This window comes from Thalia democratica, chromosome 2, assembly GCF_965202585.1.
Source record: "Thalia democratica chromosome 2, ktThaDemo2.hap1.1, whole genome shotgun sequence".
NCBI lineage: Eukaryota > Metazoa > Chordata > Thaliacea > Salpida > Salpidae > Thalia > Thalia democratica.
This window is the reverse complement of record NC_139166.1, coordinates 26,444,631-26,509,607: the sequence shown is the minus strand read 5'-3', so window position 1 is coordinate 26,509,607 and position 64,977 is coordinate 26,444,631. Positions and strand designations below refer to the sequence as shown.

Genomic DNA, 64,977 nt, shown 5'->3' with positions numbered 1-64,977 from the left:
AGTTGCTTCTGGGTCACAATTAATCAAATCAGCCAAGTCGCATACTGTCAAAACAATGATGCCATTGTTGCTAATTGACCTGAAAGCTGCTTCCAAATACTGCATGGGTGATAACAGTGGTGCTAAGTAAATAAAATCAAATGTGTTCTGGTGCAGGAGAACATTGGTGTCTTCATAGAAAATTTTGCACCTCTTCAAAGCTTGAGGTATTTTCTCCTTATCCTTGAAAACATTCTTCATCTCACTCTTCATGTTCATACTTATATCTATTTGGTCATCATTCAACAAAGAGGTCCATTGCAATGGTGTCATTCCTAAACCTGCAAACCCGTCAAAAGCACTGATTTTGCCAGTTTTGTTTTGGGAGAGAACTAGTAGGGAAGTAAGAGCCAAAGACCTACTTGTATGCAATAATTTCAATTTTTTATAGATTTGGTGAGACACAAATGTTTCTTCATTTTTGAGGTGAAGTGAGAATCCAGCAAGCCAGATTAACAAAGAACATTCAGTGGGCAAGAATTAATTTTAAAAAATTTGAGGCCAAAAATTTTAAAACTTTATGTTAAAAAATTACATAAAATTCTTAAAATTTCAAGACTTTCAAAAGTCTTGAAAGAATAAATTCATTATTTCTCCTCTAGTAGTTTAGATCTCTTTATTTGTTTTCTAAAAATCAAAACATATAATAAATTCTTTTAAGCTAGACTACATTTAAATATCAATGGATGAAAATTCTGATTTGTGTTTACTGAAACTCAGAATCAAATTTAGATCACTTTTAAGTATAATCAAAGTTGCAGCTCTTGGAATAAAAAAAAACTGTGAGTAACTAACAACTGTCCTGATAAACTTAAAACGCTTCAAGTCATTCTGAGTTTTTTCAAACCCTTAAAAAATTTCTTAGCTTTTAAAAATTATTAAAAATCAAGTTAGTCAAAAAAATTGGTTAAAAAATAATAAATATTGAAACTGAATCAATTAAATCTTATTTAAAATATAAAAAAACTAGCCTTAGACATTCAAAAGTCTTAAAACTATCCCGAGTTAAAAAAACAAACTGTTCTGAGTTAGCTTGAGTTTAAAAAAAAATCAAAATAGACCAAGTGTGAGGCAACGCTAAAAAGGTTTCTAATACAAGAATAAGGAAATATATTTTTAAAGCTAATGTTTTGAAGATTTAAAAAAAATTACTTTTAATTAAATATATTTTTCCCAATTTTTTTAATCATCTAACTCAAACTTTAAGAAAATTTTCCTTACAATACTAGAATAAACCAATTGTAATAACCTTTTTAAAACTGTAATTAAACATTTTACAACTAAAAAGAAACAATTATTTATAATTAAGTTGCTTAAATTATTTGACTTTGTTACTTCTGGTGTTAAAAATAGAGTTTTAAGTTTAATGATAATTTTTTGAGCATGTACAACAGGGTTACCCCTCTTTGAGACAAAAAGCTAGGCTAAGTAAGCAAAAACTAGTCTAAATTATTGTTATGAGTCAAAACTTTAAAAAATATAAAGGGTATAGGGAGGTCCACCTACAGTTTTAAATTGTTTTTCTTAATTTGTAGGGTTTTATGTTTGCTATTTTTATCTTAAACCTCTAAACAAAAACTCTTTAAGTAATAATTTACAGGGTTGCCACTCGTTTTTTCAAAATTTTTTCCAGGTTTTTCGAATTTCTTCCAGGTTTTTAAAAGTACAAACTTTTGGGTTTATTTTTAGTTTAGAGTTAAATTGAAGGTAAGAAACAGTGTTAAACCGTATAAAAAGATTGAAAAGATACTGTAAAGCTACTTAAAATGTGTTTTAAAATAAAAAAAATTTGGTGATAACTAAATTTTTTTATCTATACGATAAATTTTTTGAGTCAAACTAAAATTTTATTACTGAACATGTAAAAACTCTTAAAAATTCCAGGTTTTATTCAAAATTTCATAAAATCCAGGTTTTTCCAGGTTATTTTTGCCTAAATTGTCAAATTCCAGGTTTTTCCAGGATTCTAGGTAAAGTGGTAACCCTGAAGTTAGCTCAATAGGAACATTATAGAAGGCCCAAAAACGCAAATAAAGACTATTCTACAAAAGTCTATATTCTTAATTTTACCAATTTTTATTTAACATTTATAGTAAGTCTATTACTAATATTATAAACTCCTAATGCAGAATTTTTTTCAACTTCAAAAAATATTTTATTTATACAAAATAATTTTTTTTATTATTAAAAAATTATATTTCTAATATTTAAAAATTTACTTATTTAACATCCTATAAACTATTTAAGAAATGTTTTCTAAAAATTTGAGGTCTCTAGCTCAAAAACAAAGGATAAGATAGGTTTTTAATGACTGATTTATTTAAAAATTTAATTATTTTAATTAACACAATTACATTTATTCTATTCTAATATACATTTAAAACATATCATTCTATTTGAATTAGACTTACAATTTAAAAATCTGCTTTGCAGTGAAACAGTGTAATTAGGCTTTTTAAAATAATAAAATTTTATTTTTAAGCCTCCTTCTTGGATAGAATATTCTGTTAAGATTAATTTATTTATTTTCCATGAATTTGATAATGATAAATTTGCAGTCCATACAATTGTATTAGAAACTTTTTAGAAAAATTACTTTATCTCAAAAGTATAAAAAAAATTAATTTCCTGTAAAATCTGACTTGTTGTTTCTATAAAAGCTTTAAGGGCATAGGGGGGTAAACACCCTTTTTTGGCTTTTGATCTTATTTTAAATAGTTTTTACTAAGCTAAAAAATTATAATTTTTACAAATTTCAAAACTTCAAAATAGTTTTTGAGATATAGCCGGTCAAAGTAGGAGCCATCAATAGGTTCCTTATGGAAGGCACAAACTAAAACAAACCTATTGAGGTCACCAACTTTGACTGCTCATATCTCAAAAAATACTTTGAATTTTTTCAAGTGGTTAAAAATTTCTGATAGCTCAGATAAAACTCTATAAAATAAGATCAACTTGTAAAAATCAAGGTGGACCCCCCTATGCCCTTAAGACACCTACACCATCAACAACACAAAAAATCATTGATGATGAACAAATGATGAAATCCTGGATACTTATTCATGTTTATTAATAAAAAAGTCAGAACAACAATTAAACTATTTCAGTGTATAATAGTTATCTCTAATCTAAATTTAAGTATTTAATAAATTATTTATTTAGTAAACTATTTTAAATTTTAAAAATGGGTCATATTTTTATTCACTCTGTAACTAAAAATAAATAAATTTCAGGTGCTTCTTTGATTTTGATTTAAACTCTGGGTTTTATTTTTTTTTTGGTTAATTTACAGGATTTCATCATTTATCTTATGCAATTTAGCAAACATTTTTTAGATAAAGTGCTATTATTCAAAATTAAGATTTAGAATTTTTTGTTATAATCTGTAATTTATCAGTTTAAATATAATTTGTTACAGCTGAACGTGGGTTAATTTTCTTGGCAGTTATCACAAAGTTATTGTAATACAGGTTCTAAGACTCTTTAAGAAAAAATTAGCCTAGTAACTATAAACTATCCTGTTTTTAATAAAAAACTTCAAAAAAATGTATGTCTTAAGCTTGATTATCTATAATTTTATGTGAAAAACTTAGTAGATATAGTACGACTGAACTGACTGTGAATCAGATGTTGATGAGTTAATTGAGGCTGGTGAGAAAAAATTGATAAATTGCTCTGTTTTTGGATTTGGCTAAAGCTTTTAACACAGTTAATTACAAAATTTTAATATCTAAACTTTAAAATTATAATATAACAGGTACAATGTTAAATTTATTAAAAGACTATTTAAATGATAGAAGCCAATCAACTGTCATAAATAATGCTGTGTCTGAGCGTGAAATTGTGAATGTTGGAATACCACAAGGTTCTTGTTTGGGTCCTTTGTTGTTTCTTGTGTATATTAATGATATTTTTTGCTCTACTGAGATAAATATGAGATTGTTTGCTGATGATGCCTGCTTGAGCTACCAACATAGTGACCCTAAGTATTTAAATGAAGTTATTAATAAGAAGCTGGTTAAAGTTGATAATGGTTGCTTGATAATAAACTTTTTATTAATTATTCAAAAACATTTTTTTTGCCTTTCAATAAAACTTCAAAAAGTTGTGAATTTAGTGTGAAGGTTAATGGTTTTCTTGTTGAGCAGAGTGATAGTATAAAATACTTGGTAGGGTTTTGGATGATAAGCTAAATTGGAAGAAATATTTGAGTTCTCTGAAATTGAAATTGTCTAGGAGTTGTTATGTTTTGTCAAAGTTGAGATATTATTTGGATACGAGTACTTTAATAATGGTGTATTATAGTTTGTTTTATCCGCACATCCAATATTGTATATCTGCTTGGGGTGGTGCTGCTGACTGTTACTTAAAACCAATTGTTTGAATGCAAAAGAGTAATTAGGTATGTTTGTAGTGTGCCTACCTTGGCCACAACAAACCCTCTGTTTAGAAAAACTGGTGTACTAAAATTAAATGATGTGTATAGATTGCAAATTTGTAAGTTGATGCATAATACTATAACAGGATTTGATGTAGAACACAATAGAGTCCTGTTAATATAAGAGTGATTGTTATAAATTAATGAAATAAATTTTGTTTATTGTTAATTTATTTGTTTTTCATTTTGTTATTGTGTTAGGTTTAAGATGGTTCATTTTATTTATTTATTTTTTATTTTTATTTATTTATTATTATTTTTTTTATATAGAAAATATAGGTAAAAGTTTAAATTTAGTACAAAATGTTTATTTATTTATTTTTAGTTTATTTATTTATTTAATATTTATTTAACTTACTTTTTTTTTTTTGAGTTTTGTACCAAGTTAAAACTAATAAAGTTGTAGAACACTTATTATTTTATTGATTTTAGTGTTGATGTATATATATATATTTTTTTTTTTTCAATAAAAATAGTTACTTTTTTTTCCTACTTACAGTATTTCTTTATTCTAGTTTGTTTTTTCTAAAACTAAATACTTAAAATTAGATATTGGTTTATTTGAGTTTGCAACAGCTGATTGTGAGTTCACACTGGTGGCAGTGATCACATGATTGGATTGTTGATGTGTTTTTTGTTGTAGCGCCAGTAGATACTTACTTGGGGATTTGAGCTTCATTGTTTTCCCACACTTTGTGGTTTTTGATGTTGAGATTTTAGCAATGTGAGTGTTTGTCAAATGACAGTTTTTTGAATAAAGGGTTAGGATTAGTTTTTATTTTGGTTAGTTAAACATTTTTTTTTAGTTTTTAGACAGATTTATTTTTATTTTTAATTAATTTTTTTTTTCTCAGTAAATTTAAAAGATAGGGCAGGTGGAATAACACGTGATGAGCTCAAACTCACTTGCTTGACCTTCAGAAAATGTTTATTGCTGTAGAGGGGAGAGTGGGTTTCTTCTGATGTTTTTCTACCTTTAAAAAAAAAGATGGCAAGATTTACAAGTAGATGGAAAAAGTCTTTAGGGCTTTATAATAATAAAAAAATTGTAAATATATATATTTTTTAATGGTAAAAAAACATCAGTCTCAAACTCTACCCCTTGCAACAATAAACGTTTTCTGGGGAGATGTGGTGTTGCCATGCATTGATGTTACTCAGGTTAGTTTTCAGTCTTCCATGCTAACTTTTTTTGCTTCATAGAATGGCTACCCTGTAAACAGTGTAGTAAAAGACTGAGCTAATTTTGTTATTAATAAATAGATTTAATAATTTTTTTTCTTTGCAAAAAATACAAATTTAAAAGTTTTTTTCATACTTTGTCTGGATAGAATAAAGCCATAATGTCCGACAGTCTTAAAGGGGCACTGCTTCAAAAAAAAACGCCCAATATTCAAACTTATTTTCACAGTCACCCCTTTTACAAAAACTTCAAACAAATCACTAACTAATACAACCGCCCTCGGTTATTAAATATCGCCGTCCACTTTATTTCTTAATTACCCATTTACTTTTTCCTCCTCTTTCTGGAAACTGCCATCTGATATCGCCCTTTTTTCCATGTTAAGAATCCATGGTTGAGTTCAAATTTAATTTCCAGGTGAAATATTAAAAACAAAGCTTAATTTAGGAAATTAAAAATCTAAGATATAAAATTTTAATACCCTCAAATAACTTAAGTTTACAAGGTTTGATCATATCATACCAATTCGATCTTAAGACCGATTCTTTTGTGGTCTGAAGATTGTACTGGTATGATCAAACCTTGTTAACTTGAGCTTGTCTCATGGAAAATTAAAATCCAGGCTTCGGTTCTGTAGATTTTCGCTAATGTTTTTGTTGGTGTTATAACTTAATACTTGATTGATAATTATGAAATTCTGGTAATCATGTTTCTCACCTAACTTTTTCACTCACATTTTATTTCCTTGGTCCAAGATGACATATTATTAAATAGGCTGCTGTTATTTCAAAAAAACGTCAAGTTTAATGTATTTTGCAAAATTCTATTTTTGTAAGTTAAAAACTTAATTTATTAATTTTAGTTTAACATACGGTTTGATACCGATTTTATTATACGACCACAACCCTTCGGTAGACTGAGACCGGTTTCGTTCCTTTTAGAACTCAGTCTACCCAAGACTTGTGGTCTGATGCAGGGTCGTGTTTTGACTGGTTTCCTGTTTCCTGTGAACCCCTGAAAAAAAGAAGAAAAAAAGATTCTTAGAATATCACTAAAAACGTTGTTTATTGACTTTGTTTTGGTTATTTGATAAACTTTGAATAACGAATGTTGAATTTATAACACTAAAAGATTATAAAAGTTTCCTTAAAAAAATGCTCGTTTTTGCCCAGCTGAAATAGATTTCAAATAAAATTTTAATTGTGACATGATAATAGGTAAAAGTTTTAAAGTAGCATTTTTTTTCTAAGAAACTTTTTTCTAAGATGCTCTTAGTTCCCATTATAAATTGTTACTTAAAGTAAATAACTTTTGATTAAGTATTGTTTTTTAACTAGTAAGTACAATTTTACTTAAAAAATGTCAAATATAATCACTTAAGTTTTATTTTACTTAGTTGATTAACAATGTTGTGTGAAGCTTTAAACCTTGAAAAATTTAATTCAGATAGTTTTCAAAATCATCTTTAGACCACCACACCAACTGACAATTTGTTCTTTTATCATTTAATGGTATTTTAATATTATTATTTGAGTTATTTTATTTTTGTATATCTGTTGGCCACAAATATGATTCTTGATTTTTAAAAATATTCAAAATCTATTTCTATAACAGTTTCCAGTATAATTTATACTAAAATAAAAATAAAAATAATTAATAAATTTATAAATAAAAAAGTGTATAAAAACAACAAAGTTAATCAAAATAGTGGGAAGTTTTAATTTATAGTGTTTTAAAAATGATTAAATATAAAATAACAAATTTTTTTTAAAGTTAGTGGTTTAAGTCAAAGTTTCAACCAATTTCATATAAAGTTTAATAAACAGAATTTTAAATTATCTATAAAAATAATCTTTTTTTAACTAAAGATATATTATTGTAACTGTCATGATTTAAACTAAAACTTTTTAAAAATTGTCTAGAATATCTCCTAGAAATATATATTAAATAGAATATAAGACTATTTATTAATACAATTTTTCTCTGATATAAATAACTTATATATATAGTTTGAACAGTTAGATAGGATCTAACTTCTGCTAATGTTACAATTTTAGAATGGAATATTCAGTTAAATCAGGAACAAATTTTTTTAATACAAAATTGAACAAATTAACCTAGTAAAAAAAAACTCAGGGTAAAAGAATTCAACAACAGTTGGTATGACAGAAAAAGCTGGTTGACAGCTTGCCTTATCAGAAAAAAAACTTTTCTGCTTCCCATGTCTTCTGTTTAAAGGTCAAAGTATTTGGTTAAAAAGTGGGTCAGTTGGTTTTATTGCTGAGGTTTTAACTATTAAAGTAGGTATTTTATTTTAATTTTGAAACAAGCAATTTACTATATCAAAACAATTAGGTTTATACAATAAGTTTAATTGTAAGGTTTTTTGTTTTAGGTTTTTATTTTTATACAGATAATACCAGGTCTTGCCACTTTACCTGGAAAAACCTAGAATTCGACAATTTAGACAAAAATAACGTGGAACTTTGAACAATTTTAACATTTTTAATAGTAAAATTTCGATTCGACACAAAAAATCTGTTATATAAAGGAGATTTTTTTGTCATCATAATTTTTTTTATTATTATAAAACACATTTAAAGTAACTTTACAATATCTTTTTAATGTTTGTATACTACTTAACACAGTTTCTTATATAGAAATTAGATTAAAACTAAAAATAGACCCAAACATTTGTACTTTTAAAAACCTGGAAGAAACTTAGAAAACCTGGAAAATTTTTTTAAAAAACGAGTGGCATTCTGTACAGTATATTAAAAATATTGTAGTTTAACTAAAACAAACTTTTTAAAAGTAATTATTTACAAAAAAAAAGTAAGATATTCTAAAGATTATGTTTATTTACTGTTTCTTTGTGTGAATTAAAGAATATACTCATTTTACAGCTACAGCTATTTTTTATGTAAATTAGATTTGACTCTCTTTCCAAATTAATATAATATATTTGTTTTAAACAACTCATTTGAATTTTGATATACAATTTGTAAGTTCATAACTTTTTTCTGGTTCTTTTAGTTTTAACTTATCTGAATTTAAAACAGTATAACAAACAAAAAATATAATATTTTTCTATTACTACTTATATGTTTTTTTTGTTTCTAAGCAGAAAAAATAACTTTAAACACAGAGTTTTTTGCGTAGTACGCACAATGCGTACTTAACTGGTAGTGCATACATAAGAAATGCGTACTTATGCGGCAAAAAAAAATTGTGAATCCCTTTTGAAAAATGTCTAGACACGCCCCTGGTCTGATGATTGAATTCGTATGAGAAAACCTTTTGTTAACTTGAGATTGTCTCACGGCATACGACCGTAACGACAGTTCAGGCTTAGGCTCTGTAGACCAGAGTTTCCCAAAAAGGACCACTTATAGTTATAGTTTGTTGAATGATACGCTCAAAGTATTTGGTCCTAGGACAATTTCAGAAACTTAGAAGGCCTTTAACTGCAAAGGGGGGCCTTGGGTAATAAAGAAGCTATAGGGAGTCATGAGGCCATAATTTGAAACTTTCACTAGTTGGTGATGAAGAGCAAAAAAATGTCATAGGTTTGTTTAGGATAATTTTGAAACTTTTACTAGATATAGAGGGAAACTTTTAAAAATTAAGGGGACATAAGCTGTAAAGGGGGGAGGGGGATACGAGGCAATAAGTTAAAACTTGTACTAGATATTGTGGAGTTAATGATGAAGAGCAAAAAAGGGTCTTAGACGTATTCAAGGGTAGTTTTTTTGAGAAATGTTGTCGGAGGGGGCCATAGCTTTGTTAAATTCATCTTATAATAAAAGTTTGGGAAACTCCGCTGAAGACTTTCTCCAATGTTTTTGTTGATTTTAAATTTAAACTGGAATTATTTTTACCAAAAGTTTTTACGACAGTGAGAAATTAAACCTTTATAAAACAAGTACCTTTGCTTAATAGTTTCTTTTTTAACTGAGATTAAGTTTTTTTAACCTTGATTGAAAATAATTATTATTCAGCTAATTTACAAAGTTATTATGCTATAAACCTATGTAAAATAAATTTACAAATTCTATATTCTTAAAGCCTTTGAAAGTAAAAATTTTTTTAAACACTGTAAATAACACGATATAATTCAAGATTAGCTAACTATCTGATTAATATAAGTTTATTCGTAATAATAATAAGTTATAGTTATAGTTTTAATGAAATCAACACAGAATTTTTAGTACTGTAAATAAGGCTATCAACTATAAACGAATTTGTTTAAAAGCATACTTGGTTTTAAAAACAATCAAAAATTTTTTAATTTTTTTCCTTCAAGACTAACTTTACAATCAGCTAATTAAAATATTCATTTATTTTCTGTTTAAAAAGTACAAAACAGTACAATAATATTACTGAAAAAATAAGCTATTAAAAAAGATGTCACCTGGCTTATTTAAAAGTATTAAACATTTAGTCAAAATTAAAGTGATGTACTTGTATAATCGTGAACAATTATGAATAATAACAAGAAAAAGTAGTATCGGCAGTTACGAAACTACAATTAAAATAGACAAACCAGAAAATGTTAAATTAAACTTATTAGTAAAATAGTCTTCGATTATATTTTATATCAATTTTGATACTTGTAATAGTATACCAGTAAAACAGAAGAAACCAAAGCGAGTTAATGCAAAAAACATCTAATCTTATACAAGAATATCTTTATCTCAAAAATAAAAAATATAAAACATTAAATTAAAAAGAAACATAGTAAGTTAAACGAGAATAATAGACTTATTCACAACAACTCTTTTAGGAGTGACTTAAAGTTTTGTAAATGTTAAAAAAAAGTAATTTAAAGTTACATGAAGAAAGATAAGAACGTTTAAACAAATAAGTTCTGAAAAGGTTAAACTTATTTTTCAAAACCAAAACTGGACTTTTACTGTAGTTACTTTTATATTTTATCAATAAAAAGTTTTGAAGAAGTAATGTATAGATAAGTTTAAAAAATCTTTATAATGTTAATCATACAATGTAGTTCAATAAATAAGTTATAGTTTTGTGAGGTCTGTAAAATTTGTAAAGCTGTTATGTTTTTTTTTGTTTTATGAAATTAATATACTGTAACGATAAACAACAAGAAACCTTTTATACTCATAAAACTTTTGCGAAAAACAAAAAAAAAATCCTTAAAACTGAATATACATTATAAATTCTTAAAGTATACTTTTATAGACTGAAATGTCTTCAATTTTTACTTAATATAATCGCACTATTCAATTTTTGGTATACATAATTTTATACAAACAAACAAATTGCGATAAATTTAATCATACTAGTTATCTTAATTTTTGAAATTTTAAAATGAAACAACTTCACGAAGCAAAAGTTATTTAGAAAATAAATATTCAAAGGTATTTTATTAACACTCAAAACAAAAACTAATACTAAATTTATTGTTTTATTTTTTATTAACTTTTTATTTAAATATTTTTTTTACAAGTAAAAATTGTGTAATTTTGCTTTGTAAAAAATACTTAAAAAAGTAACCGTAATTTTAAAAGTTGCACGCTATATAGCTTATATAAAGAATATGTGATTTTTTATATATATAAACAAGTATATATTAAAAGTGGTTAAACATTTTTTATATAAAATGGTTTATAAGTTCAATAGTAAACGAGAATTGTTCTCAAATGATGAAGTATGCCTCACATAGATAATAAAAAGTAACATAACGTAATATTAACAATTGTTAAAATTTATTTTTGTGTTTCTTGTCTTCTCAAGAGCTGTATTTAAAACTAGCTCGTTAAAAATTAAATTAAAAATTGCTGTAAATGTATGGTAAAACTTCTTCTAGTTATTTTCTATGATTTTATTTTGACCAAGGTCAGTTTATAGTCACACAGGATGGCTAGTCTTTTTGCTTCTATATTCATATTTTATAAAAGCATCTTTCACCTCAGTTTGTGTCTTTTGTAAATAAAGTTTTCTATATTGTTAGTTAGCTTAGAGCGGGTATAACAAAGTAAGGATGCTTATATTTATGTTATTTACAATTTAAAACTTACTTATAAGTAAAAAATCTACCACCTAGCAGTCGTTATTGTTTTAATCGCATGTTTCTCTCAAGCTTATGGTTGTTGTTAGTATGATTTGGATTTACAAATTACTACCTGCGTAATTTTTTGAAGTCGAGTTCCCGCTGGGCCATAATATTTTTTGATTTAAAATATCCGGCCAGATCCACGGAACCTAGTTTTTAAAGTTGTAAACGCTGAATTACACCTTAGCTACTATTTTCTTACTATATTATTAATAGTAACCTATCACCTAGGTACGCACTGCCTAGGTACGAACTGTCAGTATGGTACGCACTTTTTAGTCAAAAAACGCTGTGTTCATAATGCAATTTTTTTTTTGAAATTAACAAACCTAAAAGTAGTAATACATACGTATTATGTTTTTAAATAACTTGTACTGTATTAAATTTAGTAAACAATACCTAACGGAACCAGAAAATAAGTTATGAACTCACAAGTTGTATATCAAATCCAATATTTAAAACAAACATATTACAGTTTATTTATTTAATGAAAGTATTGAACATTGCAAACCTAATGATTGAAACGTAAATGTAAAAAGCGTGTAAGAATTTAAAATAAAATTCAGATAAATAAAACCATATATATACAATCAAAAAAACTAAAAATTACACTTGAAAAAACAATGAAATTGTTAAGCACTTTTTCTTAATTCTATTACTGCCAATATTGACTGTAGAGACCACAGTCTTCTATGAGCACCACACCATTTTATAATTTACTGTTTTGCTTTCTTTCAAAACAACCAGTTAGAATGTAAAAACTGCTAAATAATAAGTAAGCAGGAGTAAAGTTTTATAACCTTAAACTGGGGCAAATCAAAAGTAAACACAATTTAATAAAAGCATGATCAGTATTTTCAAGAGTCTATATTTATTTAAAACTAGTAAATAATTATAAGTACTGTGTAAACTCGTCGCCACTGTTACTTATAATGATGTTTTTGCTTAGATGTAGGCTACCTACAGCCAGCAAGCTAAAACTCGATTTGAAAAAAAAAGAGTTTATGGTTTGAGCAAAAAAGATGATTAACTCAGAAAAAAAAAGGTTACGAATTAGGGAAGGTTATTGGTTAGCTGCATTTTGCAAAAATCTATTAAAAGTTATTACTTTAAATTTAAGCTTTAAATGTATATTTTAGCAATATAATGTGAGCTATAAGTAGTTTTTTTTTTTCAAAATAAAAAAACTGTTGTTAGACTTAAGAAAACCGTTATAGGATTAAACTTAAACTAGAAAGTGATTTTGAAGGTGAAGTTTTGCAGATATTCAAAATCAGATATTCCTATATTTTGAACGCTTTTTTGCAACTTTTCAAAAAATTAATTTAATCTATTACACTTGGAAACGTTTTTTAGTTTAAACAAAAAAAAAAAAAAACGATTCATCATGTTTTGAAGATATCACGTTTTGACATTTTTGATATTGACTAAAAAAAAAACATCAAAAAAAAAAATTATGATCTTTAAGTACAACTAAATTTAACTTACTTACTATTTATAAAAATTAACACGTTTCAAATAAATTTAATCTTTCTATACTGGAACAAAAAATATTTAATTGATTTATCTTGCTTTGTAGCAGGGGCGTGTCTAGGATTTTTTAATTGGGGTGGCCCAACATTTTTATTTTCAATAATAGAGTATTATCAATAATAGTGTAATAGAGTAGCTTCAGTTAAAACAATTTGAAAATGATTTAATTGCCTACTATTATGACGTAGAACAAGTATAATACTGAAAACAAAATTATTTTTTCATAAAATTAACTTTAAATGTTTTAAATATTTATTCGTATATATATACACATATAGCATAATATATTTTTTTTTATATTGTTATGTAAACACTGAAATAGAGAGACTCTTTAAAACGAATTGTAGGTGCCGATATGTATATTAATAAAACACTACGTTTTACACATACAGCTGTTTCAATGTTCTGTTAGACAGTCTTTAGTTCGTTTGTTAAATTAAAATCTTAAAACATAAATCAAAAAGTACATGGAATTAAAGAACAACTTTAAGGACCCTACGTCACTAAATAAATCATTAAAAAGTATAAGACACATTAAGTTTGCATAAACTTTCAAAACTGTTAAAATAAAAGCTTAAAAAATGTTTATAATTACTAAAAAGTTCATTTAGTTTATTTAAAGCTAGATTTGAGTTTAATTTTGAAATCTGTTGTTTTTTCCATATTGCAGCCATGTTTTAAATTAAATTTAAGACTAAAAACTACGCTTTCGAAATATATTTGGGATTTGAAAGATAGAAATAAAGATTTTAGCATTAACTGGGAAATTTTAGCACGAAGAAAATAATTCAATTTAAAACATGGCTGCACTCTGTTCAATATGGAAAAGCAACATATTTCAAAATTAAACTCAGATCTAGCTTTAAATAAACGAAATGAACCTTTTAGTTCAGTGCTTATTCACTTATCCGTACATGTTGGGTTTCTGTAAACGTATCCGGATAAACAATTTTCCGGATAAGTACAAAAAATAATATAACTGATGTATACTATGCAATGCATAATAAATAATATAAACTTAATTGTAAAAACAAATAGTAATTATGAGTAAAATATAGCAAAAGCTAAATTTTAGTTTAATTTATTTAACAATTTTTCTAAGGTATTAAAAACATCAGACTTATTAACCCTCTATACGTTTTTGAGGGTCCAGAAAGTAAAACTCATTATTTGTATTTCCACCTGGCTTAACTTTCAAGTAAAAAAACTTACAACTAAAATTTAAACTGATGTAGAACTGCTACAGTCTGATAGGTATATTTTACGTAAGTTTTATTTGCTTTAGTGTAAAGTTTTCCCTTAACATTATTTTTTGTAACATACCTTTAAAAAAATAACTAAGATATAGATTAAAAGTTTGTAAAAATATAGTTTTCAAACTTAATGAAAGTAAATATGCTTTGTTAAAATAATTATAAATTAATTTGACATTGTTAAATCATTTTCTAGATTAAAGCAGTCTTAAACTAAATTTATTATCAAAATTAACTAATTTTAATGAATTAAGCTAACTAATATTGTACGTATCTTCATTTACGTATCTTCAACTTCAAAAACTAAAGAAAAACTAATTTCATAAGTATTTGACAATTAAACAAACTGTAAGAGTTTAAGTGTATGTTGAAAAGCCAAAAAATGCGAGATTTTTGCTTAAAAAATTATGTAAAATTAAAAAGATAAACAAATAGTAAAGCAGTACTCCTGTTTAGAACTTTACTCTAAAAGTTTATCAAAAACTATAACTTTACTTAATATATTTTGACTGTATTTATTTTTCCTTACCAAGAAATTGTTATTAAACAACGCTTTATAATAAAGATTGATAATTTGTTTTCAAAATATGGCTTAAAACTAATCCTATGTACTGACATTTCTCATTGATTTCTTGTTTTATATCTAATTACTTAGGCAGCAGTGTCAGAAGTATTGCGAGGCAAAATAAATCAGTTAATTTACTTTTGACTATACTGGAATCAATTTATACTTTAGGAAAAAAGAAATGTTATTAATAATAAAATAAGATCTTTTTGTATAAACGCACTAGCATTGCTTACTTTTATCTAAAATGTTTATTTAGTTTTATTAAAATAATTTCTTAAATAAGAATACTTTGATATAAATGAGAAGCTTTATTTCTTGATAAACTTTTAAGTCTCTGTTATTAAATGTCAGCTGGTAGATTATTAGTTGACAAGTATATTTTTTGATTTTACTTTTTATAACATCAAAAATAAAAAGTTTACAACTTAACAATTAGCAGTTTGTAATGTAGCATATTATGCTATTTACACTTTTCATAAACTTTTTTACATAAATAAAGTTTTGCAAATTAAATATTATTCTCACGACCGGTTTCGGTGGCAAAAAATTGCGACCTTTTCAAGCAAATTAAAATATTAAACTGCACATAACAATGTTAGTTATCCATATTGTATTTAAAAACTTATTCATTCGTGAAAAATATAAACAAAAACTAAAATGTTACATAATCGAAAATTCAAGCATGTTAGAGTAAAATTAGGTAAAACTAGTACTAGTTTATAAAACTAATTGAATTTAATTTTTATTTATATATTGAGTCGAAGAAAAAAATGCCACCGAAACCGGTCGTGAATAAAATATTAAATTTGCAAAACTCTACTTAAATAAGCTGTTTACATTCCAGTAAATTGAACATTCTATTTTAGTTAAGGCAAATAAATATGTTAAATTTTTTACATAAAGTTAACTATACATAATCAAAAAACTTATAAAAGCTAATACTACAATAAAGCTAAATTGGTTATTTTAATAACTCAAACGTTACGTAAGACTTAATACGTTACTACTTATTAAAACATTTTAAAATTGTATTTTAAAAGACTTAAGAAACACATCAAGCGTGATTAGTAGGTTTATATATACAAAAGAGTCATTTAAAAAAATGAAATACTGTAATGAAAATATTAAACAGTCCTGGAAAAGACATTAAATTGTATCCGTGGTGTATGACTCGATGACCGTGAGGTTTTTTCGCACACTAAGGCTTTATATCAAAAGTTTTAAGCGCTTTTTTGTCGTTTAATAAACTTGAAAATAATATAAAACTTTTTTTTTTTGCACTTGTAGAAATATAATCATGGTATTTTAGTAAAAAGATCTTGTAATTGTTATCAATGCTTGTTTGACAGAAAACATTCTTAACTTTGTACGACTTATTTATCTCGTATTAGTTTTTATGTAACTGTTTAAACGCTCTTGGAGTTTAAATTTTTATTTTAAATAACTTCAATGTTAGCAACTTAATCTCAATTAGTTAAATCCTATCATATATTTTATTAAAACTATTTTAAAAATTGTCCGATTTTGATAATCAGAAAAGTTAGGCTACCACAATTTTAAACAATAATTATTTTCTGTTAGCTTATCTAGCAAACTTTAAATTTAATATTGATTATTCTTTAAACTACGAAGTTTAAGAGTGTACTTTAGTTAAAGGTCAGCTTAAAAGTCTACTGACGAATATTCAAGACAAAAACTAATATATTATTCTAACGTAGTAGCTTGATATTTATGAATTACGAATAAACAACTTGATAATATCTAGTAAAAATTAATTTCAAAGAAGTAAATGAATTTATTAAAATGTTTACAACGTTGTTCAGCAAATTGAATCATAAAAACAGTTTTAAAGATATAACATGAAATAACTGTCAATTATTCGATTAGCTTTCAAGTCAAGCATACGTGGAAGTTGTTTTCATGTAAATAATCTTTTAAGAAATAGAATTTTGAAAGTGCCATGACATTAAATAGGAGTGGTATGTATTTAAACAACTTAACTCTATAAAAAGTAAATTGATTTCACAACAAATTGCTTAAATTCAAAACTTTAGGATAGTTTCATAAAACTATATAGAGACTGTGAAGTATAATTTTAATAAAACATTTAATTTAGTTATGTTTTTATAATAGTTCACTAAAATAATATTAACTTATTTTTTCTTAAACACTTAATACTAATTAAATTTTTGTTAATGAAATGCTTTTCAAACAGGTATTGGTTTTAGCATATATTTTTCTTACAATAAATAAGTTTTGTGCGTTTTTTTTGTATGTAACTTAATTTAAAGTAATAAAGAAAATTTAAAGCACTTTTTATTTGTGCTGTTTTTTTTGATGTTTTAGAAATTATTAGTAACTGGTTAGTTTAAGATAAATACAACTGTAACAAGTTTAGTTTGTTTTTCTTTCTTATAAGTATAAAACGTGAAATGTTGAACAATTTTATTTAATTAGATAAAAAATGGTATAATAGTTGTACGACTGTAAAAACTGCTAAAGTTTATTAAAAAAAAACTGTTGTGGAAAAGATGAATGTAATATGGAATGCTTTTTGTTTGTGATATTGTTAAAACTAGAAATAGTTTGTTTGCTTTTAATTGAAGACAGTTTTATTGGAACTAGTAGTATAACTAGTTTGAGATAGAATGATCCTCTTTAATATAACTCATTGATTGATATAAACTATTTCATTTTAGTCTAAAACTGAACAAAATAGTTAGCATAAAACTAAATTCACGGAAATTAGTTATAAAATATTAGTAAAAACTGTATGGCTTTCTTATACAAAAAAAAATACAATACACATGAAAGATGAAAAAAAAAAACTTGAAACTATTTTCAAAAACTAATAATTTTTTGAAATTTGATCGTTATAACTTACGGATTCTTTCATGCTAAGCTTGAAGACAATAAAAAAGGAACATTATTAAATACACAACCATTAACAATGCTATTAATTGTAGTCTTGGCACGTGTCTAAGACTAAGAGTGTTAACTTTTGAACAAAATATTCAAATGAGTCGTTTATAAGTTTTTATTTTATAAGTTTTTTTTTATAAACATATTTTAGAATTACTACAGCCTAGTTAATAATTTAGTTCAATTTTTTGACAGAGTTTTCTTTTAGTTTTTTATTCAGAAATTTTGTTACGTACTTAAAAAAACATGTTACTGACCAAAATCTGTTAAAGTATCTAACAGTTTAAACTCACATTGAAAATTTTGTATTTAACATGTCAGTTCAAATAAGTCTCTAATTTTATTTATAAATAATTAAAATTAAAAGCTCTCTTAGAAATTTTATATACGTTTAACGATAATTAATTTTTAATGTATCAATTAGATTGAAAAGTATAACATTTAATCCTTTTAAAATATTCAGACTAAAAACAAAAAGGTATTTTTTTCCTTCAATTATTCATTACAAAAATTAAAATTAGCAAAAACGATTTTGAGTATTTTTCCACGACTACTTAGCTAAAAACCAATTTATAACAAAGTAAAACATATGCCTTAAATCTATCGCTCTTAAGATGGGTTCGCCAAAAAGTACACTAGTTTTTTTTTTCATTGGGCACAAAAAACTTAGTTAGTTGAATAAAAACTTCATTTAACCATTAGTCCATAAAAATGTTGATATGCTAGTTGTTGTTGTAGGAAAACTTCTCATTAAAGCTGTAGTACACTCAATACCTCAATTTAGTTAGAATTGTTGTGCAATGCTCGATCTTGCCTGTAGTTTTAAAGTTTAAGAACTTAAGATTATTTTTTACTACTGATTTTTACTTTAAGTTGTAAAAAAAAAGTATATTATGCTTTTATAAAACTATAAATGAAAAACAACTTAAGTTTTAGTGGTTTATATAACAAAAAAACGAAATACTAAATAAGAAATGTTTATCAGCCATTGGAAGTTTTTTGTAGTGTAATCGAGCAAAAAGAGAAAAAATAAGAGCTTCAACACTTTTAATTGACTTATAAAACTTTGTTATAAATCTAATAGCACAATGTTACAATTAGGGTATTTAGTTATCAAGATTAGAAACATAAGAGAACTATGTCTTTAATCGACTATCAATGCTTATACTGGTTTTATAAATAAGCATGTGTTTTTAATGTTTTATATTTGTTAAAAAATAAAAGAGTTCTAAGGTTTATCAACCGTGAATGCGACGAAAAAACTATCAGACCAAAAAAAAAAGTCTAAAATTTTAATTTTTTGAGTTAAAAAATAAATTTGTAATATAAATACACCTATTCCAACATTTGTTCTTTTATTAACTACTTGCCTCACTCTAAATAGTTTATTTCTTTAATGATATAAAACTTTTTTAATGCGAAAACTATTAAAATTTTATACAAACTCAATATGTATTAAACGGTATACAATGTTTAAACTTGTATAAGACTTATTACTAATTTATTTGTTTAGTAGAAACTAATAAATAAGTGAAAACTATTATTTTAAAAATATAAAACCTTGAAATAAGTTAAGATAGATGTATTCAGTATTATTACAAACTCTTTTCTTGGAATTAAATCGTTTTTAGTTAGGTCAATACAAAACTTTGAACTTAAAAAACAATGCTATTTATATTTGATTTACAGAATAAAAATTGACGTTTATAAACGTAGTATCCATCGTTTTTTATTTTAAATTTAGTTGCAACTAACTTTTGTTTCTCTTAAAGTTGGATCGTTTCTTACTTGGACCTCTGGCCTTAAATTAAACTAAAAATAAGTTAAATATTACAGAAAATAGCCTTTATTTAAACCAGCATTACAAGCTATATTTTACGAAGAATACTTTTATTTTTTATGCAATTTTAAACTAAAATTAGTAATTTACGGTATCCGGCCAGATCCAGATCAATAAATTAAAGAGAGCCAGACTCAAATTTCTACTGTAGAAACAAAAAGTTTGTAAATTTTAAGGTATTAAACTAATTTTTTTAAAGTAGCTCCTTTTAATTAATCAAACTCTAAGCCAGCAGGCACAGGTTAAATGCAGCGAAAATAACTGACCCTTGCGTTTTGGCTCGAAAAGAGTTTGTGCGAAACAAGAAAATATAAAATTTTACGTTTAACGTATTTACTAGTGTACTCTATATTCAACTATGAACAAATTGTTATTATTTTTTAAACAAACGAAATTTCCAAATAGATTTGACTGGTGAAAAAACGTTTGTAATGATTCAGGCCCGTTATCAATAAAATGCTGTGGACGCGTGTTCTAATCAAACGATAAAGTAAAATAAACCCACACTTTAAATACTTATAAAAATCGTAATTGGTCAATGATGTGGGGTTAAAATCAATTTAATCCATCTTATTGCTATAAAACCTGCAAAATCCCGAAGGTAAATTTTAATTTTCACTAAATGGCATATGCATTTTATAAGATCAATATAAGCATTATGATTGATTTTTAGCTAATTTGTTTTCCTTTTATCATGACACTTCAATATTCTTAAGTATTGTTTTTTAATTTTAATGAGGTTTTTTTTGTTCAATAATCAATTAATATTGTACACTTTGTTCGGTATAATGACTGAGTTGAAAATTTAGCAAACAATTGATTACGAATTTACATTAAAGTATATCAATATATTAATAGATTAAAAACATACAAATCACTATTAATAGATCATAAATACGTGTTTATATTTTTAGAAACTTTGTTGTTTGGATTAGAATGCTAATTTGTAAAACTGGTAGATCAATGGTTGACATACAGTTTTATCTTTAAGCTGTTTTGTTGGAGAAAAATTTAACCATTAATTTTTATTTTGGTGTAAGTTACAGAAAATTGTTAAACTGATCGTTTTAATTAGTCATAATATTACAAAAACATATGATAAAAAACTGAATAAAAAGAAAAATAACTTTCAAATCATTTGTAATTCAGATTTTCAAAATCTGTAAATTATACTACATTAATAACAGCATTTGACTGCGTTTTGCTATCAGAAAGTTTTGAATTTGTAAACAAATAAACAAACTAATAAAATTAATATATGTTTTGCTCATTTTTGTTATACGTAACTGTCTAACACAAAACACTTAAAATTGTTTTAAATTTATTGATAATTTCAATACACTATTACACAAGTATCGTCGAAAAATAGTTTTAAACGATACTTTTAAACAAGCGGATGATAAAAAAACGAATCAATTTTAAGGGCGGGTTTATTGTCGTATGCAGAAGTTTTTCGTAAGCAAATACAAAATTTATTATTTAAAAAGCTATTATATAACGTACTTTTTGTTGTATAACAATCTCTACATGTCTCAAACTTGTTTTTGAATATTTTAACAATAATTTCAATGTAAGTTTGCTATTAGATAACAAACTAAAGACTAAGTTTATGATTTCAAACAGTTTAAATTGATTTAGTTTGTGTACTAGATGACTTTATAATTAATAAGATATCAGCTAATTGTGAATAGAATAAATCTATTTATTTATGAAGTTTAGTCATACATTTAAGCAATAATTTTAAGTTTACTTTGTTTAAATTTTTGAAGTTTTTGTTTTAAAACTTAAAACTTTTAAAAAAATTACACAATTCAATTTTCTTAACTTCTTAAGTTTACATTTTTGTTACCTTTTTTCTTTGATGTTTTTTAACAATTGTAATAAAGATTAAGGTTTAAAATGTAGCAATGCATTTAGACCGGTTCCAAAAATATCAATATTTTAAGAGTTAAGTTTTAAAATAATTTTCATCAAGATAAAAAAAATTACTAAGGATAAACAAAGGAAAAAGAAAGTTTTACTGTTGTGTAACGTTTAACAATATGTTTTTATGGACATCAAATTTTTTAGTAGGTAGCATGTATATTTCAAAACTAAACTAGTATGATAAGTAAAAAAAAGAAGGTAAGTTTAGTTTTAAATCTTTAACTAACTTAAATTTAGATGTTATTTCTAAACTATTTTTTTTATTGTTAGCCTGAAACAATAAAACTATCAAAAATAAATACAGTTTGTTTGCCTTCTTTAGTCTTAGACTTTAAATCATAAATTGATTATTGTTTACTAATTTGGTATTAATGAAGATGCCCGAAGGGAGTAGTAGGTAAAGAACAACCACAAAAATTTTGTTTTTTTTCTTTTGTTACACCGTTACTTATTTATGCTTAGTTTAAAAAAAAATTAAATAGATATCATTTAAAACATAGTTATGAGCTAATCAAAATAATGGTTATCATAAAAAATACTCGCTTTATTTTAGAAAGTTTAATAAACTAATGGCTTAACTGAAAACCAACGTTTCTAATAAAGTTTGACTAAACTAAACCACAAGACCATCTGAACAGCAATCCATACGATATTTTGCGACTTGGTTTTGTCCTCATCTAGGACTCATTGGGCAGACATAGCAACGATGACCGTTGTAAAAAGCGAATCAGATATGTTTAAGTAATTTTGCAGTATTTATTTACTGATTAAAATAAATTTACTAATTACTTATGTTATATTATATATATATCATAAAAATTGGTCTAGCACTAAAAAAATAAGTAAAATCTAGAGAAATCTAGGAAAATTCATGTTTTTTTCAATTTTATTTAAAGATATTTAGGGGTTTTTTAGAAAATTGCAAAAATCTAGGGATATCTAGAGAAATTTAGGGATAGTGGAACCCTGTAAAGTTAGTATAAACTAGCCTGAGTCAGAATGAGGTTTTTAAAAACTGAAAAAAAAACTTTAATCTAATAATAAGTAGAACAGCTAGCCACAAGTTTGTCAATTTTAAGTAATATTTACATTTAACAATCTGAAATAAAGTTCTTAAACAAAATTAACTAGAAAATCAAAAATTTTGAAAACTGGATCAGCTCAAACTCATTTAAAATCTAAAAGAAAACTAGCCTGAGTTTTTCAAAAAATCTTAAAACTAGCCTGAATTTTTATAAAAAACTAAACTAGCCTGAGGCAGCCTAAGATTTTCAAAAATTCCCAAAAATTTTCAAACTAGCAGGGTTGCCACTGTTTAAGTCAAAAAAAAAACTAGCTAGAGTGAGTATAAACTAGCCTGAGTCAGAATGAGGTTTTTAAAAACTGAAAATTACTTTAAACTAATAGTCAGTAGAACAGCTAGCAATAAGGTTGACAATTTGGCAGTAAAGTTTTTAATTTTACAACATAGGTAAAGAGTTGCATTTCTGAAATGTTTATTTCAAAGTTTAAATATAAATGTAAACAAATATAAATTAGTCACGTGTACAAAATGAGCCAATCACGGTAGGTGTTTAATTTTAACTTACTAAAATGACTCTTTTTAATTTACACAGGGTTTGTTTTTGAAAAAAATACCTTTCTGTATGCTCTTTTTTACTAACTAGATCCGAACCTTTTTTCAGAATCAAGATCCGACCGGATCCGGATATCAGACAAAAATGGCAATATCCGGCCGGATCCGGACCCGGACCCGGATAGTGAGTCCGGTACATCACTAGTAATATATGCTTTAGTAAATTGCTAGAAAATTTGATTTATTGTTTGATGCTAATTAAGTATTTAACTTAGACTTGTGTTCATCGTTTATGTCGATTCCAGGCCGTAAAGTTCTATCTTCTTACATCGTTTCAAGAGTCTAAAGTTTTGTATGATGTCAGAGTTTTGGCAGTGTGCGCAATTAAAAAGGTGGTCTAAATTTGCGTTGTATCTGTCTGTTTCACAGTGGTCTGCAGTCTGTCAGAAAACTTGTCTCGATTTCTCTTCTATACTGTTGATGCTCTGATCTACAGAACAAGTGTATCTAAAAATGAAATTCGCTTCAATATTTTCTTAGCATTTGCTTTTGTTGCTAAAGTAGTCAGACACTTTTTGCTGGTGTAGTACGGTTTAATTACAATATGTGTCTTTCGAATATAAATGATATATGCTTTTAGAATTGTAATGAACAATTAACAACGTAAGCTGCTGTGTAATAATAAATATTATTGCTGTCTTACTTCTTTTCATTTCTCGTGTTAACATTTTTGTTTTGTGTGAATGTTGAATTATCGCTTAAAAAACTTAAGGAAAACTGTTAAATTTAAATTTATAGGACTTCGTGGATATTAATTTTTGGCAGTTCTGAAGTTTTAACAGCGATAACAAAAAGCATATTATTCCAGCTATAGCTGGTTATATATCAAAATTAAATGTAAACACAAGTTATACAATAGCTTTATAGCTTTTTAATTTAAGTGCAGAAGTTTTCTGATGTTATATTTATTATTACACGTTTAAGTTTTTTTTCGAATGTAGAAACTAACTTTAAAAACACTACTCAAAAAAAAACCTTTATTTAACATTATAATATGAGATTTTTTTAAAGATTAACAAACAAAATATAACATTTTTTGTTACTAAAATTTATAATTACTCTAATTTTATGCTTGTAAAACAAATTTACTTTTAAAAAGAACATAAAATTAAGATTTACATATTTATTATGTATATTTTTTACATATCTTTTCTTAACTTGATCGTTTAGAGCTTGTTACTAAATAGTTTTACTTTAAATTATATTTAATTTAAAATACATAAATAATTAATATACTACAAAGCTAATAAAAGTTTTAATAACAGCCGAAAACATTTTGTAAGAGCACATTAATTAGAAATAATGTTGCTTTACGTTTGTCTTTCTTTGAACATTCGGAATTGGAGAAATAGTGAAACATTCACTGCACACATATTTTGATGCGAGTTTTCTCTTTTGTCTCTGCCGCATATAAAAGTGAATGCGAGAAAAAAAAACACATGGAAAATAGTTAAAGTGTTTAGAGAATTCGTTTTACAAACATTTTTATTTAGGTGTAACAAATAAATAAGTAAATCTGTTTTAGAAGCTTTTTGGTGCAGTCTAAGTATGGATCAAGATAACTCATGTTAGTGTTTATATCTTTGTAAACTAATTTTAGCTGTGTTTTAAAAGTTCTACATCAATTACATAAAGCTAAGTGTATGAAATTGAAAGTTTGTATTACGAACATAGCTATAACTAAATCACTTCGAAGCTATGTTTCTTATAGTGAAAACTTTGATATTACTGTATTCAAAGTGTGAACATCACCACAAGCTTGTTTACTTTCAAGAACACCTATATGAGTTTAGTAAACTATTCAGTAGTTATGAAGTTACATTAAAAGTATTTTTCTGTACTGTAAGAACAACGATTACTACTTAAATTAAATATGTTTATACATTTATTAGCTTTATAGCTCTTTATTCACAAACATTACTTACATGCTTTATAACTTTTTCGGTTTTAATTTTTTTTTAATTTAGTTAAATTTAATCATTGGTAATATATTTGTATTTTTACTTTACATTAAAACGTTTCACAAAAAACAGTATGAAATTTTTTTTTAAAACTTAAATATTTAAATACTCAAGTCTTTAATAAATTATGCTTTTCAACACTAGATCTTAAGTGTAAAACCTTAAATAATTTATGAACTTTTTTTTATTTCTTTTTTAAAGTGCTTTATCGTTTAAAAACTTTAAAAAACTGTAAAACAATTTTGTTAAAAAAAAAAATCAGTTGACTACTTTTGGTACGAAAAAGTATATAAAAAAGTAGTTTTTTGACATTCAAAGAGAAAATTGTCAGCTTGAACGAGGAATTTTTTTATAATGATCGGGTTTAAAACTTGTAATTTTTTATTTTTTTTTACTTAAAATACACTAGTACATCGACCAAGTTACTTGAAACTAAACAATAAGTGTTAAAAATGTTTAAAGTAAATAGAAAATAATTAACTATTATAAAGTACTGGTAGCTTTAACATCTTGTTTAAAACACTGGTAAAATAAATAATTAATTACAAGCTCTTTATTAACCTTGAACTTTTTTATTAACTTGTTTAACCTTTGTAGACGAGCCTCACTATGTTGACTGGGCTAAAGTGATTTTTTCCATTATAATTTGCTGTATCGGACTGATTGGAAATTTCCTAACTATTTTCGTTATTGTCGTGTTAAAAGAATATAAGAAATCAGTCACTCACTGGTTAGGTTGTTCAATAAGTTGTTGAAAACTAAAAAAGCATTTTTGTTTGACAGAAAAATTGTTTTACATCAAACTTTTTTAAACCCTTTAGAAGTATTCTAACCAGATGTGCTTAAAACTTAAAGTATTTGCTCAGCTTTAACTATTAGTTTAAAAAAATACTGTTTGAGTTGAAATATAAATAAGTTTTATAATATTGTATACTTGTAAAACTAATGAAAAACATATCTTCAGATTACTTTTGAAGAAATATAACAAGCTGTTAAACATCAGTTTACATAAAAAAAAGTTCTTCAAAGTTCAGCTAATGCGTGATGATTTGAAACCACATTTTCTTCTTATTACAAAATACTACATGTATGAAAAGTACCTTATTTTGTAAAAGATGTATTTTTATAGGTACGTGTTGCAACTAGCTTTAGCTGACACAATCTTTTTGATAACGTTGCCTTTTAAGTCCAGTGAAGATATTAACAACGTCTGGTTGTTTCCAAACTGGATGTGTAAAGCGAAAGAATCTATACTTTTTATCAACTACTATGCATCTGTTTTGTTTCTGATGGTTAGAAAATATTATAAAAACTAGTTTTGCAAAAAATTTTTACGGTAAGTATTTAATTTTATATTTATTTTAGATATTTAGTTTAATTATTACTTGAAACTAAGATACTACTTAGTTTTACTTTAAACTAAAAAGTAACAGTAACATTAGTAAACTTTAAATACTCTAAAGTTAGTTTTGAATATTGTACTTCTCGTTTTTCCGAAAAAAAGTTATACTTTTTGTTTCAAATAAATATTTTTTGAAGTTCTGAACTTTAATTTACAGCAACAAATAAGGTTGTATTATACATAACAATATAAAAGAAAATCTTCAAAAACTAATTTATTTGAAATTTTAGAGATTTCTTAAGTGTGTTGTGTGCACAAAATTGCCATAACTTTTATGTTTTTTACTAGCTTACGTCTTAATTACATAACAACTTTAAGAAAAACATGCATAAATTTTTCATAACTTCTTATAATTTTCTTCCAGACAATTTTTTATAAAATTTATACGTCAAACATATTGTATTGAGTAAATTACTGTTTATATTGTTTTTTTGTACAAAAAATTATTATAAATAAATTTAATCTTACCGAAAACGCTTTTACAAAATAGGTTATAAAACATTTAGAAGAACTACATGAGGAATTAAAAATTAAAGTTAAAGTGCCTATTAGTCAAGTAACACATGTTTTATTAAAAAGCATTGAAAGCTTTTTAAAAAGATAAACAAGTTTTAATTGAACAATTTCTGATCTAATTATTCAGACAAAACAATAATCAACGTTGTTTTAAGAATCCTGCATTAAAAAATATTAAAATAGTATAAGAAAAACCACAATTTCATTGATTACTTAATTTATTTGTAAAACAATTTCCACTCAACTAATGATCAATACTAATGAGATCCTCAGCTATAATAAACATCTTATTAAAATAAAGAAACTTAAAAAGGTTCAATTAATTTTACTGTTGTAAACTTAAAACAATTATAACAGATAATGAGCATAGATCGATACATTGCGGTTTGCCACAGCTTTTCTGAAAAGTTGCAAAAGTTTCGTCGCCAGTGGGCAGCATCGTGCATAACAGTGGTCACGTGGGTAATCGCCATTCTGCTTTGCACCCCAATTGCCATGTACAGCACAAAAACCGGGATGCAGCCCAACTGTAAATGCCAGTGAGTCACTTTTTAGTTATAGTAGGCTGTTTTAAAACTTTGTGGTACAACCTTATACTTAGTCTAAAAACTACGAAAACAATTAAAAAAGTTAAAGACAAACTCAACTGTACATTGTTTCTAATTTTTTAGAGTTCAAAAAAGTATCTGTTACTTTAAGACCATAATGGTAAGTTTAAATCAACTCTATTCGAAGGACAGCACTTGAAGCAAACTTATCTACTTTAAAACCTTTTTTTTTTTATAAAACGTTCACCTTGATAACCGTGTATACAATTGTCAATGTCTATAAATTTGACTCTAACGACAAGTCATAAAATGTATATTCTGATATACTTAACAATTCAGTTATTGAAATATTTCCTACAAAAAAGAAAAAAAATTAAAAGTTTTACTCAAGATTCTAGAATATTACTTTAAATAATAGACTATACCAGTTTTTAAAACTTATTTTAGCGTTTAGTTGTGAGTTTTATTAGATATTTTTGACAAAAAACTATAATGCTTTCTATTTAAAAAGAGTAGCTCTTTAAAAATAAACATTTTAATGTCTCAGATATGAGCTCGAGTTTGCTCCTAAAAAACTACCAAGCCACTGTCCTGGTTTTATTGACTACTTAGACGGCATTGTCACAAATATAAGTAGAGATGACTTGATGTCAGAGTGTGTTGAATCTGCAGCTGAGTTGCAGTACGAACCAAGTTTTTGCAAGTAAGTTTTAGTATATCTATGAAAACTTGAAGGTATAAGTTATTCTTTTTAACGTGTCATTTTAGAGTAGTTTTAACATCTAGTCAGATAAAGTTATTTTTTTAATCTTTTTAAATTTTACTGATTAATTCGTAAAGTTGTATTCCCAAGTTTATTAACTGTAAGTTCAAACATGTTAAAAGAAAAAAAAAAAGTATACGTATGAAGGTTTGCAACAACAAACTAAAATAATGTTAATAGTGTTTTAAAGATATTTTATAAGCATTTAAAAAATGCAGAGATGAAAATCATAAACAAATTATGCAAGAGCTGATGGAAAACTTGTTTAGTGTTGTATTTGGAAATACTTCTACAGAAACATTTGAAAACAATACTGGAGATACTACAAGTGAAACATTTGGAAACACTACAGGAAGTACAAACTTAACAGTTGAATCTATATATAACACTACAGAACTTCCAGACATAGAATATCCAGGGTACACATTTTTAGACTACCAGAGTCTAAATGTTACAGGTAATATTTTAAACTAAACTACTAAACGACCGCATCACTGAAACTGGTTTTAGGTGCTGAAAACTCGTATGGTTCGTCCGACATGTCTGATTTGTATGAGACTTGTGACTACTCTAACGCAACTCCGGTATGGAAAGGAATCATTTACTTCAACTTCTTCATAATGTTCCTGTTTCCTATTGGTGTGAGTTGAAGTAGGGCTTTAAAAAAAATCATTAAATTTATAAGCATACTATGAAGAAAAACTTTTTACTTAAAGTTTGTTATAAACATTTTAAAAGCTCTCTTCTAGTTTAATCATATGATTGCATGTTTTACAGGTTTTCAATTTTTTTGTTTTTTTTTAAAACTAGAGAATTCCAGGTGATGATTTTGTCATACGGACTTATTATAAAAAGACTCCGAAGAAAACAAGTAAGGACAACACAAAGTCTAAGCAAAACTACTAACAAAAGTCAAAAGAAAAAATCCACTAAGTCTGATAAAGACAGGAAAAGAGTAACAATGATGTGTGCCACCCTTGTAATATCTTTCTTTCTCTGCTGGGTCCTTTTTCATTCGTATCATTTAGCAAAACTGATCGGAATAAGAGTTAAATCTCAAAATGTTAGCTTTTACATTGTTACAGATAGTTGCGTTCGTGATTGTTTTGTGCAGTTTTGATTTAACGTTCATAAAAGAATATTATAAGTTTAGTTTAGCAAATTGTATAATATAGAGTTGTTTTATAAAAAATGCTATTTACTTTATGTTTAAAATATTTATGAATTATATTCTAACTTTTGATTAATAGAAAATAAAACGTTTTTCCAAATGTTTACTAACTGAAACAAATAAAAAGCTTATACAGACATATTATTAAGCATTATACATTTTTAATTTTATTCTACAGTTTTTAATTGAAATAGACAATAAACTTAATATTCTAGATTTTGTTCAAACATTTGAAATACTCAACTTGAGTCATCATTTAGACTACGTATTTAAGTACGTATTTAATTACGTATTTTGCAGACTAGATACTGCGAAACCTTAGGGTTGGTTGGTTCTTTATTTGGTTACCTAAACTCGGCACTGAACCCCTACTTGTATAATTTACTCGGAACTAACTTTTCTCGACGCTGGTCGTAAGTTTGAGTTAATCACACTTTTAATGTCTTTCTTTTAAAAATTCATTTCTTAAATTTCAAAACCATTATTGGTAACTGCATGCTTTTCAGGGAATGGAAGTGAATTATTAACGCGCGTCACACACGTATCGTGAACTTATGAATTTGTTGTTTTTCGCGTTCACCGGAAAAATCAATGCGCGGCACGCACACGACCTTGAAGCATGCTCATAATATACTAAATATGTACTTGGCTGACTTGACTTCATCTCTGCATGCAATTATTCATAATCATTTATTTCCGCGTTCGTTCACGGCATCACATTTTTATATTTTACTTGGAAATTTAACATTTCAAAGCAAATACCTTTAGCGTTTTTCGTGAAGTTGAATGGTAAAAGCGGTTAAGAGCACACTTTAATGTTATGCAAGATTGTGAACGTCAAAAATAATATACCTGTCAATGTGAATTATGTTGTTCTGCAGTTAGATTGTGTCAGTACTTTTTCTCTAAACTCAATATCGATTTATGTGTCGCGTTTGCCTAAAGTAAACCCGTCTCGAAAACATTTGGTTCTTAAAGTAAGCTCAAACAAGCTTTGTGTCTTGTCCGTTTGAAGTAAATCTTTGAGTATCGTGTGCAAAAAATCAACAGCTTTAAAATTTTTAATTAAAACTAAGCTACTGTAAATTTTGCAGAGAGCTACAAAAAATTAAGTGGCGAAAGCCCAGCTTCAATTACGGTAAAGGAAATTTTGTTTCTTTGAAAGCAAAGTCGAATCATAAGAGCATTGTAACGAACAAAACGACTAAAACTGTAGTGAAACACTCACCAGAACCATATAAGTCTACTAACCTAACGCATGACAACCTAAGACTTGAACTAGGTTAATTAATTTAGATAGCTACAGAGAGCTATTTAACTTTTTGCAAAAAAAATCTTTTCAATTTTAATTTATTTAGATTGATTTGTTATTTTGTCATCAATCTTTATTCAGTTACTTTTTTTATTATTCAAAAGAATTAAAGAAAACTTTCTTTTAGTATTGGTTTGGATTGGAAACTAAATCTTTTTTTTAGAAGAATTAAGTTGAATCACTAAATTTATTTTTCATGAAAATTTATCTAATATTACGTGTCATAAAAAAGTTTATTTTCAAGTTTTACGTACTTAAATGGTATTTACAAAAGTAATAGTGATGTTTTCTTAAACAAACTTTTAAAACGCTTTAAAACACTAACAACAAATCTTTAAAACGTTTTTAGAAAAGGTAGACACTAACGTATAATTTAATTGAGAAACCAAACATTACGTTTCTAGTGAAGCAAGACGCAAAGTCAGTGAAACCATTGATTTCAAGTTCGAACGTAAATCGAGCGCGCTCGTATCGGGGAGAAGAAACAGGAGTTTCAATGAAACCGCTGTAACAAAACTAAGGTGAAGTTTTTATTCATTCTATTTACTTAATTAAAACATTTAGAAACTAAAGGCATGTAAACTTTTCATTCTCAAAAACTTGAAAATGGTTTAAGCTGTGACTAAATTTTGTTTCAAAACTGCTCTTAAGCATAGGTTAAATTTTTACTTGAGATTTGAGTAATTTTTTTGCAGAGCAACATCAGAGGTAAACAGTAAAAGCCATGGAATATCGATAAGTGACAACAAATAAAAGCTAAAAACCATCATTGAGAATCAACAGCTCAGTTTTGAAGAATTTTACTAAACATCGATCAATATGTTTTTACTGTGAAAATAATTTTAAGTTAAAAAACACCATGAAGTTAAAACTTAATGTTTCATACTAAACGTTATTTTTTTTTATATGCTGACCTGTAACAATGAGAATAAACACTTTTAGTTACTTAATTGATAAAATCGGACTAAAAATTATTTTATACTTTTAGTTTTTAATGTATTAATAAACTTTTAAAAGTTAAAAATAACTATAAACAATTGGCACTTAAGTAGAAGTTTATTGACCATATTTTCAACAAATTTAAATTAAAAAAAAATTGTGTTTTATAACTTTAATAACTAACATAGTAGTATTGATTTTGTTGCTTCTAAAGATAAAGTTCGTGTGTTAAGTGGAGCAAAGTTCAGTGTTTACTTTATTAATTTCATTACCTATGCACGTTATGCATTATTTATAAAAAAACAGATGCACTGTTTTTATAAATAAGTAAAATGTTAAGTAGGTGTGATGTTGTTATATAAGTGAATTTTTTTTTGTTTGCAGAATTTAAAAAAAGATTTATATTGATCAGTTTAGTAAGTAAAACAACCTAATCTATCTAAAAGTTACTTGTTATTTAGAACATGCAACATAATTAAATTTTACATTTTTTACTAATAAACTTACTTAGTTTAAGTTTAACATTTTTGTAATGCGACAACTGAAGGTTTTAGTGAGAAGTATACATAAATAAAAAAAAAGCGTTATTGATTAGAAAAAATTGAAAGTTAGTAGCTAATTAAGTTAATAAAAACACAGAATATAAGAAAAAGGTTGATATTGTATTTTTAAAGATTATGGAAACATAAGTAATAACTAAGTAAAAAGACATTTGTTTCAGAGTACAACATATGCTTTAAAAACAAATCTTTAGATCTTTGAAGTTTTCAGGAGCATATGTAAAAATAAAATAAAAGTTAAAAGTGTAATATCAGTGATATGATATAAAAAACTAAGCCTTTTATAATCTGAAAAATCTGAAAAAGATAGTGACACTTACTTTTGTAAAATCCAAAAAAAAATTATCTACTTTATTTAATATTTTAGCTGCAAAAAATCAAGCTCTTAAATTGAGTACAAAATGTAGTTTACTTCGTAATTATATTTACTTTTAAGTTTGTACAGTTTTACAAAACAGTTTTTTATTTTTCATCAAAAGCCGTAAGCGTTTTCTAAACTTTGATTTTTTTAGTAATATTTTTGTTTATATTGTAGTGTTTAATTTAATTATTTTAAAATCGTATTTAAATAAAATATTCTATTTTTCAGCTGTACAAGGTTTTGTTTTTGAAAAGTATAACTTTGCGTAAAAGTCAATTTACGTGAAAATTTCAAAAGTTATTATATTTAAATGATAACACTTAAATAAAAAAAGCTGTGCACAAAAAGTAGATTAAAAACTGTAACAAATGTCGATAGGATAAAAGCTTAACAACTGATTTAACAATACTTTTGAAAACAGAAAAAAAAAAATTAAAAAACCTAGTTATAGTTTAAAAACAATGTAAATATACATTTGGAGTAATGAAATAATAAAACAACATTTATGTTTTTATAAAATTATACTAATAGTCGAAGTGTAAGAATAAAATAGAAAGTCATTGCCTCGTAGATTATAATTTTAGAGGCATTTTAAGTAAGTGCGTCAATGTAATAAGCATCATTGTGTAAACTTTATTCATATTTATTTTAAAAATGTTTACTTTTTTATTAAACTAGTCATAAAAGATCCCAAAAGCTCTTTTAGATTTTTTACTTGTTAGAAAAAAGTTTACGTTAAAAAAAAGTTCTAAACTAATTTTAAAACTCTTCCAACCATTTGTTTGCAGTACTACTTGAAATACGTCACATAGCGAAAATAGAAATAGGGAAAAGTTGTATGCCAAAAAATATTTTATATAAAAGTTAGCTTGTCTGTTTCAATTATGTCGTAGTATAAAGAAATAATTCGCTGAGAATTGCGTTACTTGGTGCGCAGAAATCAAAACTTTGGAATGTTTTTAAACACAGAAAAACAGTATAAATAATAAAAAGTCATTTAAAAACTTATAAAAGATGATGCAAGAAAGGATTTTAAAAGAAAAAGAAATACTACAATAGACAATATTAGTAATAGTATAATTTACAAAAATACAACGACGTTTAACCCTAAATTGGGATCCTCAGGTCTGAAAAGTAAAAATAAATGATGACGATGGATAGCTCAATAAACAGTGTAAAACAATTGATATAATCAAATTTATAAAAATCAATACGCTAGTTTAGCATTATTTTTAAAGTAAACAAAAGTAAAATATCATAAATAGTCAAAGTTCTTTATAATTACAGATATTAAAATGTTGTATATAGTTTTAGATACTTAAAGTAAAAATAGCTAGTAGAAACACAAATCGAAAATGGCATTAAACAAATAAAAGTACTGTAAAGAACAGGGTGTATTAATAATTGGTATAATTCAATAACTTATAGTCATAATATCTCAATTTAACCTATATCTACTTTAACCATTCAGTTTTCTTTTAGTAAAACAAGTTTCAGCTCGACTTGGTACCTTACAAAATGAGCCTGATCTTTTAAGTCATTTGGCATAATAGTCCACAGTTTAGTACCCTGATATGCTAAGTATTTATGTCAATATCAATTACTGTTTGGTAAGAAAAATTTACATGTGAGAAGCTTGTTGAAAAGTTATGTAGTTTTTATACATTTTAAAATAACACTTGAAACTTATTGGTAAACAGCCATGTGCAAATTCGTACGTAAAAACACTTAGTTTATATTAAAGGGATTTCAAAGATACAATAATCTTATCTTAAAAAAAATTTACACTTTCATCATACTTTTTGTAATGGACACATCTAAGAGCTTTATTTTTACGTAGAGGGTCAGAAGTGTTTTACAAGTGTTTCGCCAGATTTACTAGAAAAACTTTTTTGTTGCCTTTATTTTAAATGTTAGGCTAAATAATATAAGAACCCTTCCGACGTAAGCTTGTAGTAAAATTATCTTAAAAGTTTACTTTAAACTAAGTAAAAAAAAACAGTTATAAAGATATAAAGCAAACTTGTTCTGTACCTTTTGTTTAAAGCTTAAAAGTACCATGGCACAAATTATCCTCTGCGGGCTGGTTTTTCTACCCATGTTGTAGTTTAATAAGAGCACATGAATATACTTTGCTCGTTTGGATCTCTAGGATTTAACACCTTGTTACGTTACGTCTATTGTTGTTACTATGAAATAAAATAAAAACTTTGAGTATAGAGTCTTTTTTATTTTAAAAACAACTTTTCACACTTTACTACTCAAAAACGACTTTAAAAATATAAATAAAGCTTTGTATCATTTGCTCACAACACTCCTAAGACCACTTAAACTAAATTTAAACTCTGATTGGAGCTAATTGATAAGCTATTATGATGGACTGTTCTGTAGTTCTATGATGCTACTTTAGAGTTCTAAATTTGATTATTTTTAAAACATTAAATATGTAGCAGAAATAAAAGTTTTACTTACATACTTTTGTGCATAGTTTGGAAAAAAACAGACTAAAATAAACTTTTATTTTAGAACAAAATAAACATTTTTAACAGTCTACTAAATGTTCTGTAAAAAAAACGAAAGTACTTCAGACAAAAAATGATTATCTTTGTTTATAGATTTCAAAATATTGAAATTACACTGTTATACTAAAATTTGTGTTCTACTGTTTATAAGAAACTAATAGTTTGACTTTTAATACAACAAGCAAGGTTATCTGACATTAGGGACACACGGTGAAGTGTAAAAAGTGCAGTTACAATCTGAAGTGTTTTTAAATTTGGATTATATCAATAATTTCAGAGAACAGTTCAACTTTTTACTAAATTAACAAAAAAAAGTTATAAATTAATAATTTTAAGTGTATGTTTAAAATGTGGATTCTACTATAAACTTATTTTAACTTCTATATAATAATAAAACATGGCTGTAAACATTTAAAAACAACTACACTTAGAATGAAAAAAATCATTTCATTTAAAGCCTTAATTTTCTATAAATTTGAATAATATCTAAATTTTAGAGTATAACTATAACCAAAATAATAATGAAGCCAGGCACAAAAAACACTTAAATTAATAAAATAATATTTTTGGTAAAAACAAACTAATAAAAATAAAATTAAGTCAACATAATATAAAGTTTTTATTTATTAAGTGCTTAAAGCTTATCATTCAAGTATTTTAAACAATTTTTTTTGGTAAAATATCTATAAAGATTAATAAGATTTTTTACACAAAAAAAATGTTGGCTATCTAATAAAGTACTTTACTGAATTCTAAAAACATAATTGGTTTAAGTCATGGTTAAAACGCTTTCAACAACTATAAAATTTGTTTTAAATTTTATTTATTTATTTGTTTTATTTACCATTCAAAATTATTACCGTAAATCTTTATTTGTTTGTATTAAAGAAAATCTACTTTTTAGTGTTTTTTACAGTTGGTACTTTTTACTTTTTATACTACTATGTCAGTTAATTTTTCAAGTTTGAGCTTTTAATAACCAATTTTGGGTAGATTGAAATGGTAGGTGTCAAACTTGCACGAGCGCACAAAACTGCACGAGTGGACTAAATTGCACGAAGACACTTTTGCACGAAGGGTTTTATTTTATAACTTTTTTTTATTAATTTAGTCTTCGTGCAATTTTTTCGTATCGTGCAAAAGTATCTTCGTGCAAAATTGATTCTTCGTGCAATTTTGCCTTCATAATTTTGACCAGTTCCCAGGTTAAAAGAAAATTGTAAATTCGATATCTAATGCTAAATACTTGTAGCAATATTTTTTTTTTTAAATTATTCATAAAACTTGTTTTTGAAAGTGTATTAGTTTAGAAAATTTAAGAAATTTGAATAGAAATAAATTTTTTGCCTTACAATTAAAGTTGTATTTAAAAAAAGCTTAATTTTTAAAGTAACTCGATAACCGAAAGGTTTTTTGAAGACCAGGTTACTTTTTGAGCGCTTTTTTCTATTTCAATAAACAGCATAACTGAAGATACTGTTGTTTAAAAACTAATAGGAAGTGTTTAATTATAAAACTATTGTAGATAACTTTGTTAAAATATTGTATCTAAAGTAAATTGTTCAAAACCTATATCTACTGAACTACAAGTACTTGATAAAACAATTTTTATCACTTAAAATTTATTCCTATGTATTATAATTATCTATTTCAAAACAATATTACTACCACTGTTTAGATTGAAAAAACTGTACTAGACATAGCGGCACTCGAAATATGCAGCTAAAATTTCATTTGAACCAAAAACTTTTATTTTTCGCTTTAAAAAAAGTCGATTTAGTTAGTGAGTTTTAAAATCGTTGTTTAGGTATTATTAAAGAAAAAAGAAGTGTTTACACTAACTATAAAAACGCAATAAAATAATTAAGATAAGTGAAAATTGTTTACAAATACTATGTAAATGGTTAAATATTGTGTAAGTTATAACATATATGGGTTAATATTTATTTCGCATTTAAAAAAGGTATAATGCTAAATAATAACAAATAAAACGAAAATGCTCCATGCGAGGTTGTTTATGACACAATTACTTACGTCAAAAGCATTTTTTCATACAAATTATTAATAAGATAATAAGCAGCAATGGATTAGTATTTATGCCATGCCACATCAGCTTTGATTAAAGTCCATGTGCATTATATAAAAGTAAAATGTTTATTTTTTGAACTAGTTTGAAAAGAAAACCATTTATGTAAACTGATTAACGTTGATTATAATACTTTGTTATTATATATTAAAAAAATTAACTTGGCTTCTTTATTTTATTTCATTATAAGCATATTTCTTTGCTTTTGTTATTCTTCAATAAAAAATTGATCCAACACTAAAAATAATCGTTTGTACATAAAACGTTCAAACATTTAATCAGAGATGTTTAACTTTTTTTTTTTTGTATTTTAGTTTTCATAAAAGTAACTTATTTTTCATATTAAATACCAAATAACTATTTCATAGCACATTTTTTATATTTTTTATATTGTTCATTTTTATAGTACAAACCGCTGTTGTCTGAAACTTAAATGGTGTAAAAAAGAAATTGCACAAAAAGCTGCATTGCGATTGTTTAAAATATTTAGATTAATGCTGCATTTATTCTTATACTTTAATTGTTTTGTAGTTTAGTATTAGATGTTTATATAAAATTTTTAACAGTTTTATTTTAATTTTTGTTAGAAAGAACCACTGCTACAAGCTACAAAAAATTAAACGTTCTTAAATAATTGTACGTGAAGAATACTATCAGTATGTTTTATTTGTAAATAACAACTTACTGAATTGTTAACCAGTTTTTAACTTAAAATCTTAAAAAACAACGTCTTTAGGTCTCAACCTAGCACTAAAACAAAAAAAAACATTTTAAATTTGTTTCGAAATTAATTAATTTGTAAAGTCTACACATTTTTTGAGCTGCTTTGCCTACTAAAACAGGGAAATTTTGAAATCGATTTTTTCAATTTCGACCTTCAAATAATCGATCAAATTTATTTGACTATGTTTATTAGGTAATTTATGAATCAGTAAAAGTCTTATTTTGTGTTGTTTATAGAACAAAAAATTTTGTACTTTTAAAGGTGTTTTATTCATGGTTTTTATCATTATAAATAAAAATTTATACCAGAAAATATTCACAACATTTATATACATTGTTTAATATATATAGTTTATAGAACGAAAAAAAAAACGCTCAAAATATTTGGCCCTAGAACCTGGTGCATGAAAACCTTTCGGTTATTGTGTCGCACACCACGGGTACCTTTTTATGTCTTTTCGAGGACATGTAAAAATCAATGTAAACTTATATGTGTTCGCTGTTTATGTATACATATAAAGTTGAGAAATGAAAATGTATCCTTTCAGCACAAACTGCGGGAAAATTTTACCATACAAAGTTGTGTATATTTCTATATTAAACATTTTTTTTTAGTGAAAAGTGATTTGTTTATATTGATATTTACACTTTTATTGTTGTCTACTCTAGTAATAAGAAAAATTATATTAAAAAAAAACTAATGTAGTATTGTTACGGAAACTAGTACACTTTTACACTTTTATAAGTTGATTTAGTTTTACAATTTATCAGAGAGATAAGACAGTCTCGTTATAATGTTAACCGATCATAAAACAGAATTTGACGTTTTTAAGCCAAAAAGAAATCATTATGTTTTCAATGATACGCAAAATATATTTCAAAAAAGACACAAACATTCGAAAACTAACTTTTTTTTTTTTCGTGACAGCTTAATATTATTGTCATTGTGCTACTTTAGATTAGGCTTGTATAAACATTTTAATCTTAAATAAAAAAACATTAAACATACTTTGATTAAAATTTTAATTTTTCAAAAATAGTTTTCAGCTGACTGTAGTGATTAACAAAAATTTTACAAAATTTTTAAAACAGTTACTAACTGTTTACTATTAGATAATTTATTATATAAGTAGCTTGGAAGTCTGTGACGGAATTTTTCAATTTGAAACAATAAAACATCATATTAATTTTGTTTCTTTAATTTTATGTAAACATTGTTTGTTTTATACATCCGAACTTTCTAAAACAATTAGTTTTTTTTTTTTTTGAAAATCAATCCAAGAGTACTTAAAAAATTTTTAAACTATTATTAGCCATAATTCAGAAATATTTTATTCCAATGGTCGTGAGTGGTTTTTTTTGAAGAAATAACGTGTTCTTAAATAATCTATAAGTTTAGAAGCAAATCAACTATTGCTTTTATATACTAAGGTGCATAGCAAATGGAAGTTTGAACTCTTTTTTTGAATATAAAAAGGATAGGTTATCTACGGAAACACACTTATACAGCTATTATAAACACAAAATTTTAAAAATTATAACAATTTTTAAAACTTGAAGTTTATTTACCACACTATTTATAAGCTTTTATATCACACTATATATCTACTGAAGTTTTTTGCCATTAAGTTAAGTTTTTTAGTGTTAATTGTAGAATTTTTGTTAGTTAATTTTGATATTTTTTGTTAGTCAATCAGCTCGATTATAACCTGATACTATATTTTTCTATGTTATTAACAGCGTTTTTAAGTTTCTAAAATAGCTGATAGAAACAATAGTTAAAATTAATTAAAACAAGAACCTGAAGTAAACTCTAAAATTCCTTTAAAATTAAATTTGGCATGAATTTTATTTAAAAATTTTGCTAGCTAGTTTTTAAAAATTTGCATATAATACTTACAAATATAGTACGTATTTCTAAGCAATAAACTTCTAAAAAAGTACACTAAACTATTTCAGATTAAATAAGAAAATTCAGAAAGTATTTTAATTACTGAAATAAGTGAATTTTTTGTTTTTCAACAATCATATATAATTGGAATTTTTTATTTTTATTTTTTTGAAATGTTTATGTTTATACTTTAACAATTTTTGTTTTGACAAATAAAAAACAGTTAATGTAATAAACAAGGAAAAAAAAAATTAACGTTGGTAATTAAAACTGCATTAACAATAAATGTCAAAACTTCGAATAATGAAATATTTATTTTCGTTCGTTTACTTATTTACTTTTAAGTTTGTTAAAATTAAAAAAATAAACGTTTGTTTTATTGTCTATGATTGACTAGTTTACATAAGTTTCTAAAAAAATTGATTTTTTTTTCTAATTTATCAATTTTAATGTTACTATCATTAGCAAGAGTATAACTTAGATAGTTGTTTTATACTTTGTTACTCATACATTAAGAGTAAGCTGAAACTTCGCAGATATTTAAGATAAGATATTTGCATTTTGAACACTTATTCGCTATAAACACGCTTTCGTAAAAGAATAAATAAGCTTACAATTCTTTTTCAATTTAGATAAAAACATTTTAAACGATTCGTCTTGCTTTGGATAATTTTTGGTTTAGATTAAACAAAATCACAAAAACAATTATGACCTTAAAACCAATCAATTTTTTACGTCTGTTTTCTTAACAGAAGTGATTAAATTAATTTCCACATAGCTCAGTTGTTTTGTATAGAATAAACAAGACAAAAAATACTTGAACTTTTAGGTCAAAAAAAAAACTTTAATCACTTTATACTGTGTAGTTTTAGAAATGTAAACTTGCTATAAATTTATACGATGTACTAAAAACATTTTGTATATAGATATTTTGAAGAAAAGTAGCAGAATATAGTAGAAATATATTCAAATATTTTTTATTATTTTAGTATATAAAAGACGTGGAAGTTTATACAGAAAGTTAGATTATCTATAATGGATCATGTCTAATAAATCAGCGTAACAAGTAGTTAAAAAGTATTGTGCTCATAAGAAAAGAAAATTGTTTTTTAAGTTGCAAAATAAAAGATATAGTTTATAACTTTTCTGAATTTAAAAACTAGTTTATCAAAAAAAAAAAGCAAGATAAAATACTTGTTTAAGTATGTTTAGTTTTACTATAAAATCACTACTATAAATTGATTGAAAAACTTATAAGAAAAAATGACACGTTTAAACTAAATGTTTTCAAAGTAAACAAACAAAGGTATCAATTATTTTAACAAAATTTTTATAAATATTACTTTTTAAAATTTTTAGTTAAGATATTATCTTTAAACTTGTAATCTAAGAAATACTAAATAATGACCCTTATAATTAGTATCGTATAATGATAAACTCGAGCTAAGAAACAAATGATTATTATTTTAATATAATTTTGTATAAGTTTACGTACATCGTTTAAAACATAAATAAATATGTTTTTCTTCTGTAGTACGACGTTTATTTACTTTAAATAATAAACTAGTTAAGTTGCTTAAACAATATTTATTTTGATGGCTTTATTGATTAGCCAATTTTTATTTCATGTTAGTCCTTAAAAAATATCATTTTAATAAGTAACTTCAACATTGATTTGTATATTTGTAATCTACATTTTAAAATTTTAATTTAATATTAAATAATTTTGTTTAAAGTTTAACCAAATCATATATTAAATGTTGTCTAAGTAGTTTTTATTGTTTCATAAAAGCACATTGTTAATGTATGAGCAAAAAAGCAAAAGTTTATTTGTTTTGGATGTTGAAAAAGTAAATTTTGATTTTTCATTTCGATTAAAGTAAGACTATTTTTTCTCTCATTTTAGTTTTACCAAAAAAAAGCTTTAGTTGTCTACATATTGAGTCAAAAAGCATTCTAAATAGTTTAATAAAACACAGAACACTTTTATTTAGTTTTGTGAACTTTATTTACTTTACATTGTACTGATCAACTAGAAATATTTATGACAAGCAAAGTAGCCATAATAAACGATTCATTTTATGGCCTAGAAAACCAACATAGTATTTACAAAGAATTAGAAACTGAATTTTTTGATGGTTAGCAAGTGTTAGAAGTTAATTTATTACAACATAAAAGTTAATTACTTGACTGTAGTTTTTACGTGTTTGAAAACTAAGTTAAACTTGTTTTTAAAAGCATAAAATTTTGTTTACTGGATAGAAAACACAAAATTTTAAGCGTAAAACAAATAATAAATGAACTTTATAAATTACCTTTTATTCAACGTTGTAGATTTTCAATTTCAGACAAACATTTTAACTAATTTTTAGATCAGCGTGTTTCGAACTTTCAGTTTTTTTTTCAACTTATGCAAGTTTTGAGTTTTGCTTAACGACTTTTTAATTTTTAGTTGAGAGACCCAATTGGTACAAAGTAACAATTTCTATTTTAATTTGCTCTGTAGGACTTTTTGGAAACTCACTTGTAATACTTCTTAGTACAGTATCAAAGGATTATAAAAAATCAGTGACAAATTGGTTAGCAGTAATTTCTAAATTTAAGTTAGAATAAAACTATGATAAAGTATTTTAATAAAATTGCTTTAAAAAAAATAGATTGCTTTTTAATTTACTATCTTAATTGCTTACGTAAAGACAATTTAAAGACTTATAAAAATAATTTACACCAATAATTTTTTTGCAAAACTTTCAAGTAAATTGTATGCTTATTAACTTTTAATGAAGTCTTAAAGACAAGTAACATAAAAACATTACTATAATAGTGTTAAAGACTGTAATACTTCTAGAAATATTAAAAAAGAGCAATTAATAATCAAATTTAATTTTAGAAACAATTATACTTTAAATTATAACTTTAATAACTAAAAAAAAAATTTTAAACTACCAGGTATGTTCTTCAACTAGCTATAGCTGACACGTTGTTTTTGTTAACATTGCCTTTTAAAGCAAACGAAGACATAAACAATGCCTGGGAATATCCTAACTGGCTGTGTAAAGTAAAAGAATGTGTTCTTTTTGTAAACTACAACGCTTCAGTATTGTTTTTAATGGTAAGCGATTTAAAAAGATTTTTTTTTCTCAAAAGCAGTTCTAAACCATGTGCTTGGCAACGTACGGCCAGCGAGCGCGATCAAGGTTGCCAAGCAGAAATGGTCAGCGACGTATTTTTACTTTAAACAGATTTTGTTCAAAACTAGTACATAACTTTTTTTTAATCACTAGTATTGATTGTGAAATGTGCTCTTAATTTGATTTAGAGTCAACAGTTGTGTTTGTTAAACGATTCTTTGTATAAATTTATGTTTTTATAAATATTTTTAGCTTTTATTAAGTAATTTTAAAGAGTTACTCGGCCCTCCAAGACTTACTTTCAGTTTTGCCCGCCGACATAAAATCCATCTAATCTTATAACCATGTAAAAAGACGATCGTTGATAAAAAAAAAAAATATCGAACTGTTTTTTTTATTTGACCAGATTATGAGCGTTGACCGATACATTGCAGTGTGCCACAGTCATTCTGAAAACTTAAAGAAGTTGCGATATGACCGGGCGGCTTCGTGCATAACAATTATCATTTGGATAGTTTCAGTGCTGCTGTGCACTCCCATTGCAATTTACAGCACTAAAACTGGAACTGAACCAAACTGCAAATGCCAGTTAGTTTTTAACTTGACAATGTACGTTTAAAATTTTATATTTTCGAAAACTGTTTGCAAGAGCAGAGTTTCCAAAGTAGGAATATCACTCAAGAAGGGCGATCATGATTATCAAGGGACAATAACTAGCTGTATTGCAAAAACCTTAAAAATAACTGACTAGTAAAGCAGCAGTGTTTATTGGTGATTATTTTTTAATTTTCTGCTAAGGGACGATTATTAAAATGACTTCAAAAAAACCTTTACTTCAATCATATGAACCTAAACTGTTTTTAAACTTTAAAACTTTTTTAGATTTCGTTGAATAGTTTTTATTATATTGTTAAACTTTACAGTGTACAAAAAAAAAACAAAAAACAAATCAATTTTTTTAAAGCCTTATGTAACGTGCAAGTTTATTCTATAAACTCAAAATCAATAAACAGAAATATGTTGACAGCGTTTGTTGTGTTTCACAGAAAGAAAAATAATTTATGCAGTTGTGTAGTAAGTGAAATGTTTTGTCTATAAATAGTCAATAATACGCATTTAAAGATTAGTTTAAGCATTTTGATTTAAAATAATTTGCTTTTGGAAAGTTTTTCCTGTTCACGTGAATTTTATTATAATTGAATTTTAAATATTTTTTCTGTTAAATTAACTTTTAACATAAAAAAATCTTTAGTTTTGCTACTTTTATCTTAATTTAACTGTAGTAGTTTTCAATTATAGTAGTAATGATTTTCGCAGCTTTAACTTCGAGGTTTTTCTAGTTTTGAGTTAATTCTTACAGTGCAACATTTTGTAGGTTTTGTAGTTGTCAATTAATGCTAATTTTTAATTAAGTTCTTTTAAGAATTTTATATTTCATAAAGCTTATCTTGAAAATAGTATTCTGTTTTTTAATGAATAACTTTTTATTACTTCTTTACAAACATAGTTTTTAAAATTAAGTTAACCCTATATACCAAGGTTTCTTAAACATTTTTTTGATAAGGCCCCCTTTTAAAAAAACTAAAAAAAAACAATGACTCCTCCACTAAGATTTCTTGAAAAACTAATCTAAAATACGCCTAAAACCTTTTGTTTTTTGCTCTTCATCATCACTTCCAGAAATTCTAATGTAATTTTTAAGTTATGGCCTTGTTGCTCCCTATACTTTCAATTTTCTTAAATCGCCCCTCTTTGGGAATTCCTGGTCTAGTGTGAGTTTCAAATTTTCCTATTATATTTAATCCAAGTTCCAAAATTACCCTTATATGTGCCTAAGACCTTTCTTTTTTGCTTATAACCATCAAGTAAGTTTTAAAATATGGCCTCATGACCCCTTTACTAGTCACGCCCCCCTTTGCAGCTTTTGGCTAGCCTAAACTTCTAAAATGGCTCCATAGGAAGCTATATGGTCCTTTTTAGAAAACCCTGCTTTAAAACCTTTCTTTATGTTCATTTATCTATTTAGATTACTTTAACTTACTATCGTAACAGAGAAAAACGTTGTTTTGTAAAAAAAACTTAACTTTGTAACTGACCAAAGTTGTAGTTTTTTTTAATAAAAGAACAAGTTTAGAACTATAACTGATTTTATTTCAAATTTAAAATTGTACAACTATATTAGCTTTAGAAAAAAATAGCTAGTAGTTTCTATGTTATTCTTAAGCTTTAAAAGAGTTCAAAAAAAAAAAGCATAATTTTTTAAGTATGTACGATTAAATCATTACAGCTAGTAAAATAGTATTTAAACAGCCAATATGTTAGTCAACTAAATGTTAAAAATATTTTTAATACTTGTTATTTTCATCGTATTTCACAGTGCACTCGGAACTACAAGAAGTATACGAAATCACTTGTGATTTTTCCTGAAATTGATAAGTAGAAAGCCAAGATTCTAGCGCATTTAGAATATTTTAACTAATTTAAAAAAATATCTAAAGCATATGCTATGCTAGTTGTCACGAGGCGTTTCGAAGGGTTATTTGCTTAGGTAAAGTTTTATATCTATCATAAAAAATCAAGTACACCACTAAACAACCTGTTCTGAATTAAAAATTTTTCAACATTTCAAAATGGTGTTTCAAAATTCAATAACTTAAACAAAAGTCGCATAATAAAAGTTTATTTCTTTTCTTAAAAGCAAAAAAAAAGGTACCTTTTGCACATTTTTTTTTAAAACTTATTAAACCTTCAAACATTATGATACTCAAAGATGTTATTATAGTAAAATTTATAGTTGTAAAAACCTTACATCTAGTCTATTTTAATAAGTTTTAGCTCACAAATGTGGGAAGAAAGAGTTAAAATAACTTTTGGATAGTTTTGACACGTTGTTCGAAAACACTTGCTTAGTTTATGTTTCAAATTTTCATGAAATATATTCGGTATAAAATATTCTTTTTAATTGAAAAGTTTAAAACTAACTTTTTAAGCTTTTAAAACATCGCATAATTTTAAAGTGTTTGAAATAAACCCATTTAATATATATAAATAAAAGCGTAAAATAAAAACAAATTAAGAATTACTACTTTAAGTCTGATTACTTTTGTTATAAAAGGAAATTCGTTACTTAATTCAAAAAATTTAAATAATATTATTTTGAGCTAAAAACAATTAATTTTTTTGAAAGATTTACAAATATTTTTTATTATTAAACCTCATTCCCTACTTACAGTTCAACGCGATTACGGTCCACTTCGAAATAATACCTTCTAAAATTTATTAGTTTTGGATAAAACAACATAGTGTTATTTTAAATTTTTTTACTATAGTTATTCCTTGCTTTATTAAAAAAACTTTTCAAATACATAGTTATAACGGCTTTGAAGCTAAAAATATAGATAAGAATTTAGACAACGGCACATTATCATTTGAAAAGCTATTCTTAAAACTACGGTAGTTTGTTAAAAAGTTAATTATTAGACCTGAATTATCGTTATTACAGCTTCTATAAGTGTAATACTAACAAAAAAAAAACTTAAGTATTACTTTTAATCTAAAATAATTTGTTTAAAAGCAATAAAATTTTTTAAATATAACTTTTTTATAGTTAAAAAAGTTTTTTCATGTTAAATAAGTAACACAGTCCAACTGAGTTTTTGATGGTTATTTTTAAATTTAAATTTAGTTTTAAGTACGGAAACACAAAAAAAATTGCAAAGTTTTGTTTAAAATAGCTAATAAATAGGTTTATTATGTCTAAAACATAATCGATTTAAAAATTTGCTTATAAACTTATTTAATGTAAAAGGTATGAATTCGGTTATACACCAAAAAATGTAAATTGGACAGAAAAATGTTTGGATAGTCTGTTTGACAAAAGTTTGGTATCAAAATGTATCGGAATTGCAAATGAGCTTAACTTTGATAAAACGAAAACAGAACTTTGTAGGTAAGTTCCTATAGTTTTAATTATAATCGTACTAATATTGCAGTCTATGGTTAAAAAGTAGCTTTTTATGAAAATTTGAAAATAAGCTAAAAAGTACTCGTTATAGACTAAAAGTATTGTAAATAAACTGAATTTATTTTCTAACATTTGTTTAAATTCATTCAATTTGAAAAACAATTTTAAGAGCTCAAAAAATAAAAGCTACTTTAAAAATTTTGTTTTTATGGTAAGTACTGTATAGTTATCTTTTAAATAAATTTTTTTTTATACTTAATCGTTTAAAAACAGTATTTTTTATTAGAAAAAGTGATGCTGATCGTCTAAACCAATTATATGATATTGTCAAAAATATCAGTGTGGTCAAAAGTGACTATGACGATCATCTTTATTTTAAAAATGTTACAGTTATAAGTTCGTTAAACAAACCATCTTTTAGTTTTTATGAAAATTATGCAGAATACGACTTCGTTAACTACAGTAGTTACCCAAACGAACAAGGTATGTGAGCAGTAATAAAATCATAGTTACTAATTTTAACTTGTTTTAATTATTGAAAGTACAGTTTATGCATACTCAGAGAGCCAAACCAAAACGTGTGATTATTCTAAAGCAACTTTTATTTGGAAAGGAATAATCTTGTTCAATTTTATTGTGATGTTTTTGTGTCCTTTAATAGTGAGTTTTCAAATTTTGAAAATAAAGGGCATTTATTTGCTTTCTTAGTAACTTTTTAGTTTACTTCTTATCACTTTTATTTTGCTAGGCTTTAAACTTACAAAACAAACAGCACTTATAAACAATTAAAAACCGAATAAATTGTTTAGGTTATGGCGTTTTCCTATGGGTTGGTCATTTTTAAAGTTCGAAAATCTCTTATGCGGTCTTCAACTCGTGTGATAAAAGGAAAAAGAACATTTCGAGCGTCTAAAAAGTCGATAAAAGACAGAAAAAGGGTCACCATCATGTGTATTTCGCTTGTTGTGGCGTTTACATTTTGTTGGACAATGTACCATGCTATACATTTGGCTAAACTACTGGGAGTGATAACTGCAAGTGGAAATTTAAGACGTTTTTATAAAAATATTTCAATTTTCGGTTTTTTTTTTTCATATACGAAAAACATGTACAAAGCAATGGACATTTCAAAACGTATATCGTCTAAAATCAACTTGTGTTTTTTAATATTGTAAATTATTACGAATATTAAAAATAACAAAAAACTAGAAATAGAAAGTTGCCTAACGTTTTAAAATTAAGAACTAATGGAATCTAATTGAAAGAAGTTACTAAAAAACTGTCAACCTTTCTTTTTCAACTACTATTCCATGCAGCAAACTAATATAATTATTACTTTTTTTCTTTTCAGAATAAATTCTGTTACACGTTAGGAGCAGTAGGAGGTTTGTTGGGTTACTTAAATTCAGCGCTCAATCCTTTTTTGTACAGTTTCCTGGGAAGTAACTTCTCACGCCATTGGAAGTACGTAACTTTTTTTTTAGTTTTCTTAATGTTTTGTAAGTTAATTAATTTCATTTGACTTCCTATAAACGCAATACAGTAAAATTTCCACGGATATTACGATAATGCTTTAGTTTTGAACAAAAAAACTAATACTAAAAGCTTAATCTTATTCAAGTTTTTTATAAGCGAATTTCCAGTAATGTTAAAAGCAAATTTCCAGTAATGTTAAAACCATTAAAATAAAATGTTTTATAGAGGAAAACAACGGAAATATATTTAACAACATTAAAATAAACATTTAAGTACCACGAACAATCTAGTAGATAGAAATTTAATTTAGAGTAGTAGTTTTAGATAATTTGAGCTGTATTTTCTCACACTAATTCAGTGATTAAATATATTTTTATTTTTAAATCGACGTTTAAAAAAATCATCTAAAGCATTAAGAATATCTGATATTTCCTTTTATTAGTTTGATACTTCTTTTGAAAATATTATTCTTTTTATATTCAATTTAAAATAATTTAAAGTAAAAGAAGTTTAAGAAAAATCAAATGGCGACAAAATATTTCCGAATCCAAAAGATTAAACCTAACATGTAAAAATCTATCAAAGAAACCAAGTACAAATAAAAACAAGAAAGTAAACTCAACAAAATATGTTCCTCAACTTATGACTGTTCATAATTTTTCAGGTTCATTTTATTGATGTTAGTTACGAGTAGGTTAATTTTTTAGTAACTTTTAGTTAACAATCACTTGTTTTTAAAATCTGATAATGTTCAATTAACCGTAAAGTTGCCTAAAACTCAAAAACTGTATATAATTGTCTAATTTTGAATTAGTTTTCAATTAATAAGTCTCTATAATTTTTTTGTGTTGACCACAGAATGTTGACCAATTTACTGAGCAGATATCTTATTGAAATAATAATACAAGTGCAAAATAAATTTTAATTTAACACCAGGTTTCGATAGGAAAAGTTTTCGACCTTGTCAAATATTAATAAAATAGTTAACTGCACTCTACAATGTTGGTTATATAAAATATTGTTTAAAACTCTAAATAATAAAACTTCTAACTTTCAATTTAAATAACATTACATATTAGCAACATTATAATGTACAGTTTACTATTTTATTGATATTTGACAAGGTCGAAAACTTTTTTTCTTACCGATATCTGATAACAAATTAAAAAGTTAATTCATTCTCACCGTAATCTTGTATAAAACTGAAAAGTCAACTCACAGTTGTATTATTTTGATGAGTCATAAAACAATTTTCTCAACTTATTCTATATTTTAATATTTTGAACAAAATTTGACTAGATACATAAATTTTATAATTTAACTTTTTTAAACAAAGATAATTTTTAATTATTGTAGTTAGTGGCATTTGAATATGTACTTTGTATAGTAAACTAACAAATAAATCTCATATTTAGGTTTTTTAAAATAAACAGTCATGATAAAAAATATTTTCTTTAGAGATGAATTAGAAAAAAATTAGGAATTTAAAATGTACTTTTACTTTATAAATATTGTACTTGTTTTTATTCAAGCATATTTAAGCATTTTTTTATTTCAGAAACTTGTTTTTTTTTAAATCATGAAATTTCTTTTGAGAAATTAATTTTTTTTAGGAAAACAAGAATACAGTTTTAGTTAAAGTAAACACTTTAACGTTGGCTATCGAAAAATACTTACTCTTTAAAAAAGTAGAAAACTATAAAAATAATCTATTAGAATACAACACACTTCTTTTAAGCTTTTCAAAGTGGGAATGTAGTATGCAGTGATAGTTTAAATATTATAAAATATTGAGTTAAAACTAGCTTATTTGAATTTTTGTTGATTGAAAAAATTAGAAGTCTAAAATTACTCGTACACAAAAGTTGTACAAATTACTTAACAGATTAGTTTTTAATAACTACGTATAATAATTTGTGCTTACACATTATGTTGTTGTATATTATAAAAGTAGAGTTTTAGACAGTTTATTTTTGGTTTATGAAAACGTATAAAACTTTATCTTATAAAGCAAACACATAGAATTAAACAACTATTTTTTAAGATAATTCAAAAAATTTTATGAGTAAGTAATAACACTTAAATTATTTTCAAAAGCTTGTATTATGTAGAGCTAGTGAGCCTTTAAGTATAAGTAGTTACGTATTTAAATGAAGAAGATTAATTACTTTATTGAATTAATAAAAAAAAAAGTTTCATAATATTTACTAATAGTAACTTTTTTAAATGAAGTTTTAAAAGGTAAAACTATTTATAATGGAAAAAGTTTGTCATTAGGATTAAGTTAGAAAATTTTTATATTGCTATATGACGTAAATAGAAAACATTTATGTTTTATTACAACTTTTAAATAAGTTAAGAAATTATTTGATAATTTTTTATTGATTATATTTTATTTGCAGGTATCCGACAAAAACGCATCTGAACAACTTGATAGTCTTAAAATGTTTAAAAAAATGTGTGCATTAATTTTATAATATGCTTTAGGCTTTGTACTTTCTTGTTCTAAACCATCTTTTTGCGTTTTTTCATTGTTTATTTTATAATCAAACATGTTATAAAGTTATTACAGTAAAAAAGAATAACAGTCGAAAAGTAGTTATTGTGAATATCAGTTGTAAATTACTCTGAGTTTATAGCTTGTTTAAAAATGTTTAATTTCTTTCGAAAAAAAAGTGTATCTTGACGGTTTTAATCAAAGTAGTAAAAATAATATCTATTAAATGCTTTTTTAGGTCCAAAATATCTGTTGAGTTTTTATAAGAAAATACAAGATCTGATTTAAATGATATGTATAAATATTAAATATATTTATGTTTTAGCAAGTAACATAAATACAAAAATATGTCAAGCAGTATGTAAAATAATTTAAAATTCAAAAAAAAAATATAAAATATGATCTAAAAAAATCTTTTGAAAAATAATTTGTTACAGCATAAGCTTAATCATTAAAAAAAAAACTTTCAGAAACTTATAGAAGCAGTTAAAAAAAAGAGTTTTAGACTTATAAAAATATGAATCACAAAATTTTAAAGTATGTAGCTGACAAAAACTGATGGTTTTTAAGTATTTAAGATGTACCCTTTACCAAGTTATTTTTATATAAAATATCTATATACATGTTATCTTATTGGTTTTATTTGTGTTTATATATTCTAGAGTTTGAGACTTTAGAGATAGAATTAAGAAAAGTAAAAAGTTTTATTTTTAGTTTCATATGATATGAAAAAGTAAGAAATAAAAATAAAGTTTACCTTTTCTCACCTTTTACCTAATTTAGTCATTTCAACTAATGCTGGTTGAAATATTAGAGTAAAAAAATTGACGTTTACAAATAATTCTAAAGGACCAGGTGTATAAAATGAACTTTCTGTCACCAATTAAATGTTTAACCTATTTTGAGCAAAATTATTACAAAAATTATGTCATTATATTAATAAAGAATTGATTTTCAAAGAAATAAAACTCAAAAACAAGAAAGATAAGTTCATATAATACACAATTAAACTTAAGCGGTAAATGAAAATTTTTTCAAAATATTTAAACTTAAGAAAATTATAAAATTTACAAAAAACTTAGTTTCTAACTATTAAATTAAATACTTTACTAACAATGTATTTTATAATAAAATTTTATGTACAATAATATAATCGAAATTAAATCAATTTAATGTAAACCTAATTAATGCAATTAAAAATGACTAGATCTTAAGATTTAGGTAACTATGAGCATTCAACTAAAATTATAAAAATTTGATATACATGCGACCTGGTTATAGTCTGTCAAAACGCATGATTTTTTAGTTAAATGTTCCTCAATTCAAACTTTAAATTTTTCAAAAAGGCTGTTGTCTTTTAAAATATAAGGTTTTCAGTCCACAGCTTACTGACCTAAAGTGCTAAATAACTCGAGTTTATTCGAGTTTTTTATTAAATAATAATAAGAAAAATTTCTTTTAGAAAATTTTGTTAAATTGATATGTATTTCTTATACTTAAAATAGCTTAAAAATTAACAAGTAAAAAACGTTTGTAAATTTGTAAATAAATATTTTTGACTTATAGCTTAACAAGTTTAAAAGAATTAATATTATTGGTTATTTCTAGGTTTTAAAATTTTTATCATGTTTTCTAGTTTCCTTTTACTTCAAAGAAATAAACCGTATCAAATGAAATTCATTAGGAGTATCTGTTAATTAAGAAAAATCTTTTTATTTTAAAAATACCTTGTTTTATATAAAACTTGATGTCTATGATCATTTAGTTTATAAATATTCTTACCCATTACTACTACTATTGCTTAAAAAGACCCAAACAACAATAGTTATAAGTATGTATTCACAATCTTTACAAAAAATTATTTATCATGATACCTAAACTTATGTTTTTTGAAAAACAAAAATGAATGTAAGAACGAATATGCATTTTATATTATACTTTTATTATTATTTGGTATAAAGTTTTCTAATTTGAGTATTCCTAATTTTAATTTTAGGTATGAACTGTCTCGAAAATATCTGCTTTGTTTAAATGTTGTATTTAATAATGCTTCTTTTGCAAATTTGAAAACCTTCAAACGATAACCAAAAACATCGGCGAAAGTCTACATAGCCTAATCTTAGACTTTTGTATGCTGTGAGACTAGTACTTTTATGTAAAGAATATATATATATTAAAAAATTTAATTCCTTAAACTAAACATTATAGCGTTTCATCTTAAAAAACTTAGGTTGATTCATACCTCCCAAAGTTCAAAAACAGTATTCTTTAGCTAGATATGATTTATTTAATGTAAAACTTTACTGTATTCTTATAACTATTTAGCAAAATCCGCTTGTCGAAAGCTTAAGTAAGATCTTGTAAAACTGCACAATGCACATAATTAACTCTTATTAATATCATAAACATAGTCATATTAGTAAAATGGCCCTCTTTGAAATAAATCAGAGGACTGTTTAAAATATTAAATTTAGTTAAAAAACTCCACAAATGAATTCATATAACATTTTTAAGTGTTTTACATACATTTGATGAAATTAAAATCAGCCTATAGTTTCTTGATAATTTTTTTTTATCCTGTCTTGAATAATGCTACTCTGTTTTTAGTTACTGAAATCCTACTAAAAACCTAGGCGCTTGTGATAGGCTAAAATTTTACTTCTATTTATTTTAATTTGTTATTAATTTTTTTTTCCGATTTGTTTGTTATTAGTTTGGGTAAAATGGATGAAGGGTAAGATCTAGACTTGGAATTTTGGATACAATGGGTTAAGGATAGGTGTTTAGATGTTACAAACGTAAAGCTGTCTTATTACTTTACCTCGTTTCCATAGTATTATTAATGCAAAAAATTCAAAAACCTTACGACTGCAGCCGACCCTTTAAATTATAAACAAACTTGTGAAAAATCGATATTTAGCGCCGCAGACTTCAAAATAAATGCACTGTGGACATTCCAAATTAGATAAAAAAAAATTCTTATAGAACAAAAGTTATCGAACTTTAAGTAGTAGCTCTTATGAAATGGTTTTGCTCTAGAATTTTTTTATATTATAAATGTTTTTGTTTCAAAATAGAGTTAAGGCAAGTTAAACTCATATATTAATTAATTTTGTTGTTAAACAGCTTGTAAATATTTAATAGATACTAAATATAAGATTCTAATAACAAAAAGGAGCTCTTTCTACTAAAATTATTTAACCAAAATTTGAAAAAAAAGGCTCTATAGGGTGTTTTCGAAAAATACATCGGATAAATCTTTCTAAAATGCTTACTTCTCATTAAAAAACCACGTACTTGAAAATTTTTGGCTATTTTTCTCTAATCTACTAAACCTAAATATTTTAAAGTATATACTTATATTTTTCGCAGTGCGCTGAAGTTTCATAGTTTCAGAAAGTTTACTTTGATGTCAATGAAAACCATAGAAAAATGAAAAATTTATTATTGCTTTTTTATTTTACAAAACGAAAAAAGAAAAATTGTTGATAAAAGTAATAAATGAATTCATCTAATGAATCTTTAAAATACTTTTTTTAAAATATGAAAACAGCAATAGAACAAAATACTTTTATGTAAAAGTAGTTTATTAATAGTTTTTTTTAACTCTGGTTTTTCAAATTTTTCGATTTTTGAAGTTATTAAAATTTGAACTAAGCAAAAACCCTTTAAATCGTCTCTCAAAAACTGACATAAGTTTTTTTAGTGATTGAAATTTTTAGTTTAGTTTAAAGCACTAAATGCTCTAGAATCTTGGCTTTCTACCAACAGATTTTCAAGGAGAAATTAAAAAAAAAAGTTTTTTGGTTTTTCCAGTTGCGGGTCCTTTGCAACTAAGTCGAGTATATTTATATAGTCAAAAATAAAATTTTATAGAAGAATAAATTATTAAAGTAAAGTTTAAGCTTAATTTTGCAGTTTTTAGACTTAAAATATTTCAAGTGTTATTTGAATAAAAATCAATCATAGCTAATATATACTTACTAAACACATAAAATTAAAAATGAATCTATTGTTCAAAATAATTTTTAAAACAGTTATTGCAATTATACACATAATTTTCTCAGACTTAGTTGTCAATATTTTAATTTACTAGCTAAAAATTATTTTTTGTTATTGATTTCTACAAATAAGAACAACTTTAACTGTTTACATTCTACTTTAAATTTTGTATGTAAACCTTTTTAATCATTAACGGCATAGAATCATTAACAAGTTTTATTAAAATTAATTTTTAACCAATAAAGGTCGTGTAAGAACCAATGAAGACTGTATTACTATAGATAATATATAAATAAAAAATAAATAAAAATTGGAAGATTTTAAGAAGAAAAACTATACAAAATATATTTAGTATTAGTACTTTAAAATTTAAAATTTACTTTTTTATGACATTACTGAAGGCGTTGTTTAAAATAGTAATCAGGATAATTAAATTTTTTAATTAAAATACATTACTTATTGTAAATATTAATAAAACTATTTTAAATCTTTGTGTAACCAACATTATTTTCTTCAAGTGCTTATAAGAACAAAAATTTTCATGTATTATATACTCATGCGATGTCAGTATATTTGGTTGATCATAAATGCTTGTAAAAACAAATTAAAGCCAAAAACAATAATGAATAAAAAAATCCTTCTTATTAGTTTTTTGCAGTTTAAATTCTAAACTAAATTAATTTTAACGGCATGTTGATGGTTTAAATTTAAAATAGTTTTAAATTGAATGGTTTAGATCTGCGAGTCAAGTGAGATATTAAAAAAAATTCACATGAAAAAGGTTAGTTTGAAATGATACTTTTACAGAGCTTGCTAAAATGGTTCTAATAAAATTTTGGAAAATCGAGTTGTTTTTAAGAAGTGACAAAAAATTAAAAAAAAGTGGTTAAAAGCAAATAAATATTTCTGTACTATAAACAAACAACATATTATTTTTGTTTTTACTAAAGAACAAAATTGTAAAGTGACTATAACAATAAAAGTTACTGAAGCCTATATATAACAATTTATTTTAAACAGTTATATGTAATTAATTGCATTTATAAGATAAACTACTATTTATCTTGTATAAAAAAGACGCTATAAGCTCGGTACTATTTTTTAAACGAATGATAAAATCTTTACTTTATAAAACGTTTTAGTTGTTAGTCGTTTTTGGAACACAGAAATGCTTCATACGGAGTTGTCCATGATACAATTTCTTCAAGCAAAACATAAACTTCGCATAATCAATCATTAATAGGAGAGTGTGCAGCAATGGGTTGATGTTTACGGCATGTCACATCTGATTTGAAGTTAAACAAGTCCAACTGCGAAATGTTTAGCAGAAAAATGAAATGATTTGTTTATTTAAAAGAAAAGCGAAAGTGAAATATTAAGAAAAAATTACCTACATGATTTGCGAAAAGTAATATGAAAAACTTTTAGCTTAGTAGAGCATACTTCTTAAAAGGAATTACTTTAGTTACTCGAGTGTTAAACTTTAATTTAAAACAAATAAACATTATTCACGTTTCATTACTCAATTGACATAACAACGTTAAAATTTTGACGACTTATACTTGAAGCGTTTTATTGAGTAATTAAAATTAACTTTGCTTTTTATACGAAAACTTATGTAGTATCAAAACATAACTTTGCTGTATAATAACAAGCCTTGTTTGTTTACTTTTTATAGCTGATAATGGTGTATTTTGAAAAATAGACTGACTGTACTTAAGAAACCATAAAAAGTTTATTTATTTATCGTTGTCAAGCCTGTTCATTTATTCAAAATACAGACCATTGTAATTACACATACCAGTTTAAATGTCTGTGAAAAAAAATTCCAAAAAAAAATGTTAACAACAAAATTATTTACAATACCGACAAAGTTTGAAGTCTAATTGGAACATAGAAGTAGCTTAAAAGTTTCTAAACAAAATAACTTTTATTAAAAGCCAATATCTAGTTTAGTTTTTTGGTTTACTTTTAAAACTTAAAAAAATAGTTTTTAATAACTTTCTTAACTTTTAATTGTCTAAATCCTCTGCTACTACTGCCAACATGCTTTCTGTATAAATAAAAACTTTACTATGAAAACTAATCAACAAAAAGTTCTTTAAATATTTTTTTTACTTAATTATTAACTAATGCCCTACCGCTTACTTAATAAATTTTTCTCTGCTTTTAAAACTTTTAATACAACTTTGTTATTGTAAAATAAGTTACAGCGTTAACTGATATCAAAGCATTTTTATGCTTGTTTAATTTTTTATTTTTCAAAGTACATCCATTTAAATATTTGATACAGTTCTTATTTACCTTTAAAATTTTAAATAAAAAAATTTTTTATCGATTATTTTCATTCTCAGACTATTAACAATCTGTTCCTTTTTTTATATAACTAGATTTTCAATAATGCTAGACAAATGACGCACTAAATTTTTTTTTGTAAAGTTGTAAAAAAAAAGAAATCATTATTTACTATCTAGAAGTATTTTACAAAAATTTTTTTTTTGAAAAGTAATAGACTAAATAAAAATAAAACACATAATTGAATAATAAAAAGTATACAAAGACTTTTAAAAGTGGAAATATTTTTTAAATTTAAATTGCTATAGTACTTTAAACAACAAGTCATGTATCTTTCTGTAGTATTGAATTTTACTTAAGCAAAAACCTTGTTTGAAGACAGATAAGCACCATCAGTTGTCTATTTTACAAATAGTTAAAGAAGAAAAAATAAAAATAGAATAACCTGTCAATAAAAAACGTAGTAATTTTTTATATAAACGTTTTATTGCGCATTTTAATGTTTAGTTGGTAAAGTTCTCAGTAATTTTTTTTCTTCAAAACAAGCATGTAATAAATAAACAAGTGTAAACAATTTACATAGTTTGATAAAATCAGCACTTTTTTAGCATATAAGTAATATAAGGTGTTGTACACTAAAATAATAACCATTATTTTCTTTTTTTTCGCAAATCTAAAAATGACAGTTTCTTTTTTTTTTTCGATAAGAGTTAAAGAAAAATTTGTCTTCTCTCATTTGAAAGCTTTTAATAAAAAAGGTTTAATTTTCGAATCAAAAGATACCATCGAAAGCTACAACTGTGAAACGGATTATAACTCTTTAGGTTTTGAAGCCATAATTACTTTACATTGTATAGTAGTGATTATTATAAAACCATTATGACAAACAGATCAGAAAACACAATTGATTCATTTTATAGTCAAGAAAATCAAGATAGTATTTACAAAAGATTAGAAACCGAAGTTTTTTATGGTTTGAGTTTTTTAATTTTGATACATAATAACATAACTGTAAATTAGGAATTTTTTTTAGATAGCTTGTTTATTTAGAAAAAAAAATTATTGTTGTTCTACAAAATAAAATTATATTTGTCTTTTGAAACTTAAAATTTTAAGCATTTCAGAAGTATATTTGAATTAAAAAACCTCATGCTGCTTAGATTAGTGCGTTTTATAGTTTTGAACAGTCTTTTTAACTTATGCAAGTTTTGAATTTTACTTAACGGCTTTTTTATTGTTAGCTGAGGGAACGAATTGGTACAAAGTAGCAGTTTCTATTTTTATTTGCTCTGTAGGACTTTTTGGAAACTCACTTGTTATATTTCTTATTACAAAATCTAAAGGTTATAAAAAATCAGTGACAAATTGGTAAGAATTACTTTTTAAGTTTAAGTATTAAAACAAAAAACATTAACAAGCTTTTAGAAGTAAATTTTTTTGCAAGTATTTTTACACACTGTTTAATCATTTTTTATTGACATATGTAGATTTATGTAAAAGTTTTGTGTAAAAGTTTTATTCAAAAAGTTAACTTTTATGCAAAAATTTTAAGCATCTAATACGCCTTATAACTTTTAGTAAACTTTAAATTTTTACAAATCAAAAAAGGTCACCATCATAATGTGAAAAAACTGTAATACTTATTTTACTAATTGAAAAAAAATACATATTTTATGCTTCAATGATTAACTTAATTTACAAAACTTCAGTAAATCAAAAACAAGAGTTTATAAACTACCAGGTATGTTCTTCAACTAGCTATAGCTGATACGTTATTTTTGTTAACATTGCCTTTTAAAGCAAACGAAGACATAAACAATGCCTGGGATTATCCTAACTGGCTGTGTAAAGTAAAAGAATGTATTCTTTTTGTAAACTACAACGCTTCAGTATTGTTTTTGATGGTAAGGAATTTTTTGAGCTAAACTTTTAACAGAATTAGTTCCATACATTAAACTTTTAAATTATGGTTAGCAAATGTACTGCCGTGAGTCGGAGCCAATCTTTTTTTTTATGTAGTAAATATACTTGTAAATTACATAAGGTAAAAAAAGTTAATAAAGTAGTTTAAGTATATACGTAAAAAAACTAGTTTTGAATATAATTAGGATCTTGTTGAACAAACCTATAAAGTTTTATAAAGTACTGTTTAGTTATTTTTTTTGTAAGCTGTTAATACCCAGTACAAACTTCATTACCTGTTACAAGTCATATCATTTGTCTTTTAGACCAGCTTCTCCCTCAGGGGCAATTAAGGCTAACAGAATGGCGAAAAATGGTAGAAAATTAGTAAAGGGGAGATATTTTAGAAAGGGAACTACTATTTGTAATTTCTGCCGAGGGGGCGTCCGTAAAAACGATTTTGGGGAACTTTGATAGTTTCATGAGCTACTAACTTCGAAAAAACCTATCGTTTACATTAAATACACTACATAAAAAAACGACCATTATTATTATTTTATTTGAACAGATTATGAGCGTTGACCGATACATTGCAGTGTGCCACAGTCATTCTGAAAATTTAAAGAAGTTGCGATATGACCGGGCGGCTTCGTGCATAACAATTATCATTTGGATAGTTTCAGTGCTGCTGTGCACTCCCATTGCAATTTACAGCACTAAAACTGGAACTGAACCAAACTGCAAATGCCAGTTAGTTTTTAACTTGACAATGTACGTTTAAAATTTTATATTTTCGAAAACTGTTTGCAAGAGCAGAGTTTCTAAAATAAGAGATGCTGCCTATCGGGGCGATTCTTGCTTTCAGGGATCAATAACTAGTTGTATGGAATAATTAACTGACTTAGAAATGTGTGGTATTTAAAAAGGTAGCACAATTTACAACACTAAAAGCGGACCTGAACCCAACATTAAATGTTAATTAGTTGTAATTCTAACACAGTATTGTATATTTGACATTTTTGAAATTTTGAAAAGTGTAGTACACCAGGTGAGGTAAATTTCCTTGTTTTAGGGGGTAAGTTTTCTTAATTACAAGATATGTAAATTAATGTTTATTAATTTTATTTTTTATTTATAAATTAGTATTTCAACTGAAATTTTTTTTACGTTAGGTCAACTCTTTAAATTTTACGATTTGATATATTTAATAATCTTAAAATTCAAAAAAAAACTTCTCAAACTTAAACACTGTTTTGTATATTGGGGGTAAATTTCGTAAACATTTTTCAAAAGTAAAAATTTAAAAAAAGGTTAAGAACCGCTGCACTAGTAACTCACATAAATCTTAAGTGGTTTAAAGCTAGTGATGTACCGGACCCACAATTTCGGGTCCGGCCGGACCCGGATCCGGACTTTTTTTTCAAACTAGAATCCGGCCGGAACCGGATCCGGACTTTTTTTTCAAATTAGAATCCGGCCGGAACCGGACCCGGACTTTTTTTTCAAATTAGAGTCCGGCCGGAACCGGATCCGGACTTTTTTTTCAAATTAGAGTCCGGCCGGATCCGGATATCAGACAAAAATGGCAATATCCGGCCGGACCCGGATAGTGAGTCCGGTACATCACTAGAATAAACTAGCCTGAGTCAGAATGAGGTTTTTAAAAACTGAAAAAAAAGAACTTTAATCTAATAATAAGTAGAACAGCTAGCCTCAAGGTTTACAAATTTAGGTGTTATTACAATTAAAAATCTGAAATCAAGTTCTTGAACAAAATACACTAGAAAATTACAAAATATTGAAAACTAGATCAGCTCAAACTCATTCAAAATCTAAAAGAAAACTAGCCCGAATTTTTTTAAAAACTAAACTAGCCTGAGGCAGTCCAAGATTTTCTAAAATTCCCAAAAATTTTCAAACTAGCAGGGTTGCCACTGTTTACGTCATTAAAACTAGCTAGAGTGAGTATAAACAAGCCTGAGTCAGAATGAGGTTTTTAAAAACTGAAAAATTACTTTAATCTAATAATCAATAGAACTGCTAGCAAAGGTTGACAATTTGGTAGTAAAGTTGTGGACTGATTGTGGTACACTTAACTTATTAGTACTACCCATCATAATTAAATCCTACCTTATTTAATTAATATCTAACAAATACTAAATTCTAACTGAGACTACTTTCTATAATCAGACACGACAGTTTTGAGTGATGAATCTTTTATATAAAACACAACAAGAAATACTAGCATATACAAAATTATTAATTACTTTGGTAACACTATAAAAACTGGAAGCTATTTAAATCTATATCAAAAGACTTAAAACAAAAAACTAAAAATTAAATAAAACTTTTAGTAAACAAGAAACTGTAAAATTTTTAATAAACTATTAAATTATAAACCTGGCTTAAATATTTAAACAATCAAACACTTGTTGAAATATTAACTTTTAAGACAAAACACTACTTACAATAAGCATTCACAAAAACGTTTTAAGATATTTTGTTGCTTCAAGCTACACACCAAACTAACTAACTGCTTACATATAAAATGCCTGTCATGTTCTGATGTTTTGTTGCATCAGTATTTAGTTTGAAACATTTCGTCATATGATTCTCATTGGCTCGTACATTCAACCGTATTAACTCTAAATATTCTCTGAGCTCAACTTTAAACAATAAATAACGCAAGTATTCATTCCAAAGTTTTCAATTTTATAACATATGTAAAGAGTTGCATTTCATGAAATGTTTATTTATAGTTTAAGTGTAAACAAATGTAAATTAGTCACGTGTACAAAATGAGCCAATCACGGTAGGTGTTTAATTTTAACTTACGAAAATGACTCTTATTAATTTTCACAGGGTTTGTTTTTGAAAAAATACTTTTCAGTATGATCTTTTTTACTAACTAGATCCGGGTCCGGCCGGATCTCTGTTAGGATCCGGCCGGACCCGGATCCGGACTTTTTTTTCAAATTAGAATCCGGCCGGAACCGGATCCGGACTTTTTTTTCAAATTAGAGTCCGGCCGGATCCGGATATCAGACAAAAATGGCAATATCCGGCCGGACCCGGACCCGGATAGTGAGTCCGGTACATCACTATTTAAAGCTTGAAGTTTTCTGTTTGTTTGTTATCGTAGTTGTATAAGCAGTTGACCTTTTAAATGAATAAAAATAGAAAACAGAAAAAATTCCATTTTTAAAACTTATGTAATATGCAAATTTTTTAATAAGCAAAAAGTAAAATAAATATAATTATATTGACAGCATCTGTTGTATCTAACTGTTATTGGCAATAACTAGTTATATGCAAAAACGTAAATGAACAATCAACTAATAAATCAGCGTTATTTTATAACGGGTAAAAATTTACGAAAACCTATCTTAGAGTCACATGTTTTTATTGTGTTTTTGAACTTTTAAATATTTTGTTTGATATTTGTTTTTAGCTGCTACATTTTGCAGTAAAATATAAGAAGGTTAACTTTATTTACAACTTATGTTACGTGGCAAGTTTGTTTAAAAACAAAGATCGTTGATAGCATTGATTGCATTTCACAAAATTCATAATAACTACATAAAAGTATACGAAATGTTGTTAGTTTGTGTATAAAATAGTCAATAATATGCATCTAAAACGTTATTTTTTAGAGTCGAACAAAATCAGTATTTTAGCTTTAAAAGTTAATCTAAACATTTTGATTTAGAACAATTTAGTTTTAGTAAGTGTTTCTTATTTACGTGTAGTTTAGAAAGAAAACAAAAACAAAAATAAAACTGAGGATTTTCTAATCTTTCATGCTTTAACATTTAAATGAGTTTAGGAAAGTTTGTGTATTTAAAAAACAACCATAATCTCTTTATTGTTAACCGAAAAAAAAATTAAAATCAGCAAGTACGTCAGTCAACTAAACATTAGATATACTTTACATTTACTTAGTGTTTTCTTTATAAATATTACCTTTTCTTTTTTCTTGGTTTCCCGATAAGTAAGCAACAAAAAAAAAATTAAATTTCTTGTTTTTAAACTTTTCTTGCTTAATTTAAAATAAGCTTGTCAAGTGAAAATTAATAAATCGTGCAAAGTTAAATTAAAAAAGTATACTAAAATAATTGCGTACTTTTACTTAAAACTCAATGGTAGTTAAATAAGCTTTATCTAAAAATCAAGCTGATTGTTTAAGTAAATATCTTTTATGGAACCTATTCATTCAAAAAATATTAAACTCATTAAAAAAAAAGAAGATTAAATCTGATATTACCAAATTTCTGTAATATTCAATTACTAACTTTTATAACAAGTTAGTTTTAAATTTTTTGTAGACAAAATAAAATATTTTTCAAGTGTAAGTATACAAGTATATTTATTTGAAAAATAACTTAGTTGAAATATGCAACAATCTCCGGCCCGCGTTGTACTTTATAGCTAAATTATAATTTTTATTGAAAAAATAAAAATTCTGTGGTTAAAACTTACAATTAGGTGCTTAATTTGATAGTTAGTAAATAACTGTACTTTTTTACATTATTTATCACATTTTTTTAGAAAAGTAAAATTTGTTACAAATTTGATCTTTAAACAACTGCGGCCCGCGAAAGACTAATCGCTAGACAATGCAGCCCGCAAGCCATTTTTCTAAAAAAACTAGCCCCGGACTAAGAAAGGCTGTCTGCTCACCCCTGCGTTAGAGTCACACAAATCTAAAGCGTTTTATAACCTTGAACTTACTTTTTTCTTTGTTATGTAATTGCATTAAACAGATAACCTTTAAAAGGACTAAAATAGAAGAATGAAAAAAAAAAACAGTTGAATTTTTGAATGCCTTTTTTAAAGTGCAGATTAATTTAGATAGACAGAATTCAAAAAAGCTTAAAAAATTTATTGCATTTAAATTGTCGTTTTTAACAATGGTATTAAAGCACGGACTTTTTCTTCAAGCATTACAATTTTTTAGTCAGAGTTTAAAAAAAAAACTAGTAACGAGGTTTTTCTTGTCTTTATTGTTTTTATTTTTTGAATGAGTATGTAAAGATTTTGCGTATTTTTCTTAATACTATAATCTCTTTATAGATAAAAATCAAAACATGCTGTCTACCAAATGTTAAATTTGTTTTCAAATACTCAATGTTTTGATTATAAATACTCAATTTTCTTGATTTCCTGGTAAGAAAACAACAAACAAATATAAAGTTATGTGCTTTAAATATTTATGGTTTCATCTGGTTTAATTAAGAAAAGAGCTAGTCAAGTAAAAATTAATCAACAGGCAAAAAAAATGTTTTGTTCTACTTCAAGCCTAATGATATTAATTAAGCTTAATCTAAAAATCGAGTTAAATTGTTACGTTGCTGTTTGTATTGAAACCTAAGTATTTAAAAAAGTACTAAACTATTTATAACTGGTTGATCTTGAAATGACATTTTTTTATTGTGAAATATTCATAAAACAAAATTCTATAAAGTTTATTCCTAGTTTATCAAAATTATTCATAAAGTTATAAAAACAGTTATTTATTTTAAACTTTAAGATAAT

General features: G+C 25.2%; 1 protein-coding gene across 2 annotated transcripts; it reads left to right on the top strand.

Moving 5' to 3' along the window:
* The first annotated feature begins 24,869 nt into the window (after nucleotides 1-24,869).
* Nucleotides 24,870-32,102, top strand: LOC145829480 (uncharacterized). Of its 2 annotated transcripts, XM_082937282.1 has the most exons (12): nucleotides 24,870-24,987; nucleotides 25,979-26,111; nucleotides 26,511-26,673; nucleotides 27,657-27,838; nucleotides 28,395-28,550; nucleotides 28,829-29,067; nucleotides 29,121-29,251; nucleotides 29,431-29,673; nucleotides 30,082-30,194; nucleotides 30,876-31,063; nucleotides 31,498-31,614; nucleotides 31,789-32,102. In XM_082937282.1, the coding sequence occupies exons 1-11, from the start codon at nucleotides 24,969-24,971 to the stop codon at nucleotides 31,602-31,604; spliced, it is 1,674 nt and encodes a 557-aa protein (XP_082793408.1). In that variant the 5' UTR covers nucleotides 24,870-24,968; the 3' UTR covers nucleotides 31,605-31,614; nucleotides 31,789-32,102. The 2 variants fall into 2 exon arrangements, with proteins under 2 accessions (XP_082793408.1, XP_082793409.1); XM_082937283.1 differs by lacking the exon at nucleotides 30,876-31,063 and having other exon boundaries at nucleotides 31,789-32,097.
* The last annotated feature ends 32,875 nt before the right edge of the window (nucleotides 32,103-64,977 follow it).

Excerpts from the sequence above, each read along its gene's own strand:
- LOC145829480 (XM_082937282.1), top strand. Across the intron at positions 29,068-29,120 it reads CCAGAGTCTAAATGTTACAG|GTGCTGAAAACTCGTATGGT; the intron begins GTAATATTTTAA and ends AACTGGTTTTAG. Across the intron at positions 30,195-30,875 it reads AACTTTTCTCGACGCTGGTC|AGAGCTACAAAAAATTAAGT; the intron begins GTAAGTTTGAGT and ends TAAATTTTGCAG.